At 39.9% G+C, this 72,089-nt stretch overlaps 2 protein-coding genes across 6 annotated transcripts in view; one reads left to right on the top strand and one right to left on the bottom strand.

The window, feature by feature from the left end:
• Nucleotides 1-9,449, top strand: part of anp32a (acidic (leucine-rich) nuclear phosphoprotein 32 family, member A) — a 9,952-nt gene extending 503 nt beyond the window's left edge. Inside the window, exons 2-7 of one of the 2 annotated variants that reach the window (XM_061739632.1) lie at nt 5,509-5,658; nt 5,742-5,864; nt 5,963-6,161; nt 6,256-6,365; nt 6,467-6,518; nt 8,175-9,449. In XM_061739632.1, coding sequence (XP_061595616.1) covers nt 5,509-5,658; nt 5,742-5,864; nt 5,963-6,161; nt 6,256-6,365; nt 6,467-6,518; nt 8,175-8,242 — 702 coding nt within the window. In that variant the 3' untranslated portion in view covers nt 8,243-9,449. Of the gene's footprint in view, nt 1-5,508; nt 5,659-5,741; nt 5,865-5,962; nt 6,162-6,249; nt 6,366-6,466; nt 6,519-8,174 lie in introns of both variants that reach the window. The other variant, XM_061739625.1, reaches the window with a different exon arrangement.
• Nucleotides 9,450-13,416: 3,967 nt separating this feature from the next.
• On the bottom strand, nt 13,417-63,842 carry coro2ba (coronin, actin binding protein, 2Ba). Of its 4 annotated transcripts, none has more exons than XM_061739591.1 (12): nt 63,448-63,842; nt 36,619-36,819; nt 21,430-21,546; nt 20,603-20,752; nt 20,280-20,444; nt 19,275-19,388; nt 19,077-19,181; nt 16,989-17,085; nt 16,540-16,652; nt 15,620-15,710; nt 14,824-14,963; nt 13,417-14,003 (listed from the first exon to the last, which is right to left on the bottom strand). In XM_061739591.1, the coding sequence occupies exons 1-12, from the start codon at nt 63,460-63,462 to the stop codon at nt 13,869-13,871; spliced, it is 1,443 nt and encodes a 480-aa protein (XP_061595575.1). In that variant the 5' UTR covers nt 63,463-63,842; the 3' UTR covers nt 13,417-13,868. The 4 variants fall into 4 exon arrangements, with proteins under 4 accessions (XP_061595575.1, XP_061595567.1, XP_061595585.1 ...); XM_061739583.1 differs by having other exon boundaries at nt 19,275-19,391; nt 63,448-63,839; XM_061739601.1 differs by lacking the exon at nt 63,448-63,842 and adding an exon at nt 39,721-39,851 and having other exon boundaries at nt 19,275-19,391.
• Nucleotides 63,843-72,089: the final 8,247 nt, after the last annotated feature.

Here is a 72,089-nt window from a genome sequence, read left to right as displayed (position 1 = left end):
TTTTTTTTTTTCGTTTAAGCATCTAAGATAAATCGTTTCATAGTTTTTCTGACGTGCTTACCCGTGGGATAAGACTTGTAATTGCATTATGCATCTATAAAACATTTTAATCCGTGCTTTCTTGGCGGGTTACAGGATGCGGGCACTCAAAGGCGTGAATGCATAACGATCACTGCTGCCGTGCAAAAACAAAACAAGCAAGAATAGCGACCATCCTGCTGCTGGAGAGGGTTATGGCTGCAGAGCCGTGCAGCCTCCACCCGCGGCTGATGGCTGATCCCACGCCGGTCCCACAACTAGGACACGCCGCCATTTTAGACACACAAAGACGGGTCGAAAAACACGCCGAAAACCCCCCTCACTCGACACCAAACGACGACCGTCCTCGCCCTCGCCGTCCTCTTATTTCAGGTTTACACTCGGACACCCGTCCCGCTGCAGCGGAGCCCCGACTGCGGTTGCCTAGCAGCGGAGTTACCGGCGGTAACGGCGGGAACGGCCCCTCCTACCAAACTGACCCCGTCTCTCTCCAGCTCCGACCTGCTCTCACTAAATCTGCAGCACACACGACACGGTTTTTTTTTTTTTTTTTTTTTTGCCGTTTTTTTTTTTTTTTTAAACCTGCAGAGTAAGCATCTTCAGCAGCCGGGCTCTTTGTCTTCGTCGACTGTAAAAACAATCCCTAATCTAATGTATTTACGTAATGGAAGGAGAGGGGAGTTATCGCGATATTTCTCCAGCGGCGAGATTGTTTTTTGAGGGTTGATGATGGACAGAGGTGTCTACGGCATCGAGTGGTTTTGCCCGCTGCTGCGATACGTCAACGTCGCCGCCATATTGGATGTGGCAAGACTGCGCTGTAAACTAATACAAGTAGATGGACTTATTATCTTAAAGCGCCTTTCTACAAAGAAATGTACGTTTTACGTCTCATTTATTTATTTTTATTTTATATATTTATTTATTTATTTATTTGCACAGTGATAACACAGTAATTTTATCATACAAGGACAAATAATTTGTGCAGGAGAGGAAAAGAAGCCTGAAGGGCTTATAAAAAAATCCTCCCCCTCAATACAAAATCACCAAAACAAAATCAATAGAAAAAAAAAAAAATCATTTACACACGCACTAATATACTTGGGAAACAGTTAGGCACCAAATATAATATATTTAATTTTCTCAGATGGCAAAAATAAGAACTTTATTGATCCCACATAGGAGTAATCCATGCTATATCAGCGAACATGTTATATAGAGAACAAGGTAGTGCCGAAAAACAATATATATATCCCCCCTCACAAAAATAAGAAAAATAGAGAAACATATTTTCTCATCGACAAAACAAATTTAAGAATTTTCATATGACAAAATAACATATTTGAATCATTTTTCAGAAATGGTTCAAATATGTTATTTTGTTACTTGAAAAATTTTAAATATGTGTATGTAAAATATGCTTTGTTGATGAGAAAATATGTTTCTCTATTTTTCTTATTTTTGTGAGGGGGGGATATATATTGTTTTTCGGCACTACCTTGTTCTCTATAGCTGATATAACATGAATTACTCATATGTGGGATCAATAAAGTTCTTATTTTTGCCATCTGAGAAAATTTAAATATATTACATTTGGTGCATAACTGTTTCCCAAGTATATTAGGGCCAATCCCAATACACTCCCTACTTTCTACCACTAGCCCTCACCCACTACCACTTCACCCTAAAAATGAGTAGGGCCCTTGTAATCTTCCCTAGGGATTGGGACACCACTCGTTACTTCACTGCGTGGTCACGTTCGGGTACGTAAGCGACTGCGTAGTTACGTTTGCACATATGTCACACCATATCAGGAAGCTGAGAGCAAGCTAGAAGCTGTTTTAATTTCCGCTGTAGCGCTGTTAATATGCCACTTTATTAAGTTTTAATATTTTTTCAGGCGTTAAAGTAACTGTTAAGATCCCCAACCTGGGCTCAGTTTATCCAAATAACGCCTGTTAAGAAATTTGCTCCGAAGATTTCGGGATGAGAACAGCCTGCCGGCTCGGGAGCTGATTTATGGTTCTGCGTTAAATCGACGCAGAGCCTACGGCGTAGAGTACGGCATACGGCGCGCGTCGCCGCGTAACCTACGCCGTAGGCTCTGGGTTGGTGTAACACGGAACCATAAATCAGCCTCTATTCTGGCGAGGTTTGAAAAAGACTTTGCAACAACGGTCAAGCGAGTGATTATGTACATTCACTGAGTGAATATTATGAAAGTAAAATATATATTTCTCGCCAGAAATGTAATCAAAATGCATTTTTATGCAGGAACTAACTTGAAATATTGATTTTATTCACTAAAAAATAAGAAATGTCCGCCATGTTTTTTTTTTCTTTGATTCAGTCTGCAACAGGCCCCCAGTCTCGCGCTCAGCAGGCACGCCGATTTTTTCCAGTGGCCAGCCGCGGTACTGCAACAAAAAATCCCATGGGGCCCAGAAAGCTTTTTTCCCATAGACCGCAATAGTAAAAGAGAAGCCTCTAAAACTGTTCACAGGACACCTCCAGCTGTAATCACCACCAATTACTATTCTTTGTATTCTATATTTTTAAGTCATGGACTTTATATCCGTCAAAAATGTTTTATAACGGCCAGAAAAGTCAAAGAAAAGTCTCTTTCTGGGCGTGACGTCACGGCTGTGCCGTGCACTCGCAAAGCGCGGTCGTGTGTGTCTCGGGAACGAGGATGGCTGAAACTAAGCCGTTCGGCGGAATAATCACTCAGAAACACATTGCATTGCCAATTTGCACCAAACAGAAATGTTTAATAGCAAGAATAATAATGGTTTGTCATTCTTGTACTTAAACATTTCCGTTGTAGCCAACGGTGTATGGTTTGTGAAAATAAGATATCAGGCAGGAATAACACAAGTCTAAGACCCTGTCCACACGTAGCCGGGTATTTTTAAAAACGAATATTTCCCCCCCTCCGTTTATAAAAACATTTGCATCCACACATAACCGAAGATCTGCGTTTTCGACCACATTCATAAGCATTCTAATGATCCTGTAGATCATCTGCGGCTCCGCGGAGGCGCAGGTGTGGGTGTTTCCACTGAGATCCTCCTGCACACACACACCTAACGCACTTCAAATATGTATTCTTCTGTTGCTCTTTCATTTGGAGGCAGCGCCCTGCACGGGACTAAATGAGGGTCAATATTAACAAAATGAGCTTGTGGCGTGAGATCCCCACCTCACAATAAAACTGACCTCCATCAGGTTTGAGCAAACGTGCAGGGAGAGAGATGTGTCGTAGTTGTTGCGACGGTGCCGTGGAGTTTTAGATGTCATGTGTTTAACATCATCTTAACCCTTAATCCTCAGTTTATTTTATGACAGTGCTCCCGGGGAAGCTGCACCTCCGCAGCTCCGCGGGCACTGCGAAGCCGGGCAGTGCCCGCAGGGCAGTGGGCAGTCCGCGGCTCCGCGGCTCCTACGCCGTAGGGTGCGCGGAGCCGCGGAGCCTACGGCGTAGCCTCTGTGTAACGCAGTAAATTAACCACATTTAAACATAATATTTGACATATTTAAACATAATACTTGACAAAACTTGTAATACAAAAAATATTTGTCTTAATGTAAGTAATAAACTTGGGAAGTTTCATGGTGATACCTGCTATTTACATTTTTACCCTATTTTAGCCTATTAACCTGGGGTGTCTCATCTTAAATAAAAATGACTCGTTTTATCTTTAATTAAAAAAAACACACAAATGAACCATGTATAGTCTATAACCATGACTTTGAGAACAGCATCGGTTGATTTGCCCTATAAATCCCTAATTTCATTGTGTACATCTATCATTACCGGTCTGAAGGACTCATGAGCGCGCAGCGCTTGTCCAGAGCGCGCAGCGCTCGTTCACATTGCCCCGGGGCATGATGGGAGGCCCCAGAGCATCATGGGAGGTGACTCAACTGCGCATGCTCTATGGGCCCGTGTACCAGGAAGTAAACCAGGAAGTCAGAAATTTTTTCGGCGGATGCGCTGGGTGAGCAAACTCCATTGAAATGAATGGGCGGCCATTTTCGATCCGGTATCCAGTTATATAATACATCCATGGTCTGCAAATGATGACGTAAAGCATTCTGGGACATATTTCTAGCCCTCGGTCAGCTATTGTGCATCTGAAAACCCTCGCTCTGTAGGGCTAGATTCATACCCCCTTGCCCTCGTTTTCCCCACTCCCCCTAGATGAAAAGAGGAATTGGGACACCACTTAGTGTGTGTGTGACTGAATAAATGAGACGTAAAACGTAAATTTCTTTGTAGAAAGGCGCTTTATGAAAATAAGTCCATTTACTTGTATTAGTTTACAGCGCAGTCTTGCCACATCCAATATGGCGGCGTCGTTGACGTACGGCTCAGCGCTCGACGGGGCGTCTACGTATATATGTCTATGGACAGAGGTGTCTACAGTTGCAGGGCTCGGTGTTGATTGGCCGAGCTGAAATGTATCACTGACATTACACCTGTGACCTCCGTCCTCACACTATTCATCTCAGTGTCATGGTCAAACATATTATACTGTTTTCCATAAACCGTGACAGCCAACCACTGTTCAGGTGTTTTCCAAGACCCACGATGGTAGATCATTTGACAAAATTTAGTACTTGTTTCTGTTTTATGAAAAAAAGTTACTTGTGAAGTATGTTGTATACCTTAAACCTAGAAATGGTGACAAAATAGGAATTACAGTAACGTGCAACAAGGATACTAATAACATTAAACTGAATTGACTTTATCAATAAAAGTTTGATGTTAGGTTAATTCATCTTGGTTTAGCTTTCTCTGATGAATAAACACATAAAAATTGTTCTCCCATAAATGGAGTTTTTGCCTGCCTGTGTTTGTTATATTTACATAATAATTGCTCGGGGTCATGTTCTGGGTTTCTGGAAAGCGCCTAGAAACAACTTCTGTTGTAATAGATGCTATATAAATAAAATTGAATTAATTTGGCAGTGTGTGAAGAACAAGATGCTGCTTTTCTAATGAACGGTGTGTGGAACCACCCTAAATAACAAAGGTGAATTATGTACGTAACATTCACTACAACTAAATGAATTTATAGGAGCAGCACAGTCTGATGAAATAACACAGATTTAGTGTGCCAATATTACAGTTATATTTTTATAATATATTTATACTTCAGACTGAAGAAGCTCTACTCTAAATTTGTGTTCAAGTTATTTCAGAGTAAAACATTTATACAAAACTGGCTATGTTATAGGTTTGTCACTAATTTTGCTGCACTACCTTGAGTTTCTCTCTTTTTAATTTGTCTTATACTGAATTGTGACATAACTATCAACTGATATTTACCAAATTCATCCCCCTCTAATATAACAAATGTAATGTCAAATTGCACCACATAAGAAGACACAGACTCACACTATATTGTGTTATTAAAAGGGCATGGGAACCACAATGAGTCACAGAAATGTATTATTCTGCAGGTCAAAGAACTTGTGCTGGACAACTGTCGCTCAAATGAAGGCAAGATTGAAGGCTTGACAGATGAATTTGAGGAGCTGGAATTCCTGAGCACAATCAATGTAGGTCTCACGACAGTTGCCCACTTGCCGAAGCTAAAGAAACTCAAAAAGGTGGGTGTTTTTCTTCACATAGGCATGTTTTAACTTGAGACTGTGAGGTTTTGCATTTTTTAAATTGTATAATTGATCAACAGCTTGAACTCAGCGATAACAGGATCTCGGGAGGGCTGGAGGTTCTAGCGGAGAAATGTCCCAACCTCACACATCTCAACCTCAGCGGCAACAAAATAAAAGACCTCAGCACAATAGGACCACTGGTAAGTGACACCGTTAAATATTTAAGGGAAACAAAGACACAATAAAAAAAAAGGCAGATGGCTCAGTTAATCATAGAACATGATTTTTATTTTGACAGAAAGAACTGGCGGCCCTGAAAAGCTTAGATCTGTTTAACTGTGAAGTGACAAACCTGAACGAATACAGAGACAACGTGTTCAAGTTATTACCACAGCTCACGTACCTGGATGGATACGACAAAGACGACAAAGAGGCACCTGATTCTGACGGCGAGGTTTATGCAGAAGGCTTGGATGATGAAGAGGAGGATGAAGATGGTAGGTTTGAGGTTACTCGTGTACCTTTTCTTTTACGGAATCTACTCTTTCAAGCATTAATAATTAACCATCAGCTGCTTTCACCAAGATGTAGATGAGGAGGACTATGATGAAGATGTACCACCTGGAGATGAGGAGGAAGAAGGAGAAGAGGAAGATGAAGATGAGAATGAGGAAGAGGACGACGACGACCTCAGTGGAGAGGTGGACAAGAACAAATTAGATTTAAATGATATCATTGTTAGATTGAAATGTTAATTTTTGAGCAACCCCCCCTGATTTTTTTTTTTTGTCTTTTCATGAAGGAGGAAGAGGAGGAAGACTTGAATGACAAAGAGGTTGACGATGACGATGAAGGTGAGCAAAATAGTGGATACATTTAAGTTAGGTCATTTTTCTCAATCCCAATCTAAATTTATCAAGTGATAAACACCACACTTAACTAACTAGTTTGTTAGGTAAAAATCCAGCTTCCAGTCCTGCTATACATATATTACTTTTTTTATTTGTAAACTAAATTGCAAAACATTCAAAGGTTTACTTGTTGTCAATTCTCTATTGTGCTGGACATACAGAAAAAGCGAAATGCCCTTTTCATCTAATTTTCTATGCCATGCAATCTTAAAAAAAAAAAGTTAGAATTAAAATAAGCAGTATAACCTAGAAGATGCTCTTAGAGCAATAACTCAAAAGTCTATATAGTCAGGGCCGACTGAAATACAGTGGTAGTAGCAAAGAAATAAAATATACAAATAAGTTTGTCAAGATTTTAATCCACAATTAAAATGTGGTGATAATAGATAACCATAGGCAACCATAACTGTAAGATAAACTGGACATCACCCCTAGGTTTTCTGAGAGTGCTTTAGGAGCCTCTTTTTCCTGGTACTGCGTGGCACCGTGCTGCAGATAGACAGAACAAACAGGCCTGGGAAGCAGCGCATCTGATTAATGCTAGCAGTGTGCAAGCATTCATTTTTTTATTTAATTCACCCTCGCCCCCCCAATGGCTCTGCACATTTGAGTGCAAGGAAGCTCGTGCAAATGTCAAATCAAACAATGACAAGATAAAGGCATTTCTTCCAAACATGTAACTGTAATTTGGCAAACCCAAACAGCTATGACATGTGAATGCTGTAAATACGTTCAGTAATGGGAATTACTTGGTAAGTATTACTGGCTATTATCAGCTGCTATGTACTGTAGAGTTATGTACTGTTCTGTGTCGTTTAGTTAGTTTTAGTTCGTTAAAATGGGCCAGTTTGGAGTTCAAAAATCTGCTGATGCGTCAGCTAGCCCTCTGTTGGCACAAAAGGAAATGCAAACTACAAACAAAACAAGAATCAAACTGTGTAAAGTTAGATGTTTCAGACACAAATTGACTTATTATTAAGGTCACAGTTCAATTCTCAACTGATTCTTGATTGTCGAGATAAGGATTAATAATTTGGTATCCAAGTTAACTGTGTATAAAGACTGGACAAACGTAAAAAGCAGAAGAAAAACTGACATACACAAACAAACAATAGTCTCAAGATGTAACATTAATGTCAGACTGTTGTTTGATGACTGAAATGGGAAAAACAAGACGACACAGGAGCAGCTTTATTTGGAATTTAGCTGTATTACAACACAGTATTTGAGGGCACGGAGAGTTGGAAAGAAGCAAACTTGTTAGCAAACACCTGCTGACAGTTGACTGGATCATTAAAAAACAAAAGTTCTAATTTTCATTATCATATTACTAAATATATGTTAAAAAAAACGTTACAATGCAAATCATTTAGTGCCATTCAATATAAAAAAATAATGTGATTGGTACAAATCCAAAGCAGGTTTTAAGCGTGTAGTTTCGGAAAATCTTGGTGGTCTGTTGAATGTATTTTTGTCATAATGCGACAAACAATGTGTCGTTTTAGCCAGAATAAAGGATATCATGACAAGAAACGTTTAATTTGCTCTATCCTAGAGTTTGTATCATTTAGTGTGAATTTTTGTCTTTTTTTTTTGTAGAAGAAGAGCGAGGCCAGAAGAGGAAAAGGGAACTGGATGAAGAAGGGGAGGAGGATGAAGACGATTGAGAATCCTCCTAAGCTAAGTTGTGAACTGTTTTAAACTTGTATCTCCCAGTCAATTACCTACAAGCCTATGTATCTTTCTCCCAGTTTCATATTGCAGGAAGAGTGGTTTTTGTTATTGGCCAGTCAGATTGATGGAAATACTTGGAGGGGGGGTGGGTAAAACTAAATCTTTAAACTTTTTTGCTCCTGTGTTCCAGTCCACACGTCCACTTTGAGCAGCTTTGTGGACACCAGTTTTGTAATATCAAATTATAATGAAAAGAAACCTTTTGGAGAAATGTTTGTTTTCTCACCGTATGTGTAAAACCAGTTTCCAATGATTTTTTTTTTTCTTCTTAATTTTTTTTGGACCTCCATATTCAAAAGTAAAATACAAAGTTAAACAAAAAAGAGTGCATGTCTAATACATTTTAAAGTCAACTACTGGAATTCATGTATGGCTGTCCTTTCCTCGTCTTAAATGTAATGTTTTGAATTGTACTTTTGTTGTTTGTTTTTTTTCTTTTTCTTTAATGTAAGTCATGTGTTTGTAGTATTACCAGTATGCCAATACTCTCTGCTGTCCAGGCGTGAAATTTCTGTCTCAGCGTGCACAGTGTGACCCTCACAGGGAATATTTTTAAATAATGTCTGCCCTTGTCAAAACCGCTCCTCCTCCTCAAACCCTCAGCTTTGATAGTTCGGATATTGCGTGTTTTTGTAAATAATGACCAAATCTATTTTTTTGTATTCTCTTTGATGATGGCAGACATTGAGCAGATAACCGAGGTAAAACTATGAATTGTAATAAGATATTAAACATATATGCTGCTTTATCAGAGATACGCAGTAGGAAATTTCCTGGCTTTGAAATTTGTATGCAGAATTTTTCCATAAAGAGAAAACGTTCAGCATCAGAAGTCATTCTTGTTTTCTTTTCTTTTTTTATTTGTTCTTTTCTAGTACACAAAGGTGGCAATGTTTGAATTAGTAGTGCAGATAATTACTTGCTTTAAATTGAGGTTAATAACCACAACTTATGTGTATTGAAAATGTATTGTTTGAAAGTGTAAACTCTGTAAAGCAGTTTAAATTATATGGACTTTTTTTGTAGTACACACAATGGTCAAATTGGCCTACCTCAGTGATTTTTCACTCTGTTAAATCCACTGTCATCCGCCAAATTATGTTTCTTTTTCCCTCCCATTCACTTCAATAAATCCCTTTTATATAAATTTTGAATTTTGTGGTCCTTGTGTATCAGCATGGTGATTTCGGAGGATCACGTACTACACCAATCTGTACCAGGTTTCATTTTTGTTCTCAACGTAGAAAATAAATGCAGGTTGTTTTTCTCCACAAGACTGAGCTGTGACTTATTGCATTTTGTTAACACAAAAAATACATCATGAACAGTTCAGTTTATTGTCATGCTGCAGCTTCCTGTTCCCTAGTGGAAATCATCAGGCTCCTTTCAAACTATCTGATTTACCTTTAGGCCCTTCCACCTAAACACATCTATTTAACCAAGATGGGTAGTTTCACTTCTTTAACCTGAACACCCTGAGGTCAGAGACATCCATCATGGCTGCTGCTTACATCAACAAAGTAAACACTGGGCTTATTTAGCTCTTTATAACATGGACTGCTCCATTTACCTCAGAAGTTGGAACAATGTCACATCCACCCTGATTACGCTGCAGTTATAAAGTTGAAAAAAAGGACTTTAGCACATACAGTACAAACCAAAAGTTTGGATACGCCTTCTCATTCAACTGTACATATAGACGTATGAATGTACAGTTGAAACCAGAAGTTTACATACACTGTGCAAAAACCACACAACATTTTTTGACTCACTGTCTGAAGTTAAATCAGACTAAACCTCTCCTTTTTCAGCTCAGTCAGAATTACCAAAATTATTTCATTTTGCTAAATGCCACGATAATGAGAGAGAATTTATTAAAGAATGTTTCATTACTTTCTTTGAGGTCAAAAGTTAACATACATTTCCCTTAGTATTTAGTAACGTTTCCATTGAACTGCTGACTAGGGTCAAACATTTTTAGTCACCTTCCACAAGCGCTCTGCTGGAGTTCTGGCCCTTTCCTCCTGACAGAACTGCTGTAACTGAGTCAGGTTTGTTGGTCGCTTCGCTCGCACACGCCTTTTCAGATCTGCCCACAGATGTTTGATGGGATTCAGATCTGGGCTTTGTGATGGCCACTCCAAGACATTAACTTTGCTCTCCTCAAGCCACTTTTTAACTATTTTGGCAGTATGCTTCCGGTCATTGTCCTTATGGAAGACCCATTTGCAACCAAGTTTTAACTTCCTGGCTGATGTCTTGAGATGATGCCTTAATATCTATGTAAAGTTCTTGCTTCATGATGCTGTCTATTTTATGAAGAGCTCCAGTTCCTGCTGCAGCAAAACAGCCCCACAACATGATGCTGCCACCTCTGTGCTTCCCACTCGGTGTGGTGTTATCAGGTTTACAAGCATCCCCCTTTTTCATCCAAATGTAATATTGGTCATTATGGCCAAACAGCTCCATTTTTGTTCCATCAGACCACAGGACATGTCTCCAGAAGTTAAGGTCTTTCTCTTGGTGTCTTTTTGCAAACTGTAATCTGGCTTTTTACTGTATGTTTCTTAAGGTATAATTGCTTCTTTCCCGCTGAGTGGCCTTTCAGCCCATGTCAGTACAGGACTCGTTTCACTGTGGATAATGACTTTCTTATCAGCTTCATCTCTGAGACACAGAGCCCATTTCCTTTCTGAGCGGCGTGATGGCTGGACAATCCCATGATATTTATACGTGCGTATAATTGAACAGATGAATGCAATACCTTCAAACATGTGGAAATTGCCCCCATGGATGAACCGGACACCACGATGCTCTCCCTGATTTTTTGGCTGATTTCTCTTTATTTTTTCCATGATTTCAAACAAGGATGCAGAGTGTTTGAGGTGTGACCTTAAAAGACATCCCCAGGTGTGCCTTCAATTAACTCACATGTTGTCAGCTTCCAAACCCATGACATACTTCCCCAAGTTTTTTGAAAGACATAGTACCTTTTGTGTATGCAAACTTCTGACCTCAAAGAAAGTATTTTAACATTCTCTAAAAATTCAAAAATGTTAGTAATTCTGACTGACCTGAAACAGGAGAAGTTTAGTCTGATTTAACTTCAGACAGTGAGACAAAACATTTTATGTCTTTTTGTACAGTGTTATATATTATTTCATTTTTAAGTCAGATATACATGTAGCACCATCTTTTCTTTTAAATCAGTGGAAATGCATCCACCGAAAACAAAACAGCGATTTATGGACACACAAAAAAATGCATATGTATGCACAAATACATACACATATCAATGTGTGTATAAATATATATATATATATATATATATATATATATATATATATATATATATATATATATATATATATATATATATATATATATACACACACACACACACACACAGGTTTTTGTGTGTGTCCATAAACAGCTGCTTGTTTAGTCTTCAGTGGATGCATTTACACTGATTGTAAAAAACAAAACAAATAGTGCAAGAAGCAGCCACGGTGAATTTTAAACCCAAGGTAGGTGCGATTTCTCATGACTTTCTGAATACCAAGTCCAAACTCATTCCAGGTAAAACCTCTGATGAGGAACTCAGAAATTCTGACTTCTAAGTACAAATAGAAAACCCTCAATACTTCTGCCGTTCACATGAAGTCAGACATACCGGTACACGTAATAATGTTTGCTTTTTTTTCTGTAGACATAATGCTAAACTGTTTATATGTGTTAAATACCGAGAGAAGTGTTGTGGATTAACATGCTAACACTGCTGGTCCAACATTTGGAAAGGTTCATGGCACGAGTCTCCATGTTTCTTCACGTTATGGGCTGAGAATGCGGTCAACGTGAGTGTGACAGCATTCCCAATTCCTAGCTCTGACTTCCGACATAAATGGACACACCATTATTTCAATGTACATTTCAGGGTTTTATAGGCTTTTTGGCTAATTGTATACTATACTCTACATCCCTTCTCTGATGCGACGAGGGAAGACCTGCTTTTTGCTTACGAGGTGCACCTACTATGGAATTGTACATTTTCCTTGTCTTGCACTGCAAACAAAATGATCAACGATGAGGTAAAGATGAATGTAATTTGGCCTGAATGTCAACATCTTGCGGTCATAACTGTGTTATTCAAGTGGACAAAATGTTTGATTTTAAACCAAAGGAATTTAAACTACAATTTAACCAAAGTCTCTCATTACACAAGTGGAGTAGAGGCAGGTGACCTAAAGTCTTTAAAGCAAAAATTACACATCTAAATGTAGACACATCTCAGTTATAGTTGTATACTTAGTTTAAATGTAAAAGGATGGTTACTACTACAGTTTGTACTGTTAGAAATAGGCAAAAAAATAACTTCATGTCAGAAGTTATGCTGTGGGAATCAAGTAATAATACCATTAAAAGTGCTGTTGCACTATTTCAACCAGAAACATTCAGTATAATCCATCAAGCATCACAATCATTATTTGCGCAGCCACATAATACAAAAACAAAGAAATAAACAAATATACAAGTTGTTAGCTAAAAAAGGTAAGATGTGGCAAATAAATAGAGGCAAATGTACATCACCCCCCTCCCATCCTCTAAAATAGCCCTAAAATTAGCCAGCACACTTCTCTCCGGACTATATCTGAGTATTTGTATAAGTCCACCACCTGCGATTCCATGTCTCATTTGCTGCTTTTCCCACTTTCCCCCTACTGTACTTTCAATACAGAGTGAAAAAACAGAAACAAACAAACAAAAAAGCTTGAAGAGCTTTAACTAGCCATTCTCCTCGGGAAAAAGATTTCTTTACGGGAGCTATGTGTCATGTGCGTTATCAAGTCAAGGTTCGCACATGAGAAAAGCATTTATACGATAAACAGCCTGTAAAAAAACGCAGGGTCCACATCTGCAAAAGTCCTCTTGTCTCTCAGGTGCATAACTACTTCACGCCCACTAGTTCGGGGTGATGCTGCAGCTCGCTGCAAACTGGGTCTGCAGCGCAGTGTAAGGCCTTTGGGAAGAACAAAAGGGGAACCAGTGATAGTCTTTTCATCATCCATGACACAAAATTAAAATCTGTGGGCGGTTTCTGTTGGGAAAATTCTGGAGATGTTTTGCATGCCAATCAAGACATTTGCAAATGGACAGCAGGCAGGCGTACTGAGAGAAATGCCTCGGTGCTGTGGTTGAAAAAGATGGTGTCAGTGATCGTAACAATTGAGAATGTGCTCGATCAGAAATATTCAGTTTAAAAAACCAAATACCAAAATTTGACTAGATCTAAAATTTCTCTATCGTTGACCTAATAATAAATTGGACATCCCTGAAATCCCTTGTCTTAGTAATATATCTACCACTACAACAACATTCTAGTAATTGGATTAGATAAGACATTATTCAACAGGTATATAGTGTACACGAGGTGGGGCAGCAGGAATGAAGTCATGATACAATGGGACATATCAAAAAAGTGAGGTGGGAGGGCTCAGAAGCTTGTCGGAGGTCAGATTTGGAGGCAAAGGAAGCTGCTTTGCCAGTCCAGAGGCTAAGAGGTCAGACGTTGTTAGGGCTAACGTTCTTCAGGTTGTTAAGCTCCAGCTCTAACTGGCGTATTCGCACATCCTTGGTGGCCAGCTCCTCTTTGAGCCGCCGCAGCTCATCCTGCTGCCGGAAAAACATCCGCAAGAGCTACGGAAAGAAGGTGAAAGCACAATGAAGAAGTGTTTCAGTCTAGATGACATGTACATAGTTACAGAGAAAAAAACAAAGCAAACCAGCTAAAGTTGCAATACTTCGATTATAACACAACAAAACAATATTGATTGCTTAGATTCATTTTTTTAGACTACTTAAACTGCTTAAAAGTCTTAAAAAACTGAGTTACCAAACTTTTCAAACAAACTATGAACTATACGTGAAACTATATGAATAAATACTGAGATAACTTTTAAAAAACCAGAGTTTTACGGGCCGTCTTTCTCTTACTTTTTGCTTTTATTTTATTAATTTGATTAATATTTTTGAGGGTAGGCAAATAATAAGCTTTGCTTCAGCCTACCCCTTTTTCGGTCTAGATGTTATTTGTTTATTTGTATACTGGAAACTTTTTTATTATGTTTTCTTTGAACAATTGAACGTTTTCTTGTTGTCAGTTTTATTCTTGGTTTTTTATTTATTTTTTTTGTGTCATGACTGAAAATAAACTAAAATAAACTAAACTAAACTAAAAAACCAGAGTACAACACAGTACTGACTGAAACTTAAGACGAAGAAACTGGATGATTATATTCTGATCTGGGTCTGTGATGTCACAGGAACCCATAAATCTGAGTGACTCGCTAAATGACACATTTTTAGATTTATGGCCCCAAATGGTAATTTTTTGTTCCTGCTACATATTTGAGGTGGTAAAAGTCCCAGGTATGTGCTTTCAAACATTTGTTTTTTAAATGATGGTACTTTTAATGATGTGGCTCATGGATGTGTCGGTGCAGAGTGACTCTCATACCTCGTTTTCTGTCCTGGGCGGTACGTTCTCCAGCAGGTCAATCCCGTTGACGACCACACTCTTCTTTTCCTTCACTGGAGCCTTGAACACTAGTTGGTTTGGCCGTTGGTAACCATCCTTTAAGGACATCAAGACCGGGTCTGTTTGGACAATTGAGCAAAGTCATTTTCGACTGGGCATGAGGAAACTAACAGGAGAAAAAAAGAACGTTTAAATCCAGCACAGATCAACGCAGGCTGTCTATTATTATCTGTGGCACTTCACAGGGTTCTTGCAACAGCTTTCAAATGCGTGAACATGCATATCGGTAAGTTCTTTTGTCTTTTACAAACTGCTCCGAATACTGATTTAATGCTTCGGTAGATTTCTAAAGTCAAATAAGCAGTGAATGTTCTCGCTAGGCCTTAATTACGAGGTGTACTGATGTTGAAAGACCATAACGAATGGTGGTGATGAAAGTAACAGACAGACCTCCAAAACACTGTCCCTTCCTGGGTTAATGTCCACTTGGCTGATGTAATTCTACCATGTTGCTTCATAAAATACAAATCAGAGCTAAGTTCAAGTTGGGAAACTCAAAGCAAATATCTGTGGGGCTGTTTACCATGTTGCCAGCAACAAGTCCAGTCTAACGCACAAAAAACTAAAACTGAAGTTGGTTTTATTTTTAATGCCACACTCGAGTTTACCATTGTGCATTTCTTTAATGAGCAATCCTCATGTAAAAATGACAAGAATAGGTTCATATAGATGCTGCACTACAAAGCAGGTGATTGGGTGTTTGGTGGGTTTTTACCTCTATCGATCCCACTCAGCCACTCGCTGGCAGACAGGGCAGGCTCAGTTCCGGCTGTCATCGGGTATAGGTCCTCCTGGTACGTGTCGGACTGTAAACACATATGCACATGGTTCCACTACGTTTACTTTTGAAACCAATTCTTACTTTGGCATATTATGGCTCATAATACAGTATGAAAGTATGGATAGAGAGGCATGTAAGTAGTCAACATAGAGAAGCCCACCATCTTAAAACTGAAGTGCCCACATCTGAAAGGATAGCGCAATAATACCAGTCTCTTAGTCATCACTTTGCTGCATTTCAAAACTTACCCTTGCTTTTTTTTCCTCTGGGTTCTTATGAACAAATTTTTCATTACATACGAGAACTCTTTGTTTCAAGATGTTGTCAGGAGACGTTCATAAAAGCCAGACACTTAAAGGCAGGGTAAGTGATTTCTGGATGATGTCACATCTGTTAATATTTGAAAGAAAATATGAACAAAAAACACCAAAAGCTACCTCCTCGCGCCCCTTCCCATAGAAGTTTGTTACAAAGATTGATTTTCTTGAGTGTACTTCAAAAATGACCACCTTTTAGATGGTGAGGGGATTTTCACTGATTTTACAAAAAGTGTCCTGGGTTAGAATTGCTTACCCTGCCTTTAACTTCTGCACAACTTGTATGAAAACACAATACAACTCTACAATACAAAGGTCTACAAGCACTCTGTTTTAACTGCAGATTTAATTAGTTGTTTAGACACAAGCAGGTTTTTTTGTTTTTGGAAATGAAACTTATAATTCAATGCCACTGATAATACATTTTTTGAGTATTACATTTTTTTCTCTCTATAGAATAAAGTGAATTATTGAATATCCTCCAACAGTGTTGAATTCAACACTTTTACCAGAGGCTGCAGAGGAAGCACTACTTACTCTTCTCGGCACAATCATGGAGATGGGCTCGATAAAACCCTTCAGGGTGACTAGTTTGTAAAAGCGGAACACCTCACAGGCTCCCACATCCAGCCCGTGCTTTGGCATCACACCTGCAGGTGAGAACAGAAGCATATGGGGGCGAAATTATTTTGACAACATAAAAATCAATTTCCTGAATCCACAGTAAATGTGAATGTCACTAAATGAATACAACTTATCATATTCTGGCAAGATGCATTTCTACAATGTTAGCAGAGCTTATTATAATGGGGGATTCTTTTTTTTTTTAATGCTCTTGTTCTTATTTGTTTTAATGAAGTCGATCCTTCCAGATATACAACTCAATTTTAAAGCAAGCACTGAGGCTAAGCCCATTTTCACAGAGATACAAGAGCACTAAATGAAGTGGATTTGTCTTTCAGCCCTGGCAGGAAAGATTAACTCACCGAGTCCTTTCTGTGGTGCTGGGGAGCGGAACTCCATTAGGTACTGCATGTATGGCTTCTCTGCGGTAATTTCAAAGTAACGGATGTTGCCATCCCCCTGTAAAAGCACCAGAATGAAGCTATTATATCTCTGACTCTTGGAGCCGGCTTTCAGACTGAACTGTGCTTCTTAGATTTAACCTCTTTACAAAATATAACAACAACTTCAAAATCATTGGATATATATATATATATATATATATATATATATATATATATATATATATATATATATATATATATATATATATATATATATATATATATATATATATATATATATATATATATATATATATTTTTTTTTTATATATATATATTTTTATATATATACTTTATACATATTTTATACGTATCTTTTTGTATTTTTTATATATTTCTTATTTCTGACTTTTCAGTCTTTTTACCCCTCCCCTATATATGTATGTATATATATATATATATATATATATATATATATATATATATATATATATATATATATATATATGTATATTTATATATATATATATATATATATATATATATATATATATAAAATATAAAATATACATTGATCTACTTAATACTGTGATATCTTATTTTTTTTAAATGTTCTATTTATTCAATTATTTACCCCAGGCTTTGTATTACCAGTAATGTTTTTTAATTGTCTTTCTTCAGTGTTTTCCTCAAAAGACTTGTTCCATTTGTGTGCCAATGTAATAATGTGTTGTAGTGTTTTTTATTTAATTTTTATTGTGCCTTTTAGTTATGTAAAGCACTTTGCGGTACACAGTATGTATGTATGTATTGTATGAAAAGTGCTATACAAATAAAGTTTGTTTGATTGATATTCTGATATGTATCATTATTTTGTCATTTTCAAGTAATTTCAGTGACAGTGATTGTATGATTGCTTTCTGTAATTGAAGGGTACCAACAAATCTATATCCTTCCATTGTTCCTTTGTATTAGTTTTAGTGTGCCGCAAAACCAAGTTGCGTTGGCAGAGAAGATTAGGCATGTTTTTATGGGCGCAACTCACATGCTCATTGTCTAGAGTGAGCCCTAGTGCTTTCTCCAAACTGAAGGCCAAGTTCCATATGATGGGGGATGTCAGAGACAGGCCGCGAAGTGGGCGTCCCAGAAGGACGACGCCCCAAGAAGATTGTTTCCTCACCCCGTCAGCAGTGAGCTGCCTTCTACAGATTTGCTGTCAACGTTTGCAGGTCGGTATGGCCGACGGCTCTCTGCCCAGACAATGTGGAACAGACTGCACACAGCCAGTCTCCGGTCTCACAGAGCTGCCAAGAGGGCTGCCATGACTCCCCTTCACCGTCAGGCCTGTTTGTGCTGGTGTTGGCAACACGTGGACTGGAACCTGAACATGTGGATGAACATTATGTTCAGCGATGAGTCCAGATTCTGCCTACGGCAGTTGGATTGTTGGGTCAAAGTGTGGAGAAGACACAGAGAACGCAATGCTGATTGCTGCATATTCTTTGTCGCAATGCAATGTGCTCTCCTGCACCCTCACTTATTTTTCAAACCTCTCGGTTCCTCTTTTCTGGATAGTGATTCATTTTTTCTTTTTTGTTATTTAAAGGACTTTGTTGTTACTTCTGTCTCCCTGGATTCTTGTGTGTGAGTTCTCATCAGTTCATTCACTGATGAAAGATAGTTTTATTCTGGTCCTAAAACTAATTTTCATTACTTGTGTCTGAGAAGACATTTATGTGTGCGTAACTTCAAAGAGACAACGAGTTAACTGTATTGTTCACTCACTCAAGCCTGACTAGGTTTTTTTTTTTTTTTGCATTTCATAACAAAATTAACATTAAAGCAATAGTTAATTTTTCTTCATAACAGAAAACTGGCAAAAATGTTTGCATCTTTTCTCTGTCACTCTCCTTGTGGAAACATGCATCTTTATACAATTCAAAGTTGTTTTTTTAATCAAGAATAAAATGTTTTATTTTAACACTGAGGAAAACATGTAAAAAAAAAAAAACCCAACCCAGCTGCAAATAGCTGGTAATGGACATTAAATCCAGCAGCAGTTCTGACCTTGCCCGCCAGGTACAGCATGTGTGTGTCAGCATCATAGAAAGGAAACAACAGTCCCGATAGGCCGTCTATGTCTTCTTCCACAATTGGCATGGACAAATCCTCCTAGGAAAAGCAACACATACAGGGAATTAAACACAGACTTGCTCCGCCCACCGTTACGTTATACATGTAGGCCATATGGACGTGTTGTCTGACCTGATCCCAGAGAGCGATCTGCCGGGTGTTCCAGCGAGAAACCCCTGTTGTGAGCAGTCGCTTCATGTTGCCCAGGAAAACAACTCGGTTTACACGGTGGTTCTTGCAACTGCCCTGCTGGATAAGCAGCACACAATGTTAGAATAAGGCTTTAGGTCTAGATATTGCTCCTACATGGACACAGTTCCTATCCAACATTTTAATGAGATGCTTAAATGAGAGGACCTGAACATAAAATCCAATAGAATGTATACAGTGTGAATATAATAATGTATTTGTAAAGACATAGTGCAGAAACTAATGCTTTCCATCTTCTCAAACGTTTTAATGCAAAATGTCTATTTTCATACTTTTTCCTATAACGCAGTTACGACAGGCAACCAATGTTGTTTTAACTTAAAGACTAGTCGTGGCCTGCACTGAATGTGGAAGTAAAACCAGGTCAAATATTTAGAGGTTAAGACCAGGAGTTTCTTCTTGTTCAAATGAGGAAGCTACTATTCAGCATTACTAAAATCAACACAATCAAAATATTGTCTTCAAAAACGGAATTGTCTCAATATATCTCGTTCTACCTTTGAGTGTCAAAGTCAAATTGTAATTGGACATCCTAACAGTTGCATGATTACCATGTGATTGCTTCAGTCAAAGATAGCCATCATTAATTGGCTCTTACAAGCCGGCGTTCCTCTGAGATGGCTTCTCATAAAATGGTGGCGCTTGGCTGCAGGAAATTGTTCTCATTCAGCCACAAGCACATGAGTGTTTCTGAGCTCCTCCTTGCTCCGTTTTGCCCAGTGAAGATGGTTGTTGAAACAGTAAACAGTTGTATCCAGATCGCTTCAACTTTATCAATATAGCTTGCGTTATGAATGAGAAATAGCCCAAAATACAAACAGTGTATGATTTCTGAGATTTAATCCCGTAAATGAGTAGCAGACATACAGAGTATTGGGGACATAGTTGCTCCTGTTATTTGTGCGGTCCCATAACAATATTCCTTACCTGGAGGACTCTCCCAGAGCGCGGCTCAATGACCCTCAGCTTCTTGTCTTTGCAGCTGGTGGCCAGCAGGCTGCCATCTGTGTTAAACGACATGCCGAGGATGACGTCAGTGTGGCAGTCGATCATCTTTACTGGCTCTCCGATCTCCAGGTTCCAGATCAGGATCTGTCACATCAGGGAAAATCGTTTTAAGTGGAGCTTTTACACTGTGGCAGTTATTTAATTAGAGGTTTGATTATGTTTGTGATTAAGGCAAGACAATTTAAGGCCCCATAAAGATGGATTTCATGCAGTTATTGGTGACTCTAGGCAGGCTGTCGTACCTTATAGTCGTAGCCTGCACTGAAGAGGATGCCGCTGCTGGTGGGATGCCACTCGATGAGTCCCACCCGCCTGCTGTGACCATAAAGCTCCAGCACGGCCTCTGTCATGCTGCGCCTCAGACCGCCTTCTGGGATCTCCCATACTCGGACCTGCCACATTCACATTCACAGTCATTTTATAGTTCTATACTGTGGCTATCATCATTTTTCTGGGGTCCCAGAATGCTTTTCCAAAAGCTTTTCACATTGACTTCAAGCCAAAATCAGTTTGATACAAGTGGAAATCTGTCTGACCAAAAATAGCACAAGCTATCAATGTTGCCCATTACATTAGGATTAGACCAGATTACATCGATGGCTAGAGGCTCTGAATTTGGACCAGATGAGATTATCCTCCAACAAGTGAAAGTAGTATATAGACCAGAGAGCTGAAATGGGTTTGCAGAGCTTAGTGGAGTAATGCAACGTGTTCATACAGAATATAAAGGCCAGCGGAGGACCTTGTATAAGTAATGCAATGACAGTAAGGAAAAGCAGTGAATTTTTTCAGTACACTGTAGAATTATTATTGCTCAAATCATTTAATTTCGGTCATTTGCTATCTGACAAACGCTGCCTCAGAACAAAAAAAGGGACAGGCGGTCTTGCTATTAAAAATCAAATCACATGAGGGCATCAGTGACCCTCTGACCATAATTAACTGGTGACGTATTCTCCTTCAAGACAAATGGCCGTCAATCTTGCGATCTTAAGTCTGTGTTACAGATACAAGGTGCTTCTTTACAGTCATAAAGTCATAAATCACAGCTTGTTTGTGGGTCACTAACCGAGGTGTCTTCAGAGCAAGATGCTATGATGTTGTCAAAGAAGGGATTCCACTTGATGTCCAGCACGTTGCCTTGGTGACCACAAACCTTCGGCTGATGACTGTCAAGACGGCCAGCCTGAAAAAAAAAAAAAAAAAAAGAGTCACGCAGGTTCAGAACACAACATCGTGATGACAGAAATTAAAATATATCAACGTGTACTGTTCTGATTCACACTGGTAATATGGAATAATATCAGTAGGGATACAACAGAGAGAAAAAGAAAGAAATGAAACAAAACGATGCAGAAAACAACAGAAACTAATAGAAATGAATAGAAATAGAGCTTCAAAAGGACGGTATTCATGACGGACAATGGAACGACAATACTGACTGTTCTTTCCTGTCATTGATGTGAACATGATTATTAGGTTATTATGAAATAATAAAAACAGCATTAAGATGACTAAACCCAGAGCAGTCATAGTTATTGTGCAGGGACGTCTGAGGCATATCGCTGTTACTGCAATATCCTGGTGAATCCACAGAGGGGCACTGGCTCATAGCAGCTGGTGGCGGCTGCACTTTGCTGTCAACATGATGTCATAACGGTTTGATGTCACTTCAGTCCACTGACCTCTTTTTAAAAAAATGTTTTATTTCCTCTGAGATTTGTTTATCTGCGTTGGGTTATACCTCTAAATCCAGCACATGTGCATGAATGCACGATGCTCACTGAACCCTGAAGGCTGAAGCTGCGCAATCTCACTCAGCTTTTGATCTCACGCTGCTTATAAAAGAAGATGAATATTAACCACTAAAGAGAACACATGAGGCATGAATATGTTTCAAATAAGATATGACTAAATGTAAAAAAAAAAAAAACCCACAGAGGGTAAATATGTGACTTCTACATAGAGGTCTTTATACCCAAAATAAAATACAGCATCAAATCGCTTCAAAATAACTCTTGGCCAAATAGTGTCAGGGTATTGCTGTCAAGTTCAAGTGAGAAAAAGAAAGACAAAATATCAAGAATATCTCTGTCCAAGCATGGCATCACATTTCCACTTCTGAAGTGCAACATGACAAGAAAAAGGAAGAAGCAAAGTGACTTTTCAATACATTTGTCCAAAAAACTCGTTAACACTATGTCATTTTAGAAATAATGCCGGCCCATAACGTACCACAGCGAGATTAAATGAACCTTGTGAAGTCAATAAAATTTGGATCACATCTCACATGGGCGCTCAGATTCGCTCATACGATGCACACAAACATGTTTCAGCCAAAGTACTAACCCCGCCCTTTTGTTTTAGACATAAATGTCAAAAATGTCAAGACAGGCTACGACAAGTTCTGTTGACGCATGAATGCATATTTTTAAACATTACACTGACTGGCAGGTTTAACCACGGCCTAAAAAAAACACCCCAAAGACCAAAACAAATAACAGCATGGGATCTAAGGGACTCCTTATTAAGGTGAAACTAATTACCTACAGATGAATAATGAATGCTGGGAACCACAGAGTTCAGAAGGTTCAAGAAGTTCTCTGAGGGAATCAAATTTATCCAGGGGCATGTAATTAATAAAACAAAGTTATGGAACTGTATAAACTAATCAGTGTTAACTATCCACCAGCAGCTATTTATCTGACAGGAAAATGACACGGGGACAATGTTCAGCCTCATGGTCTTTGTGCAGCTCATTTCCTGAAGCACACACGAGCACTGATCCTCTAAGCGACACGCAGATTTACTGGACAGTTAACAACATTTTCAATACAGCAGAGGCCCGACAATGTGATTGCTTCCAACTATTATTGATCCAGAATAGCCCCAAAATCTTTATTAATGTGAATCCCCGCAGCTGCTCTCCAGTTACGGTTTCCCACAGTCTCTAGCAGCAGCTATTTAGTGTCTGAATGCTCTACAAATATTATGTGGCTCCTCTGGCTATAATATAGCATAACGTCTGAGATACAACACAGGAGGAAGTGTAATATTGTCTTTTTTGTACCGCTGTAATGATCAGTTTCTTCATCAAAGACATGACTGGTGATCCTGTTACACATCCATGTTGCTGCATTCTCACTAAAATGACTATAATTCTTAGCAGGAGAGGCTGTAGATGTTCATGAGGAATATTCTCCCACATGACCTCTCCTAAAAAGGACCATGCCGAGTCCTACTTCTGAGGTTGAACAGGTACTATCTGAATTGTCTGCTGCTGTGGTTTATCTCAAGTTAATGTTTCAGAGATTGTTGCAGGTATTTTTGCAGAATCGACATGTTTACTCCTCCTGCATTGCTCAGACTGTCAAGTGAATTATTTACTGCAGGTGGAGCTATATGGTTTATTATAGAGGGGCCTTTTTCTCTTTTTTTAATAACCCCAATAGCAGTACAGATGGGATGCTGTGTAGCATTTAGATAACAGGAGCTAATGATTAGTAAATCATTTGGCAAACCTATATTTTCATCACAAAAGAGTGTGCATACAACATCTAGGAACAAATTGTCAACACATCAGTGACATGACTGGGTATCAGATGAGCATCTGAAAGAGGCAAAGTATCTCAGGAGTAAAAGGTGGCAGAGGTTTACCAATCTGTCTACCAATGTGTCTACATGTAGTGAAACAATCTCAGAATAAGGATTCTCCGTACACACTTGTGAAGGCTTTGACTGTCTCATCATCTCTGGTATATAACATCATAAAAAGAGCATCTGGAGAAATCTCTGTGTACTGGGTAGAAGGCCAAAAATCAAATCTGATGACGGTGATCTTTGGGCTCTCGAACAGTACTGCACCAAAAACATGCATAATTCTGCGATGAAAATCGATGGGCTCAGGAACGCTCCTGGAAATCACCGTCCCATTTACAAAGGAAGATTGAATGTCAGTCGTGCCCAGAAGAAGCCAAATGTAAACATGATCCAGAACTGCCACTATCTTCTCTGGGCCAAAGCTAATTTAAAATGGACTGAGTCAAGGTGGAAACCATCTTGTGCTCAAGATGGATTAAAATATGAAATGATCTTTGGACACCATGGAGACTGTGTCCTCTATACCAGTGGTCCCCAACCTTTTTTCCTTGTTCCCGCCTACTTGTGTCTAAGACCAGCCGGGCCCCCCGACCCGTACGTACTAGCACCAAAAGAGTAAAGATATTCGTTACAAACCTTTAATGTAAAAAATGAACATTAATTATGTTTTTTTGATACATTTCTCTTTGGTTTACCCTGTACTTTGTTTTTCTCACCTTCCTTTTGTGTCACCAATGTATAAAATACGCACAAAAAATAATTGCAAGGACATAAAAATATTTTTGAAAAATGTCTCTTTTAATATGAGAGCAACATTTTTTTTACATTTTTCCTTTAACAACCTGTCGGAGTAGTAGTATGATTAAATGTTGGATAATGATATAATAATACGTTTTTAAGTTTTTATCCTGATAAATAACTAAGTATTTTAAAATGACAAAAATATATTTCTAAGTGGGTTTATACAGACTTGGATTACTGTATTCCATTAGGTGTGTTATCACGATTTTTTATTTATCTAACATGTGTAAATATAATTTTTACAACTGCATATCCTCAAATCAGACAAAGTTCCGCGCCCCCCCAAAGATCTCTGGTGGACCCAGGTTGGGAGACACTGCTCTGTACTAAAGAGGAGCAACACCATCCAGCTTGTTCTCAGCGCTCAGTGAAAAAGCTTTCATCTCAGATGGTATGGAGGGACAGTAGCACCAGTGAAATGAACAGCTTAAACATCTGGAAAGGAATCAGTGCTAAAGGGCATACACAGGTTTTAAAGCAAAATATGCCGCCATCTGGACACTGCCTTCTTCAGGGAAGGCTTTGCATCTTTCAGCAAGACAATGCTAAATCACATACTGTATCTGTTTTGGTGAATGCACAGCTGGGTTGTACAATAGTCTTCTTCTTTCAGCTTTTCCTTTCAAGGGATCTCCAGAGTGAATCCTCTGTTTTCATCTTCCTCTGCCACAACAACCAACCACACATCCTCTTCCACCACATCCAGTAATCTTCTCTTTGATCTTGCTCATTTCCTCCAGCCTAGCAATCCATCTCCAGCGTCCTATCAGCTTTTTCACTATCTAGCCTCTCAATATAACTTCTGCTAATTTATATTCAAGTACATTGTACGGCCCTAAGGGCTGTACGATGTACTTTAACAAATATTATGCTTGTTCAGGGATATGATTCCTCTCTATTTCAAACTTGGAAGTTCCTCTTTATATAAAGTCTGCTTAGATATTAGTTTTATCTAAATACTGCATAAACCTTATAGACATTGTTATGTATCTCTGTATTGGGAATAGCTGTCCTCCTCCTGTGTGGTGGGGGAGGCGCTGTTTCCCTGGTGCCTTGGTGCTTTCCTCATTTTTGCCTTTCAGGTCAGGTCCAATCCAGGTGCACAGGATTGGGTCTGATTGCCTGGGAGGGTATTTAAGGAGAGGGTTCCAGGGCCGCCACTCTCTCTCCCTCCCTGCCTGTGACAACAACGGCCAACCATTTTTCCCTTAGTTGTTTCTTGTTACTTTGCACATTATTATCTTTAGTTACCTTGTACCTTAGGGCCTTATTTTTAATAAATATATGAATGGTTTACCTGTGTGGTCTCCCTACTTGTTGTGATCTACCGTGAGCCAGGTGGTCATAACAAATGGGGGCTCGTCCGGGAAAATTGGTAAGGTTGTCAGTACCTTACTAATGCCTGGATAGTTCGGTAGTACTTGCGTAGGAGACTCACAGTGTTTGGTTTGTTTGTTTGTTTGATTGCTCAATAAGTGGTTTGGTTTGCCTTAATAAACTTTGATTTGCTTGGCTTGCAGCAGGGGAGGACTGTGGCCACTTTCCTCCTTTGAGTGGTGACCTGGTTATCGGTTATGATCCTCAGCTGGATGGTGAGTAGACGGGGTTACTGTTGTCGCCCAGCTTTTGTCTGAAGCGTGTGGTTTAGATACCATGAGCTACGTGAACCCCCGTGGTAGGAGGAGAAGCGCTTAACGCTTGTTTGTTTTTTTTGTTTGTTGTTTTAGTTTGTTGTTTTTGGTGTGCTGTAAGCCGGGGCGCTATTCAGCAGTGCCATTAGGGTACTGTTGGTAGTTAAGCTGCTATGAGCGCACTGAAGACTAGGTTGTGGTTAGTCAGGGATTTTTTTTTTGAGTTAGACGCGGGGCAGCTCTTTCGCTTCATTCTCTCGCTAAGTAAAGCTACTCGCCGTCCTATGTTGGGGTATTATAGTTGATAACAGGGTCTTTTGTCTATACTTATGATAGTGATGGCCTGGTAAATGGTTTGAATTTGGTTTGAATTTGGTTTGACATTGTGGCCTTGGTTGCCTATTGATTACTGGTTATCAGTTACTGGTTGGGCGTTTGTAGTCATAAGAGTTGTGGTGAAATGGATCATGTGAGGGAATTTTTGGGAGCCCCATCAATTAAGTTGTTACAGCAGTTAAAGGTTGAGGAGTTGTGGCGAATTATTGAGCATTATAAACTGAGTGTTGATGTTGTGCCAGGTCGGTCGAAGAAGCCGGAAGTGGTGGCGGCCATACAGAGAGAGTTGGTGACCCAGGGCATATTGGAAGGCCATGAAAAGTCTCCGCCCATGGTGCCTCTTGGAGGTGCGGTGGGGGGAATCAGTATGAGTACAGGCTTATCATTCGCAGAGCAAAAGGAGCTGTTAGCGATGCAGATACGGCTACAGGAGCTTCAGGTGAGAGAGCGCCAGGCACATCTGGAGCTGGAGAGAGTGCGCCAGCCGGGACCCGCTGCGGGTGACGGGTCTGACGGTAGGCGTAGGGACAATTTAGGAGACATGGTTCGACTCTTACCAAAGTTTAATGAAAGAGATCCTGATGTATTCTTTTCATTATTTGAAAGTCTGGCCGATGAGAGAAATTGGTCCGATGCCGATCGCACAGCACTGATTCAGAGTGTACTGCCACTTAAAGCTCAAGAGGCCTATTTAGCACTTGACCCTGCAGATAGGAAGTCGTATGATAAAGTAAAGGCTGCTATATTTTTGTCTTATGAACTGTGTGCTGAAGCATACCGGTTGCGGTTCAGGAACTGGAGGAAAGTTGAGAAGCAGACTTATGTGGAGGTAACAAGGGAGCTGGTAAGTCACTTTAAACGTTGGCGTGAGGCAGCAGGAGTTAAGACTCTGGATGACCTGTGTGAGGTTTTGCTGCTAGAACAGTTTAAGAATATCACTCCTGAATGTATTGTAAATCATCTGAATGAGCGTAAACCTAAAACAGCCCTTGAGGCCGCTAAGTGGGCAGATGAGTTTGTGTTGACTTATAAAGGTCAAGCTAGTGATTTCCGTGGCCATGGTGGAGGAGGCTATGGCTACAGAACTGAGCAGAGCGGTGGCCTCCAGCCTCCTTACCGTGCTAGGTTCCCCAGTGGGAGTTCTGGATTCTCAGCTCATCGTACAAAGCATGAACATGCTAGTCCAACTAAGGTGGGTTCAGATTCTGCATGCAACTATTGTTTGGGAAAGGGGCATTGGAAGAAAGATTGCCCTGTGCTTAAAGGTAAAAGATATAGTGGTAAGGGGTTATCTACTGTTCGACCTCAAGCCATGTAAGTATATGTCAGTGGGGGACAGGGGGCTGTGGGCCCGGATGAAGAGGCGTATAAGGTAAAACCGTCTATGATGGCGACTGCTCTACCAAATCCTTCTGTGAGCAGCAACCGTCCAAGCGTCTCACAGGGCCCTGACTTCCTACATCCAAATAAGGTACCTCCTGATTACAGTCACTTTATCACAACAGGTTTTGTTTCATTGGCGGGTAATTCACAGAAAGTACCTGTGAAGATACTGCGTGACACGGGGGGGTCAGTATCTTTCATTCTTGACTCAGTGTTAAATTTTTCTGAGGGGTCAAGCCTGGGGAGAAGTGTGTTAATCCGAGACATGGGGATGCATACTTGGCCAGTTCCCTTCCACAAGATCGAACTTGACTCTGAATTGGTAAAGGGGGAAGTGGCAGTCGCCCTTAGATCATCCCTGCCAGTGGAGGGTGTATCAGTCATCCTAGGAAATGATCTGGCTGGAGGGAGGGTGTGGGAGGGGGTTCCACCACCACCTCCCATAGTGACGTCTGGGCCGACAGTTTTATCTGGTCCGGACAGTAGTGAGAAAGAGTTTCCAGAAGTTTTCACTGCTTGTGCGGTGACTCGCTCCATGGGGGGAGCAGGGCCTGACGACGGAGTTAGAGAGCCATCTAAACAGAGTACTGTTCAACTAACTGATCTGCCTCTTTCCCTGTCTAAAAGTGAGCTGGTCGTCGCCCAGCAGGAAGACCCTGAACTGAAGTCCTTGTTCGGTGAGGTCAAGTCCACAGAAGAGATGGAGAGTTTGGCACATGGGTACTTTGTACTGGATGAAGTGCTGGTTCGTAAGTGGCTTCCTTATGATGACTGTTCTGTAGGTGATCCAGTGTTCCAGATAGTCATTCCTATAAAGTTCAGGGACATGGTTTTGGAGACAGCCCATGGTGATGTAGCAGGACATATGGGGGTTAGGAAGACCTGTGATAGGTTGCTACGGTATTTCTTCTGGCCGGGGTTGAGGAAGGAGGTTACACGGTTTATTAAGACTTGCCATACCTGCCAGATAACTGGTAAGCCTAACCAGATCATTAAACCTGCACCTCTTTATCCTATTCCCGCAGAGAGCGAGCCATTCCAGCATCTCATCATCGACTGCGTGGGGCCGCTCCCTCCATCTAAGTCAGGGTGCATCTACCTGTTGACGGTAATGTGTCAGACCACTCGTTACCCAGCGGTGTATCCGCTACGCTCCATCACCACACGGTGCATTGTGAAAGCTTTGACCCAATTCATATCTATCTTTGGTATTCCCAGGGTCATACAGAGCGACCAGGGGTCCAATTTCACATCACAGGTGAAGATGCTGTTGAGTACAGCTCCTGTCCTGGCAGCGCCTAAACTAGATCAGCCATTCAGGTTACAAGTAGATGCTAGTCAGGTTGGGGCTGGGGGTGTCCTTTTGCAGACTGATGGTGAAGGGGTGGATCGGCCAGTCAGCTATTTTTCAAGGAAGTTTAACCGCCACCAGCTAAACTACTCGACGATAGAGAAGGAAGCGTTAGCGCTGGTGTGGGCTCTGCAGCATTTTGATGTGTATGTGGGTAGTCCATCCAGTAGTCGTGTATTCAGACCACAATCCCCTAACCTTCCTTCACTCTTTGCAGAGTCCGAGCCAGCGGCTGATGAGGTGGACGCTTTTTCTACAGCCTTACAACCTGAGCATCCGGCACATACGTCGTGTGGACAACGTAATAGCAGATGCGTTGTCACGTGCGCCCGAGGGGTTGGAGTGAGCCGGTTCCTCCCCTTTCAGTTGCTCTTCACAATATCCCATCTAACCTTGTCTTTCCTCCTTAAAGATGCTCTCCCGGTACCAGGAGTTGCGGGTGGCTGGGCAGTGGTGGGTGGAGGTGTGTGGGGGTGAACCAGCAGGGTGGAGTCCGACCCCCAATTGACCATGAGTTCTATGTGTACATAGTCAAACTAGTTACCACCAGTACTGGTAAATGGTAATAGTGGGTCATGTTTTTTTGGTTGGTGTAGGCAGTACTGAAAGCCTTATTTACAGAGGCCATGGTGTGGGGCCTCTGTTTTAAGGGGGGGGGGGGTGTTATGTATCTCTGTATTGGGAATAGCTGTCCTCCTCCTGTGTGGTGGGGGAGGCGCTGTTTCCCTGGTGCCTTGGTGCTTTCCTCATTTTTGCCTTTCAGGTCAGGTCCAATCCAGGTGCACAGGATTGGGTCTGATTGCCTGGGAGGGTATTTAAGGAGAGGGTTCCAGGGCCGCCACTCTCTCTCCCTCCCTGCCTGTGACAACAACGGCCAACCATTTTTCCCTTAGTTGTTTCTTGTTACTTTGCACATTATTATCTTTAGTTACCTTGTACCTTAGGGCCTTATTTTTAATAAATATATGAATGGTTTACCTGTGTGGTCTCCCTACTTGTTGTGATCTACCGTGAGCCAGGTGGTCATAACAACATATGTACAGTACATCTAGAACATCTAGAATACAATAACATATAACTAAGCGTTCAGCTAGTAAACAAAAGGAAACAAAAGCAATATTCATAGACTGTGCCATAAAAATGAAGGGGACACTTAATCTACTTAGTACAACAACAATTAGTTAAACATCCAGCATATCAGTCTGGTTATAATTATTGTTCATACAACAAAACATGATCTACTTTCATTTGATTTATGAAATCTCAGGGAAAAACATACATTATGGATCTCAAAGTTATTTTTCTGAATGTCAGACTCTTTAGGTGTCAGAAGTCACATACAGTAGGAGTAATAGGTGTAATGGTGCACAGAGAGCAGCGATGTGAAAAGCCTCACACCCACTGCACTCCCTTCCTTTGTCTGAGGGGATGAGGAGGTGTTTGTGACCTTGTGTGTCTTTTTCTGAGCCGATCTGTGTGCCAGGTGGTGCCAGCGGTAGTTCTCCCACTCGGCAGGTGTTTTGTGTGCCAGCGAACATATGGTTGTCTCGCCAGCTGTCATCATAACACGTCAGATACGCTTGTACCTCAGAATTAGCAGAGCCCAGAACTGTTGTGGTGGTTTACCTCACTGAGGAGGAAGAGATCATCTTGGAATAGCAAATGTGCTGCTTGTAAATGTTGAAAACAGAGCTCAAGAAGAATCAAGAATATAGATTTTCTTTAGTAACTTCGTTCATTTTCTGCTTTAAATTACTGTTATCTTCATTTTATTTCACTGTAAAAATGTTACACATTTTTTATTTAGTGTTAATGTACCAGTTATTACAATATCAAAATTAACACCATTTACAGTAACCTGACCACCTCCACCACTTCGTCCACCTCCCCACCTGCTCCCCCCCCTCCACCACTCAGCCCCTGTCTCCCTTCTCTCTCTGTCCCCAGCGCTGCTGTCCAGACTCATGGTGGGCATGAAAACCTCTTCCTGTGCTCTGGACCCCATCCCATCCACATTTATAAAAAACTGTCTCCGCGCCATCTCCCCACTCATCATTGGCATCATCAACTCCTCCTTCAGCTCTGGCTCAGTCCCCGACACCCTCAAACTGGTAGCTGTCACCCCCACCCTCAAAAAACCTGGACTAAACCCTGACACCATGAACAACTTCTGGCCCATTTCCAACCTCCCTTTCCTGTCAAAAATTCTGGAACGTGCCGTCACCACTCAGCTCAACACCCACCTCACCTCCAATGATCTGTTTGAACCATTTCAATCTGGTTTCCGCTCACGTCACAGCACAGAAACAGCCCTCATCAAAGTCACCAACGACCTCCTTCTCTCCTCAGACTCCGGCCACCTCAGCATTCTCCTTCTCCTGGACCTCACAGCAGCCTTCAACACCATCACCCACACCATCCTCCTTTCCCGCCTGGAATCATCTCTCAACATCACCGGCTCCGCCCTCTCCTGGTTAAAATCATATCTCACTAACAGACATCAGTTCATCAGCATCAACTGCTCCTCCTCCACTGCCCCTCTGTCACAAGGCGTCCCCCAGGGTTCGGTGCTTGGTCCACTTCTCTTCATCCTCTACATGCTCCCCCTCGGTAACGTCATCCGCCGCCACCGCCTCCACTTCCACTGCTACGCTGACGACGTTCAACTATACATCTCCACCAAATCCCTCACCTCTGCAACCCACTCTACCCTGACGAACTGCCTCACTGAAATCAAATCATGGATGCACTCGAACTTCCTCAAACTCAACTGCAACAAATCAGACATGCTCATCATCGGCTCCAAATCCCTCACCAAAACCACTCACAACTTTACTCTCACTGTTGACACTCTGTCCCCCTCCACTCACATCCGCAACCTCTGAGTTATTCTGGACAACAACCTCTCTTTCCAACACCATGTCAACCACATCACAAGAACTGCTTTCTTCCATCGCAAAAATATTGCCCGTCTCCGTCTATCACTCTCCTTCCACGCCGCTGAAACTTTGATCCACGCCTGCATCACCTCAAGACTCGACTACTGCAATAGCATCCTCTACGGCTCATCTTCCAAAGTCCTCAATAAACTTCAATACATTCAAAACTAGTGGTGGGGAAAAAAAATCGATGTTCCAATATATTGTTGCACTCTCTGTTGCAATAAATAATCGATAAACTGACGGCAAATATTGATATTTTATTACAACACACATAGGGCCCGATTTACTAAAGGTTTGCGTGTGTTAAAACGTGTGCAAACTTGACATCACCCGCAAACCAAAGTGCCAGCTGATCTACTAACAGCGTGCAAAGACGACTGCGTCTCTGAAATGCGCAAAATTGCACACGCAATTCAGTTAGTACTTTTGCCCTGATAAATAATCAATATGGGGCGTACCCGCCAGAACGCGCTAAATACTGGGAGGGGAAGATGCAAATTGCTCCATTTACCACGCGCAATTAGATTTACCAAGCCTGAAAGTAATTGCGCGTATTGTGATTGCGCCTGTATTTAATACGTTCGAAAGGAAGGTGCTAATCTGCTGCTGCCGTTATTGTGGCAAGGAGGCGACATCCAAAATCAAAGAATACGCAGAGAGAGAGTCTTTATTCTGCTGCATGCTATTTTAAAAATGGTTGCACAAGTTTTATTAAAGGCCACTTTTTCTTTAGTTCTTCGCCTTATATCTTTGCCAACTTATTTTATTGTGCCCCCCTCCACTCGCCCACAAGCAGGCCAAGCCTTTGTGCCAAAACTTTGTATTTTATTGATTACTTATCTTATTGAACGTGAAATCATCCTTCGTAAATTACATTTAATTAAAACCCGTGCTTATTAATCACAAAACACAGGTTAAACATCATGACCAAATCTGCTCCGTCCCGCTGTGTCAGGATCAGCGCAGAGACTGCAGCTTCGCCTGAATTATGGTTCCGCGTTAAATCGACGGCGTAGCCGACGCGTAGGGTCGCGGGCGGGGTGCGTCGCCGCGTTTAGCCTACGCCGTCGGTTCTGCGTTGGTGTGACGCGGAACCATAAATCAGCCTGTAGTGTGCGCTCTGTGCGCTGTTCTGAACACTTCTCTTCTTTCGGCCATATGATGGTCCCGTCTGTCACACATTTACTGTCAGTGTTTGCTATATAATATATAATATTTGCAATATACTGTGGACATCTGAATAAAAACTTAACTCATAAATAGATGAATCAAAGCGCTCTCTGTGTCTGATTGTCTTTTTCTCCTCAGATCATGCCGAGCACCGCCGGCTCACGCAAACCCGACCAATTCAATATTAAAATCAAATTCGGTCCTGTGGCCCGTTTTTCTATTTCGTATTTTTGATCTGTGCCTAAAATTGAAATATGAAAAACCAGACGTTTTTCTGTTTTTTGTGTTACCAACTGCATTTATTCTATCACAGCTTTTTTCCGATATTGCGTTTCTTTTGGTAATGTTTAAATTTCTTTGCTGTAGTTCATGAATGTGTTTATTTGCCTCTTCCACTAATATCTCTAACTCCAACTCGTTCAATTTCATTTTGCGCTTGTGACTTGTGACTGTGCATTCCATCCAGACTCTCCATGGCGCAAACGTAAGACGCGCAACACCTCATTTAAATACTGCGGTTTGCACCTGTTATCAATTGCGCACGCATTCTTAGTTGATCACCCGCAAACCACGCAACAACTGCACGCGCAAACTTTTTCAGTGCACACGCAATTTAGTACTCTTTATTTAGGATCTTAGTAAATCGGGCCCATAATGTACTTACGCGGTTGTCACTGCACTATTGTTCATGCACTTTAATTTGTCCAGCTGTACAGTGTTTACATTTACAAGACTAGGAGGCAGTGAGGCTCTATACAAATGCACTTTCTTTGTACATTGTATGAAGTTCTGGCATTGAATAAACGCATAACTACAGACGCTTTCCTTTTTATGGGTATTTTTTCTTTTTCAGTCACATATATCGTGATATATTGATTCAATGTCTTCAATATATTCAAAATATATCGAATATTGTAGATATTGTGTGTTATTGTGTTATTGATATTATCGTTATCGTGGGCCACATATCGCCACAGTATTGAATCGTGAGTTACTTGTATCGTCCCACCCCTATTCAAAACTCTGCCGCTCGCCTGCTCACCCACACCCGCTCCCGTGACCACATCACCCCAGTCCTCCAGAAGCTCCACTGGCCCCCCATCCCTCAACGGATCCATTTCAAAGTCCTCCTCCTCACCCACAAAGCTCTCCACAACCAGGCCCCCTGCTACCTCACCGACCTGCTCCAACGTCACACTCCCTCCCGCAGCCTCCGCTCCTCTGACGCCAACCTCCTGTCCCCTCCACTCAGAACCAAGCACCGGACCTGGGGTGACAGAGCCTTCTCCATCGCTGCTCCTTCCTCTGGAACTCCCTCCCCAAACACATCCGTGACTGTACAGACCTCCCAACATTCAAATCCCATCTCAAAACTCACCTTTACAGAACAGCCTTTAATGTGTGATTAATGTGCCGTGTCATGTAGTGTCCTCATGTACTGTCCTGTGTCTTGTAATTGTCCTATGTGTACTGCTTTTATGATTTTTATACTATTGTAAAGTGTCTTTAGTGTCTTTAAGTGTACTGCTTTTAAGATTTTTACTAATGTAAAGTGTCTTTGAGTATCGCGAAAAGCGCTAATAAAATGTATTATTATTATTATTATTATTATTATTATTATTATTATTATTATATCTTTACATTTATCTGGAGCTCTTTCAGATTGACAGAGGCTGTTCAAATTTAACAACCCCAAGCAAAATATCTCATAAATTAAGAGAAGTGTGTTTCCAATACCTCGAGACCTCTGACTATTATCTGCACTGCAGCCTCCACTAATTTAATCCATCAGTCTGAGTTAAACTGTGAAAACAGACAATATTAAGTCTACTTTTTCAAACGAATTATTGGTAAATGCAATTTTCTTCTTTTAAAGATAAAGAACACAGCTATTTTGCCTGTCATTCATAATCACACACTGGCTTTGGCAGAGCAGCACAATTTAGGGCTCAATCTCTAGCTGAGGAGGATTTGACATGTGGTATCCTGGATCAACGCAGCAACAGTCTGTGCTCACCTTGCCTGAATTATAAAAGGCCTCAAGTATCAAGTATCTAAGCACTTATTGCATGTCTTTGGATATATGCATACAGTTGTGTGAAAAAAGTGCCCTCCACTGCAAGTTACAACAATAAGCATAATGAATTAAAACATTCACACAAGAGGCTAAGAATACATGCACACAACAACAGTGTTTTTTTTGTGAAAATGCAGCTTTACGAAAAATAACTGTTTTTGTGCTGATGTTGACATAATGATGCAAAAATAAACACACCAACAACCAGCACCCAACGGGAAATGCTTGTCCTGCTGACCAAATATGGTCCACAAACTGATTATCATAAAACCCTCCCCACAATAAAACCAGTATCATAACTACACGTGAGAGCTTATGACTTTACCCTCTGTGTGAAACATCCCAAGTATGGGATTCTGAGGCTTGATGTCCTTCAAATCAAAAGTATTCTTGTTTAATCAATTATCTCCAAATAAAGTGATGCCATGTCGAAGAAATACTTTCCCTTTTACCTTCTCACATGTTTATAGGAAATACCACAATGATTTTATGTGGATCTCACTGGTTACACAACCGTGTTAAAATGCTGGCGTCAGCTTGGAGATTCAAAGCTGGCACTCTTTGCAGAAGCAGTTAAAGTTTGTGCTTCATTTGTGTGGAAACAGCTCTCCAGTGTCAGAGCTTACAGTGCTGTTTAGTCGCTCGCAATATTGCCAAGTTTATGAAGCTACAGGGAAAAAGTTTCGAAAAAGGGATATATGATATGGTGCAAAAAAAGAAAAGGGTGGGGAACTCAGAAATACATGACCTATCAAAATGTACCTGGGCAAAATACTAAAATGCTTTTTTTAGACTTAACAATATGTGTACATGTGCACACAGTAATAATATATCTTCACTTATCTCACAACAAAGTGTGTCAAAAGAAAAATATAAACAACTCCAAATATTTGCAATAACTGAACAATCTCTTTCAATCCTAGTCTTGGCTGACAAAGCAACAAACATTAAAAAGTGAGCGTGTTACCTGGGATACAGGTATAACAATGAAAGAGCCCCCGCCGGCACTCTCCGTGACGACCGCCAGGAACTTGGAGTTGACCGCACAGAAGTGGTTGTCATGGACGTTCTTGGTGATGGGGATGCCGTCATAGCAGTGCTCCCGGTTGGCTACTTTGCCATAAACATTTCGAAACTTGGAGCTTCGGTAGGTCGGACGCCATGACATCTGAGCAGGAAAACAAAGCAAAACAGAACAAAAAAATCTAAGTTAAATACTTACACTTGACGTTAAGACAAAGAAAGTTTTTTTATGTAACAAATTCCAGCAACCAGGCATTTCAAAGTGCTTTAAATAATATAAAAGCTAAAAAGACATACAGTAAATGCAAATAAAATAGAAAAATACACATAAAAATAAACAAAAGATACTGGAAAATATTCTAGTGCCTTAGATAAAGTGTTAATATTGTTAAGTGTGAAAGAAAACAGACCCAAACCTAAAATTAGTTCAGTTTAAACATGAGGAAAACAGAGTAGGAAAATTAAAACCTCATAGTTAAGTAGACAGACTTTTGATCCTATTCCTACTGCACTGCTTGAGACACTGTGTCCCAACGCTGCTCCATGAGGACCCCTGTGTTTCGTGTTTTAAACGTCTCCTTGCATCAACAGACCTGATTCATATTAATGGAGGCCATCAGCTCGTCATCAAGGTCTGCACAAGTATGTTAATGACAAAGTCATTTGTAACAGGGTGCATTGCAGCAGAAAAACATCTAAAACATGGATCAGGGTTGGGAAACACAGAACTTAAGATGATAGCACTGCTTTTGGTGCCGATCTAACTCTATAGCAGCGTTTACATTTTTTTCCTTTAACATAGACTGTGGAAATTAACCATGAAAAGAAAAAAAGAAAACCACCTTAGATGGTGAAAATATCTTATTTCTGTAGATAGCGTGTAGCTATTGGCATGATATCCATTTTCCACACCTGCATCGTCCTGTTCAGGGTACCTTTGGGCCTAGAGACTATTTGACTAGCTAACATACACGTAGCCAGAGCACCCATGTCAGAGAAAACCCATGCAAGCACAAGCAAAACAAGCAAACCCCAAGCATAAGAAGCTCCAGCTGGGATTCGGACAGAAAACCTCCTTAGTATGAAACAACACTGCTAACCAGTAAAATCGAATGTAGCATTTGCATCCTCAGAACCCACTATCGAAGGGTGGGCTGTCCCATCTGTGCAGATATGATAACAGTCGCACATTCTGTAGTGGGAAATCATCCAAACCTGTGATGGGTGTGAGACTTCAGAAGGGGGAAGTGTGCTAAAACTGTGTTGACACTATTAACGTTGCTTGAGAGACTATAAAATGTGCAAGGAGGGAAAAGCCATCAAAAAAGAAAATTTCTCCAAATGTATGATTAGAAAATGGCTTACACACTGCAGACTGTAATATACCTCATTGTTTATGGCTGTACTGTGTTTTACATGGAGCCAAGAAGAAAAGTAGTCATTGTTTAAAGTCACCACAACAAACAAAAAAGGAGTTGGTTGAATTTGACTCAAGGGGGAGTTTCTTTTGTGGTTTATTTCGTCATATGGACCACTTGATTTTCCTTATTAGTGGGCTTGGCCAAATTATCAGGGACTGTGGGAGTTTTGTGCTAATGAATACAATCTCATTTTGAGCATTTTTTTTAAGACAGGATGCGGTTATGAGCATTATTTTCAGAAACTCTTTTGATGGTAACTATTATCAGTCTCAACTGTGGGGAGAAGATTCATGAGTGCCAACAGATCAGTGGCAGCAGCGCCGGATGACATCAGGCAATCCTCTATTCAGCATTGTTCCACAGAGCGGAGCTGCTGGTGGTGGGAGTGGTGTACGATGCAAATAGAAACATCCTCCGACCATGTTGCTGTTGTCTCAAAGCAGACTGGAGAAATGGCAACCAGCTGGCTGCACAAGCATGGGCGATCGCACTGCTCGCATCTTAAACCTGACAGCTCTAATGGCTCTGTTTTCAAATGTTCAGTTTGCTTCTTAAACCACTGGCTGATAAATTGGTTCTGCGAGATTAAGCAAAGTAGTGTTTTTTACTCCAACATGTGTAGCTCTATTTAGAGGAGAAAAATAATTCACAACAACTTTTGACAAAGTTTGTCGTACGTTTTGAAGCAATGCTTTAATTAGTGGTTCAACACATTTTCCCCACCGTTTTTATTGTGATTCACTTTCTCTGTACAGCCAAACCAATAAAACAAGATTGAGTCTACATTTCTTATTCCTGCGAAAGGCTTTCAAGTCCAATTTTTCCATGCTGGTTGCACACCTGTTTTCCTAGAAGAATATGAGGTTCCCGTTAAGGTGTTACAAAGTCAGAAGAACACAACAAAACAACTGGACAGATTCAATGAAAGGCCACACATTTATAAATAATTTAACAGGTCGCTTTACACTCAATTCTGAAACTTCAAGCACTTTTATCGATGCCATCATAACATCTTTTTATGTCAAACATTTTAATTAGAAATAATGAGTTATCTGTAGTGAGCAGCACACAAACTTCTCACCCTCAGCACATTCGCACACATATCGTCTGATCTGAGGCCATGTCTGCATGGGCTGCATAATGGTAGCTTGTTAAAGAATTAATGAAGAACAGAGGAGCAGTAAGTGGCCTGAGGGACAGTTGGAGGAGATGGACAGAGGAGACGTGCCTGCTTTGAGTCCTCTCTACAAGGATGCTCATTCATTGGTGATGGTTTTCTGGCACAGGGAGGATTTCTGTCTGAGTGTCTTTCCTACCTCACGAGGGTTTGTAACACAACAACACACACAGATCATGCAATGGCATGCACATGCACAAAAACATAGGGAAGACTTTGCATCCATCTCATCACAAGACTTCTGGGTGGTGAGGATGATTCCTTCTGCTGCTGAACAGAGCAGGCCTTTTTTAACTTTGCAGACAGTTTCTGCTTTTGAATATTTTCACCACAGGACTGTTTTCATGCCAAGTTGGATTCGTATGAAACCTCCTCCGAGTCCCACAGATGTCACATATTTGAAGCCCTCAAAGTCCTGCTAAGCTCCCTATTGAAGCCATCACCTTACCTTACCAGCGTCCTCTGTGTGACACTTCAGTCACAGAGTCCCTGTGGCCTTCTCAGACTGCAAACATCCACCCTTCTTTATAAATGAGCTGCAAGGCTCTCCTCTCTTCCTTCCTTCCCTTTCGAATGCAACCAGTCGGCCTGTGTCTGCTGTCTCCTTCTCTCTCATGTTTTTCTACCCCCCTCCCCTTTACACTCACTCTTCCCACCCTCTTCTCCTCCTACTAGTGCTGATAGCTGCAGGGCCAGCACTCCCCCTTCCCTCCTCGTCCCCCTCTCTTCCATCCTGCCACTCAGCCAGCCCTCTGCATCTCTCTGTGTCTCCACTGCAGTTCGGCCTTCAGCTCCAGCAGTGCAGCAGCACTGGAGTGGAGGCCATTTATCCTCTTTCCTCTCCCACCCGCTGCTTGTTTGGAATCACAAGAACTCGCTGGCTGATTCCCAGCACTGTTCTTTCAAGTTCATTTTTCTCCTTGGATCCTTGTCTTTTTTAAATCTTGTATCACTATATTTTTCACTCCAATTATTTATTTATGTAGTTATTATTATGATTTATTTTCAATGAGAATCATGCTCCACGAGCAACCATGATCAGTTTTGGTAAATCCAATAGCAGCAAAAGCAAGAAGATCACGATTTCAACAAAAACAACAAGTAATAAAGACTTTCTCTCCATGGACTGAAGTCAATGAAACATAAACTGTCTTCAGATGACACCTTCAACACTATAGGCTGTATAACACCCAGTTATCTTAAAACAAATAAAGAAAATGAAAGAAAATAAGGCTTTCAGGTTTTAAATTTTGATGGATATAAAACATTTCATATCAGGCTATAAAATGTTATTTCTTCTTCTGTAATCTATGGTTTTTATATGTCTTTTAATTCGTAAAGATATGTCCTTTCATAATGACTTGATAATGGCTTCTGTTGTTAAAGTGTATTTATAATTTAATTGTTTCTATTGTTCAATAGATACTATCTTGTTGTATCTAATTTATACTTAGTAAACTCTCTGAGTGTGTGTTAATAAAAAGCAGCTAGCAGTTGAAATAGTTGAAATTCATTCAGTTACTGGTGTTAAGACTTTTTCGATATATAAATACATGACTACTAATGATCAAATTACAACAACTACCACTACATCTGTTATAATAATAATAATAATAATAATAATAATAATAATAATAATAATAATAATAATAATAATAATAATAATAATTTAGGGAGGCAGTTGTGTAAAATATTTCTCTGACACCCCCTAAAGTCTCTGTGCTTCTCAAACAGCCTCTGGTCAGTTCAATACACAAAGGCAGGTGTTGTAGTGAAAATTGCATCCCCTGATGATTGTCAATATGTTTGAAGTGGGAATGAGGCCCTTCAGGACCGCTATGAAAGAGGTTTGATGCAGCCTCTGACTTCACGTGCACAGGTGCGCTGATTTCTGCCCCTCTGTGTCCGTGCATGTGTTGTCTGTTAGCTCCAACACACATTTACTGCAGTGTTCATGGCCGCAAGGAACAGCAGTCCCGAGAGAAGAGTGTTTGTTAAGAGCTTTTTTTTTAATCGCCTCCAGACACTGTTGCTTCTTTAAACAAACCAGTTTCGGTGTGTCTCTCTTAAGGCGTTCAAACCTCTTTCATACTTGCAAATAGCAGCAGGTCTTTGTTTCTTGGTTTCTCAACAATTACCAAAGCATCAAGCTATTTGAGCGTGAGAGAGTGCACGGTTGTTTTTCTCATTTGTGTCTGTGTGGATAGACTGGCGACTTGTCCAAGGCTTCACCCTGAGCCGGATGTAGCAAACCGAAGGACGAAAGAATGAATCTACCTATTTAACTGAAACAAAACACATATTTAACTGCACTGAAAAAGCCATTGCTAACTGAACAGTGATATCATTTGGCTTACATTTTTTATCTTCCCAGCAGCAGCCAAACAAGTCCTCCATTCTCAAACTATGCACAGCCAAAGGCAGCATACTGACCTATTATGAATCCCATAAAAGCCATTCAAAAATCCAATGGATTGCTTATATTAATCCAATCAAGATTTTCTTACTGTTCCTGCCAAAGCAGGAAGTGCGACCATCTGAGCTCACATTCAGATTCAGAAAGGAAATCCACAGGGCCACTCATGTCTCGTCACTCAGACACAGTGAAGGCCTGACAAGCCATCATGTCATGTTCTGTGCTTTGTTGTTTATTTTTTCTTTGGCACTGATGTTTTGAATTCATTTCAATGACCCTCTATCTTTGCAAGGAGAAAATTTCACAAAAGGAGCGATATCCCATTTCCCCCCAGTGTGAAGTGGGTTCTTAATATGTGAGTCACACAGGAAGTATCACAGCTTGACTGAAACTGTTGCAATATTTTCTAAACTGTGACGGTAATGTTTTAAGGAATGGTTTTAGTCCTAAAAGCTTTTTGTCTGCGGTGAAACTTTTCAGGCATCAATGAGCATTTTACAAGCTCTCAGGAGACATTAAGAATCAAACGCTGATGTTTATCAGTGAAGTTTACTTCATCTTAGAACATTAAGCTTTGTCTATATTTTCAATGTGATGAGTATTTTACAGCAAGCAAGAGGAGCAGGTAAAACACTATAGACACAGTCAAAAACCAGTAAAGTGTTGAGAAAAAAAGTGCAAAAGATACAAATAGGGGTTAAAGCCAAAACATGCTATGATGCTAAAGGTATAAACTTTCTGTTGATTTCTTCCTATCTATAAAATTTGAGAGTCTAATTTGTAAATGTGGTTGTAGCTTTGAGCATTTCTTTTTTATAATATTATTTAAATCAGTACACTGTTTGTAAAGCACCAAATGTGTGGTGTCATTCAAGGCCAAATGTGTTGAGAATCAAAACCCAGAATCTGTAACCAAGAAAAGAAAAACTCTAACCGAGAGTGTCATCATCTTTATGGGTTATACTTCTTTTTCCTCTCCAGCAGATTGAAAACCATCGACATTTAAGAAACATTCTTTCTCAGTTGGGCTTTTTCATTTTTGCCATTGCAATTCTGAAACAAGTGTCAAATCAGCGCTGCGTCAATGTACAGCGGGGAGGCGAGTAGTAGCTGAGATCTAGTAGCGCCTTGTGTCAACGTCCGAGTGCCAAAAACCTCATTGTCATGGTCACGGAGAACCAGCAAGTGAGGTAAGATGTTAATACCCATCCCTGGTTTATCATATGTGATAAAGTTGTTAGGTCTTTAATAGATTTGCTGATGACATCACAGCTAACCTCTGTGAAGGAAACACGCTTAGCCAATCAGCTACTAGATTTGAGCTATGTCCCGCCTTCCTGTTGAGGCTTGACTCGGCACTGATTTGACACTCAGAACCGAGACAGACAGTTTGAAAACAGCGACGGTTTTGGAAGTGATGGAGAGAAAGAAAAGTGTAACTCGAGAACATGATGGCACCCTCGGTTTGAGATTTTGATTTCTTCGTTACAGATTCTGGGTTTTGATTCACAGATTTTCACTTTTGACAAGACATTTGGGGTTAAATGGACAGATTTAGATCACAATTTAATTTCATTCAAAAGGCAATAAAAGACTATTTTAATGCAAGACAAAGTAAAGACATTCACTTTAGGAGCATTATATTTCAATCATATTCCAATGAAAGCCAGTTTGTTAAAATCCATTTATAACACAATTCAATGAAGTCAGTTCCTTTTAATTGAATTGATTGAACTGGTGCCAGTTCATAAAAAGTGCAGTGTAGTTAAAGGAGCATGAGGCTCCTTTTAAGAAATGAGACTCTCTAGCGCCACCCTTCACCACGACGGCCATTGGGGGTACTGCAGCCAACAGTGAAGCCGGCACGGGAGAACGGGGAGAACGCGCATGCAGCGTCATGTGACGTCACATCCGCAGCCCAGCGCGGGAAATTCGGGACCGAATTGCAGCACATTTTGCAGCACACAGCCTGTTCAAGGCAACGGAGAGATACACTAGAGGGCTCATTCGTTTTGGTTTGGAACTCTGACATTATTACTAGAAAACTTAAAACATTTAAGATTTTTTTTCATAAATCCTGCCTCAATCCTGCCTCAAGCTCCTTTAAGGATCCAACAAGATTCCTCTGAATCTTTCCTTCGATCCTGTGTCTTAGGTATAGATTGCAGTCGGTGGAAAGAAACAACTTCATCTTAACAAAAACTGACTTCCAGCAGAACCACTCTTGGTTTGGACCATCACCTCCTTTACATATAATAGCTTTCTGTAATGTATTTGCATTATCAATGTAATGTTACCTCAAATGATGATTTGACTGAAGGAATGTATTTTGCTAAAAGAGCATCTTTTAATGTAAAAATATTTTCATTCTACTGTTATGTTCAGAATGTATTAAGCATTATCCTTAGATACATTTCATAGTACTTATAGTGGAAAGTCCAATCATTTTGAAAGTTAAAGTCAAATGATTTTCTGGGTGTTTTGATTTTTTATGTTCATGTTCCAACAGGAAGAACTCTACTGGATTCCACTTTTCAGGTTCACCACAGAAACTTGTGGTCATTTGTTGACGAATATTTATCCAATGCACTCTGAGCAGCACTGAGGGGCAACTGCTGCAAATCATAACACAACTATAACCTGCCAATAAAGAAGGGCTTGGTCTCATTGCAAGGTGTACTTCCAAGTTTCCATGGGGGAGTAGACTCCAAACCTGTGGAGCACATCAGCTGCAAGTGTGGAATAATGCCTGATGCAGAAAAAGGCACTATTCACACTAAAAACCAAGAAGCTAGTGTTTTCACATGGCTTTGCTCCGACAGCTGTATAAAGGAAAGGGACAGCAAAAAATGCACAAAACAGCAGCTGTGAATAAATGGTGAATGGAATAAAATAGAACACAATAGATTTAACACAACTGAACCTGCAGCCAAAACCGAATCACTCCATCTGGAGATTTGTTGAATTTTCCAGATGTCCAGTGCTGGAATGCTGGAAAGGTAATCTTTTATTTGAGCCTGCTTTTATTTGAGTTCGTTGAAAAGAGGTCACAGAAGCAGTTGGAGCTCACTCTGCCTCCACAATCAGACGGACGTGTGGATATTACAGTAACAAGAAGACTATGAAATCCTGTGAATGCATCGTAGTTAACAGCTCAGAAACAACAAAGCGGTTTGCTCGGTCGCTCGTTCTCTTGGCCTGGTGAAAGCATTGCTGATTCTGCACGAGTTTCAGGGTTTGTTTTCATGATGATAGGGCTCTGTGATGGCAGGAGATGCAAAAAGCTCAGCTAAAAGCAGCTCTGAGGAGTTAAGCCAGCCCCATTAAGCTGCTGTACAGAGCATACTACCCAAGCAAAGGAAACGCAGGAACTCATCAGGAGAGCTCTTATCAGAGCAATGCACAAGTACACGGAGGAGTGGGCATCCTGGAGTATATCCATTTAAAATAAAAGGACTTGGCCATCTGCTCTGGCAGAGCCATCATCCAGGTAAAATAAATGACTATGTATATTACTTCCCAGATATTCTGATATGCTGAATCTTTGTCTATATCCCTCTCACTAATGCATATCATTTTTCCAATTCAAACACAAAAGAGGCACATTTTTCCCCCAATTGCACTTAAAAAGCCATTCATCCAAAAACCAGAAAAAAGGGCTAAATTAATAATATCCTCTGTACTCCCCTCTCCTTTTCCCTGAGGAGTTTCTGCCACATGCTTTTTAGAGCATAATGAAGCAAGCTGGGCCTCACACCCTGGGTGACAGAGGGGGGGGGGGTTGGAGACACAAGGTGAAGGAAATATCCAGAGGGAAGACAGGAATAAAAGAGGATTTGTAAGGAAAGTAAGTACGAAGGCAGTTACAGATAAAAAATCAGAGATGGTGAGGCAGTTAAGGCTAAAGAGAAGACAAGATAAGGAGAAAGATATAGATGAAAAGAGGGCAAGCTGGTTGACGAGAAATGATGAAATATTTAAAGAAAGGAAGAGGCAGACAGAGAGGAGGAGCAAAGACGACTCTTACCAGACAGAGATTAACTCCCCTCAGTCAGACCACCTGCTCAGCACACACACACACACACACACACACACACACACACACACACACACACACACACACACACACACACACACACACACACACACACACACACACACACACACACACACACACACACACACACACACACACACACACACACACACACACACACACACACATAGCGTTTTGCTTAAACGAACAATATTCTGACATGATTGCCTTTGGATGTATTTTTTTCCTGATGAAAAGGTAAAACCACAAAGAGGATTCCTTATTTTATGCGTTGAAAACACGTGCTTGAAGAATGGTGGTACATAACGATGATTAAAACATTGATTCTGGTAATTGATTCTTAGAAACTTTTACAATAGATAAATAAGAAAAAGAAAAATAAGAAAAAGTTGATTAATGTCACAGCACAAAAATCTTATCAGGTCTTAAATGAAATCCCTCTGGCGGTGGCTCAAAAGAAAAAAAAACCCATGGCAGTCAGCCCAAGACACTTAAAATGAAGGAGCACTTTGATCAGATTATTAAAATCCATCACTGAAATAGAAGCACAGATACAGCTCTGGAATGATTAATAAGTCACTGAGTTATGATTTGAGTTCTTTTGAGATATTGCATTTTGAGGATTACTGATGGAGCATGTCAACTTTCAGGAGGTTGAATCACTGGTCATTTACAGTAATGCAATGCCTGGAGAAGGCAGGAAATTGGCATCAAACCAAACCCTCCTCCTCTACAAAGTACAAACAATACCTTTATATAATGTCTGATGTTGTCGCCTAAGGCAAGAGATACTGTAATTGGATTAGTTTTTTTTAAATGTCTTTCTATGCCCTCTGTATAATGCACCGATGCAGTTTTACACAGTTGGATCGGAAGAGAGTCGTTGTTTCTGTACTGGATAAAAACAATTACATTATTCCCACAAAAAAGGGCTCTCAAGAGTAATAAAGCTTCTAAAAAGTCCACAAAATTTAATTATGAGACCCAAAAGGGTTCTTTAAGCAAGTTAAACAATGTCATTCATAACCCAACCAGCTGTGGGTGCAGAGAAGCTCAGGCCTCACACGATTCCTCCTTGGGAAGTCCCAAAACTTTATGAGAGGAAACCAGAAGGCATCCCTGTCGGTTTCACAAAACAACTAAATACTATTGTGGAAGTGTGCTGTGGGTTACCGAATGATTTCCTCAAAAGGTAAGTCCAACCACCATGATGAAAGTTAATTCTAGTCTCTATTTATTTATTTTGGGGGCATTCTTATATATGGGCCTTGTAGTTTTGGAATTGATTGTGTGGACTAATGAACCTAAAGAATGTGCTCTTGGTAGAGTTTCTCAAGGTAAAGGATTTTGAGTTTGAGATTCTAACAAACAACCTATTTAAAGCCTATATGGACAAGGGGAATAATATATAGAGAGTTTGACCCCGATGCAGAGTTGACTTGCAAGACCCTGGCAGCTGAGCTGCAAACTGAACCCCTGGAGATGTGCAGGGGCCATGCAGGACCACCACACACAAGTACCGTATATATACATATACATATAGAGCAATGGGTGCCAGGTAACAGGTGGTAGTGAGACGCTGTGGGCATATCAGCTTCCAGCAATGGAAAGTTCATGCATAATCTCCACACTAAACCCCCTCAATTTTCAGCCTTTGCCACAGAGGAGATTTTAGAAATATACCACTGCAAAAAAAAGTCTAATCTATTTGATAGAATAGTTCAGCTGCGGTTTCTGGGAATCCTTTCATTGCTTACTGGGACCTTTGACTATAAGAGAGCCACTGTCAATGTTATTAGTAACACATGTTTTATTGATAGGGCAAGGCAAAATGTGTGCTGTGAAAAAAGGCCAATCCTTACTGAGTTTTAAAGAAATTCAAACATTTGACAGCTGAAACAGCTGGTTACTGCTTCATCTGACGTTATCAAAATGCATACTGTATTAATCGCTGAAACTTTCACAAGGCTGGGAAAAAGTTTGTTCAAGCTGAAAGAACCACAAAGCTTTGAAGTCTGTCTGTTTTCAGAGTATAGGAGGGATGGAGATCTTAGAAAAGCCAACCAAGTCAGAAAAGTGCCAGACCTTGTGCTGAGCCAAGCACTTGACCGTGTTCCAGACACTAACTGTCTGCAATCCCTGCCTTGAAAGTGTGTGTGTGTGTGTGTGTGTGTGTGTGTGTGTGTGTGTGTGTGTGTGTGTGTGTGTGTGTGTGTGTGTGTGTGTGTTTGGTCATTTGAATAAGGTTGGTTCCACCCTCATCTGGCACCTGTTTCCCATCAGAGTTGCAGCATTTATTCACCAGTCCTCCTTCCACTCGTCACCAGATTGGTCTCTTGCCTCAGTGGTACCTGCTGTCATGATTGTAAAGTTTTGAGTGTTTTGTCTCAAAGTAACCACAATTTCCTGTTTGTGTGGAGCTGTTGCCACCATGACTGCCAGAAACCCACCTCTGTTCAGATCCCCTCACCACCCACAGTGACGAATGAACCACGTCTACACGTTCCCTGACCAACACCATCTCGACGGGGACAGTCAGATTTCAAGAAGAACAACAAAGACAAACAAACACTGTTCTCCAAAGTTTTACATGAATTCTCTTTCCTATAGCTTCTGTCTCAGCTTTGTCCCTGCGGTTCCAACACCTTCCCTAAATCTAACTCTAAAACTAAATGGAAAACAGCCATTTTCTAAAATAAATATTTGTTTTGCAGGTAAAGATGTTCTTTTCTTTTTATTTAATATGTAGCGTTATGCTGACGTGAACACTTATGCATCAGTGCACTAATATAATTGAGAGTTTGCAGCCTACTCTACATAAATCACTGATACATTCGGTGGTTATTTTCCAGCTGCAGTAAAACAAAGATTGCAGACTGACGTCACATCTGCAATATCAAGGAACCAAGCCAGCAAAGCTAATGAGGCAATGATTAATGAGCCTCAGTCAACATTGTGCTTCCATGAGAGAAGTAACAAAATCACCAAATCTGTGGCAACTTACATACCTCACAATCTATAACCTGGTTATAACCGTGTTAAAAGCTTTGCTGAAATGGCTACACTTGCTATATGTCCAAACTAAAAGCAAGGCAAAGGACTGTAAAAGATAGAAAAACACTGACATCTATGATTACTGTGACACATTTAGCTAAACCACAAATGGACCAGTAGTATTTGCAGATATTCACACAAATCTTCTGATATCAGGGTGTAAGAATCTACACAAAACTGGTACCTTTAACCAAACCATCCAACAAATGTGAAGACTAACAGCCTTTGAGAGGAAGAACAGGGAAAAACGGAAAGTCTGACTGTGAATATACAGTATATATATATCTCAGTATGAAGATCACTCCTTGATCCATTCATATTGAGTAAGCAAGTATGGAGCTTGCAGGAACTGACAACAACACAAACTAGCAAATTAAATGAACAAGGAAATCCTATTATCTATTTCTCTGTTCCAGGTGTTGCACATTTTCTTAGAAACTCTCATCAAACTGTATTATTCCGTTACACCTACAACCATTTCTCCAGTGCTTTTACAATAGCGACTTTTAAACTTTCCGTTTCATTCGTAAGCAACAGAAACAGTTTTTTTGATAAGAGAAAAGAAGTGTGCAGACAGCTTTCAGCTGTCTCTTTTGCATCTTAGCGCACGCGAGTCTGTCATGTTACATTCGACATGGCAGTATTCCCCTTTGTAGGTGAAGGTTAATGTGCCTTGAATTTGACCTACTTTAGAGAAGCCACTACATTGTTGAGCTCACCCTGGAGAAAAAACCCCACAGACCTACAGTTATAATGCTGCTGTCGAGCTATATCCATGTCCAATAGTGGTTGCAATTTTTCTACTGTTTAAGACCTTTATAATAAAACATATACCTCACTATACAATGTTAGCTGACATGTTGGAGCTAAATTAAATGTTCAATAATGCAAATCTTTCCAGTCTGTTGCATTAATCCATCAATTGCCTGTCAGTTGAACCTCTAGAACTGTAGGCTTATGTGTCCCAGATAAAAGCCAGATGTGACATTCAGACCTAATTTCACTATTCTCTGTGGAGGCAAATATTTAATTTAGGATGTTATTCCACAATAGAGGCTCTAAAGACACCATCTACTCCCTGCTGAATTTGCTCATATCTGAAGTTATATGATGGGTCATTTGTGTGCCAGTCTTATTTCTGTGTATCATAGTCTTTTGTCACTGTGCTTGGGTTGGACTACACAGCAAATTTAGAGAGGATATCAAGTTATCGCCACGCCACATGTTATGCACTTCTGCACCCCTTAAATCGAATAAGGGTAAAAAAAAAAGAAAGAAAGAAAAATACCTACAAGCAGCAAGTGAATACAGAAAACTTTAATACAAATGCACTTACAACCTAACATGAGCGTGGCAGCCAAACCAAACAAAGATGGAAAGTCTTTAAACCATCTGCAAAGTGAGCCAAATTTAAAATGAAATCCTAAAACTCAAAACCTCAAACCCCCTTAATCTAAAGTAAACTAATAAAACCTCAAGCAAAAACAACTGCTGATAATTCTCAACCAAACTAGTACGTAACAGAAATCAAAGGCTAACAAAAGCACAGGTTCAGTGTGGTGATGGTGCAGGATGGTCGGTATATGCCGGCTCTGGCTTTAATTATCTATTGAAAAACCACTGAACTGAAGTAAAGGCTTCTGCTGCGTAATTTGTTGCTCTCATCCGACACCACGTTCATGATTTCAACAAGCTGATATTCAGAACGGCTTTCCCTAACTCCCCGTTGTTCTGTTTGTCTGAGGTGGATATAAGCAACTACTTGATCTCTGATCAGTAATCGGGATATTCTCACCAGCTTACCGGAAGGGCATATTGCTGTATTTGTACAGAGTGTCCCTGATCCTACCCCTCCACAGAACGCCCTCATCAACCCCTCAGAGAGACAACTGCAGCTTGACAGACTCTCTTTTACATCCTCCGTGGCCCTTGATCCATGGACCCATGGACCCAGACAGCAGAGCAGTTTTAAACACATCTAGTCCCAAGAACCACCGGTCTGAATTAAAGGTTTCTGCAGCACAATTTGTTTTTCCAGGTTCACGATTGGTACAAATGTTAACTAAACTCAATCCTTTATTTAAATCACTTTAGTAAAACTCATACATACTGATGAAACTGGCTTTATCTGTCAAATCTGACACTTTTACACGCTATGTACTCCAACCTTTCTAAGAGGCTTACACACTTATGGTTTGATCTCTTCAGAGGCTCAGCGGTCCACCGATCACTATGACTGACAAACATTGCAACACTTTTTTGGCTGCTAAGATTATTGAAAACATAGCCAATATGAGGAATAAGAAAAAACAAATGATGCTAGAAAGAAAGCACAAAAAGAAAGAGAGAAGAAGGACTGAAGTATTGCGTGCTGCAGAGACTAATACCTATATTTACATTACAGGCGGTGCCCATAGGCGAAATACAGTGTTGGATGTGACCCTGGTGAAGTCAGATGCAGATGTGTGCGTGTGTTTGTGTCAGAGAGATGGTGTGGGTGGTGGTATGAATGTGATCTCACTCGTTGCCCCAGTCCTCCCTCACAGCTCTCTTATGTTCACTCTCCAGCACTGTCATAACCAGGGAGGAATATGTACTTTGGGATGCACAAAGGGCAAAACTCACAGTCTGTGTGTTAAAATGCAAAATGTTTGGTGTTTGACACACTCGTCTGAAACCCGTTTCAGGAATCCCCTGCTTTCCATTAATTTTGGTAGCAGCTAAACATGATGCCGTCATGTCTGAGTGACTCTTCTAGTGATTTTCCGTAACATTTTCGCAACAGCCGTCTGACAAGGCTGGAACAAATTAGTGTCACTGTCAACGCTGCACAAGCCTGAACTGCTGCAGTCACATTAACGGCGGGTTAATTGCAAAGTAGCAGTGAGTAAATGTGGCATGTGATCAGCTGTTCACAGGAAATGAGAAATTGCACTAGTAAATAAATTAACAGTACAATCCAAAACCCTCTTCATAGTTTCACAATTTTTCCTCTTATTCTCTTGTTCTGTGTCTGTGCGTATTTTGATATTTAAACTGTTTCGTTCCACTTCCATTTATCGGTAACTAGATGTCAGCTCGTGTGTTTTTCTCATGCTGGATCCGGATCTTCAAACATCAGCACAGCAGATGTGTGACCTATGATACCGACTTTACTTTTGGCTGATATATCAGGCAAATTATGTTTTTCCCTCTTTATATTCACTTAATTATATGATTTGAATAAACATTCATTAAATATATTTTAAAATGTAATGTTTTGAATAAAACAAGGGACCACAAAGGGGCTGCCTGCAGATGTTAATTGCTGATCATTAAAAAAACTGGTTAATAATTGGCCTGATGAATTGGTGAGTCATTTACTTGGTTGACATCCATCTGTTACTCCACAGATCTAAAAAGACTCACAGTTTTGTGCAGACATCTGTTTGACATTGTGACGACAGTGAAAACGCTGTATTCCGGTGAAGTAAAAGCTCATATTTCTCAAGTTGATTACAACAATGCTATTTTTGTTAATAAAGTCCACAAAGAAACTGCAATAAGAATGTATTGAACAACATCTGCTTTTAAATAAAAACACAAAGCTCTGAAAAAGTGACATTTTCATGTGTTTCCTTCCTCCATGGCTGTTCTGGGTAAACTCTGCATCCCCTGGCACATTATTAAGCATGACTATTATTTCCACAGTGTTCTTGCTAGCGCTGCTGTACAACTAATTACTTGTAAGAGAGCAGAAGTTAGTCAGCAGGCATTTGTCCACAGTTTTGATCTGGGATCATTTGCGATAATGACAACCACTAGATGAGGCTTTTTCCGCTTGCACCGTGATCTATAAACTCTAGCCTTCAATTTATAACCCATTGCATCTATCTAAAATTTTCTTGATGATGGAAAAACTTCCATCACATTTTAAGTCCCATATTAAGGATGCTTGGTGACAGGTGGTCCTTTTGTGTATTTGCCTAAAACATTGTGGGACGAGGTTTTCACACAACCAGCCATTGTAAAAAAACACTGCTATATTGTTTGAGTTAGCAACTGTAACTAAGGGGGTGGGACTTGCTGATAGGTCGGTTGGAATAAGGTGGATGGCATGATGTCCCTATTGGGTTTTACTTGATTTATGATCCAATCTGGTGCAAGTAGCAAAGATTGCACTGTGCCTATTTGTCACTTTCACGGGCACATGTGAATGAGAAGGTGAGGAAGATTAATGCAAGCGTGACCAATGTCTGAATGACTGACTATCATCGTTTTAACAAATTAATGAAGCCACTGCATGAGCATTCGAGCACCACATTGCTGCTATTGTCAGCATTCCCCCTGCAAATGTTATCTTAAATGCCGGTTCCTTCATCAAGCTTCCCCAGCCAGGCGGCTAACTCTTCCAGTGAGTGGTGTAATTGCCCTTGCAGTGACACTGTGTGGTTTCCGGGCTCTGATCAAAGCATCTTAACCAGTTCAGCTGCAGTGATGGATAAAAGGAAATGTGAGTGTGTTCTTTTCATTTAACTTCTCTTCAAAGATAGAGCATCATTTCAGTAATATCAATGCGTTTTATTGAGATATTTAACCTGCTTTGTGACTATGAAAAGAATAGGCTGGTTTTCTGTGGATGATTTTATTTGAAAGAATGTGTGGTTTTTATTGATGTTATTCTTAAAATAACAGGTTTCACCCTCAGAATTTAGAGATAGAAAAATGTAACTACTAAACATACTGTACTACAAACAATAACTTTCTTATTAACTTTCTAACAATAACCAATAAATCAATGTCTCTCAGGCCTACAGACCCCCAATAATTATACAAATATGAGGAGAAAAAAATGTGAAATAGAAAAACTTATATTGCTGAACAATCTAAATTAAATAACTTATACTGTAGTTACAGCTAGGGATGGGCGGTATGGACTAAAAAATGTATCACGTTAATTTCTGGCATTTATCCCGATAACGATAAAAATGACGATTAAAAAAAATACCAATTCAAATCCACCTTTGTAACTATAAATCTATCACCACATTCAGTCTTTGGAGCCCCCAAAACAAGTTTTCTTAGCTTATAAAATCACAAAGTAGAAAAAAAAACAAAAAAATACAACTTGATAAATAAAGAAACAGGACAAATAAATAAAAGTTCAATAAAATCCAATCAGTGATGACCTCTTCTAATATAAATAAAATGTGCAAATTAACCTGTGGTTGGAACATGCCACAAATTAGATATTATTGCAATTTTTTTTCCTAATAGTCAAACGTTATATCAAAATGTAACAACCATTTCCTTCTGTTTTTGCAGACTCTGCATATAATAAATGATGTTTGGTCCTCGTCACTCTTTTTAAATCCAAACCAGTTCCAGATAACGGAGCTGGAACCTCGTTTAACAACGAGCTCCTCGCTCTCAGATCCGCCTTCCGCCATGTTTGTCACACAAAAACGTATTCAACGGGAATTTATCGTTTTTACCGCAAGATGACAAATTCTTACCGTGGGGAATTTTGACGGTATATCGTGAATGGTAAAATATCGCCCATTCCTAGTTACAGCAAACCATTTAGTCTGCTTCAGTGCACTCAAAGCTGACCTCAAGACAATGGATCTTCTGGCATCACAGCAGCCATATTCTAACTGAGCACTTTGACAAGCTCTCTGAGGCTTATGGGACCGGCCAACTCCTCTGGTAATAGCATAGCTTCAAATTTTAGTGTTTTTTTCCCTGATTGCAATTGCATCACAGATAGGAATGCTGAAGTGATGCAACAGCCAGCTCTTTGTTGACAGATGAGTCAATATGACACTAACTGGGCTTCACTGCTGCTCCAGGTCTCTTTTTTTGTGCTCTTATGTTGTAACAATTGTCTCACAGTTACAGATAGTTTAACTCAAATATAATGTACAACAGTATAATAGTTACGTAAGCGATGAAGAGGTTCTTGGTTTTAAGAAGTCCTACAGAGCTGATGTAAAAACCAAAGTCCTTAATGAACAATAAGTTAAATACATTTTAAAAAAAATCAAGATACAGTCATTTTAAGCTCTACTTCAGAGCTTTAGCCAATAAGCAAATTGTTTATGCAAACGTAAATGCAGTGTTTCTCCATACAGTTGAGCAGGGGTGGAGGATCACTAGAAAAATACAAATCTATAATTTGTGTTAGCCAGCCAGTGAGCTGTGTTTTTTCTAAAACAGGACCTGTTGTTGGCTGTGTGGAGTCCCTTTTAATCACTGTGGGAAGATAATTAAAGAGAATGCTAAGAAAATAAAAATTATATACGTATATAAAAAGTCCTCCTACCATACAAAACCAGTGATGGCAGTCGTCCACCCTGCATGCTTCATGTGTTTAAGGTTTACCACCAGCCATAAAAACTATCGAGGAACACTGTTTAAGAATATAAACAGGATGAACATGGCAAGAGTGTGTTGTTCAAGTGGGAAAAATATGATGATATTGCTATTTACTTTAAATATATACTCATTATATTTTATAAAAGTGGCTTTACAAATGACCTTATGCAAGCTTTTCTGCATAGGCTGAACAACATGTACAGTTACAACCAGAGGTTTTGAGAGGGACATTTTCTTTCTCCACGTCTGATAACAAAACTGGCTAAAATTCAAAATATATATATCTAAATGTGTCAGAAAATGAAATAATGATGGAGAAATTATTTTATTAGTTTATATCACAAAGCTGACCATGGTGATAAACAGCTTGGGGAAATCCACATAACGATAGTTTGGCATTAGAGGCTTCTTATAGTCTAAATGACTTCATTTGAGTTAATTGGAGGGACACCTGTACACCTATTTGAAAGCACACCTTTCAACACAAAGGTTTCATTGCAAAGTATCATGGGGGCATTTAAAGAAATCAACAATAGACCAGCAAGAGAACTGTGGACTCTCTTTTAATCCGTAATACACTACACTACTGGTTTTACCAGCATATGGGAGCTCGTATCTATCATACTGCCCTTGAGAGACATCGCTTCTGTGTTACACAGATGAATGTGCTTTCTTGCAAAATGTTCAAACTGTTCTGAAACTGGTAGGAGAGCATCGTTGTCCAAAAATAACTAACTCACTGCTCCAAAACTATAACATTTTCAACTGCTCTTGGGGACATTAGAGTAATGTCCTGATCTGGTTATCATTATGTTTGGAGGAAAACCGGGGAAGCTTGCAGGATTCAACAGTGAGGTATGGCAGCATCAGGTTGTTGGGCTGGTTTAATGAGGGGATCGGTTCCACTCACAAAACCAACAGCATCACAAAAAAGGCGATTCTGTGTACAGCATCTGAAGATGTCAGCAAACAAGTTAAAGCTTAGACATACATGGAATGAGCCCAAGCAGACCTCCAAATTTATTACAGGGTAGCTTAAGAAAAATAAGTGAAGATACTTGAGTAACCATAAACAAAGCAAAGCTACGGCTCTGAAAAGGTGTGTGTGAACCAGAAGGCCCACAAAGTTGAGTCAGTTCCACCATTTCTGTCAGGCCGGATCCAGAATTCCAAGACATTGTGAGAAACTTGTAGAGGCCAAGTCAGTTTTACCAAATGCTTCTGACTCTGGAGAAGCTAAAAAAAAAGCAGGGATGGCAGATTGGACTCCTGATCTCCTGAAAACATATAAGGTTTCCTCATGAAGATCATATGTAAACTTCTAATTGCAGCTGCTGAAAGATGACAAATTTGCTGTTTTTATCTCTGAGCTTAATGGCAAATCAAACAAGTCTAATATTACTTATGCATTAAGACCGAGAAGCTGGCAGTGCACAAATACTTTTTACCATTAGGTAAGTGATTATACACAAGGATACAAACTAACTAACTAACTCAAATATAAAAACACATTTCTTTGTATGTATTATTTGCCCCCAAACCCCAAAACAGGAAGTACATCCTGTATCCTGAGTGGACCATATAAAACACACACACACATACTGTATGCAGGATGTGCATTTAATCTCAGCTGAAGGGGAAATAAAGAGGGAGCTGGAAATGGTCAGTCCCTCCTGTTTCTCAATTTTCTTGACTATTTTCACAAATGATTTCACTCCATTTCCTGCTTTCACTTCTGAAACTTCTCAAAGGGGAATCCAAAAATGAACATTTGAGTCAAAAACAGAAAAAAAGGCACAACAAAGCTTTCCCTTGTGCATCATCCACAGTTAATTCAGGTCATCTTTTGACATTTTACTCTACAGAAGCATGCGCTGTGTGAGTGCATTCGCAGTGTAAGAATGATTTATGCAGAGACACGGCGCAGGGATAGTTACTCAATTCTTTTGGAAATGCACTTTAGTTTTTCACACAGAAATTTTATTTATTTATTTAATTTTTTTTACAGAAAGTCCAGACTGTAACACAGATAAAACACACTGAGGAGGGTACGAAAGCTTTCTGAATGAGCTCATGAGATCTGAATTTTTTCCTGTGTGATTTTCAATGTCTTTTTCTCACAGTTATTCTCATTTTTTCCCCTCGCTCTTTTTATCTTTCCACACATTTTGCATGCCTACTTTTATTATGCTCCATTAAGAGCATAAAAAACACTTGATTCTGGACTTAATCTGCTAAACCCTCGTGTAATTTTTCTACTCAACGAACAGCAGGTTTTGGGTTGCCAGGTTAGCGATTTAGCTCTCAGTTTAATGTGCCAGTCTCTGTGTTCGAGAGCGTGCGGGTAAACACTTAACTTGACAAACGGCCAGTGAGCTAAATCACACTAAATTAAGATTTATTGTGGGCGAGGTGCCCTCAGTAAAGAATCCAGACCGTCTGAGTGTGGATGGGTGGAGGTTGTGAGTGTATAGCTTACTGTAATGTTTCTTTCCCATTTAAGTATAATTGCAATACAAATGAAAAAAAAACTGAATCCGAAATGAAAAAGCTAGTTTTTTCTTTTTTTAAATGTTGAATGGTTTCATGCCATGCGAGTCTTGACAGCTTTACAGTTAACAGCAGAAGCTGTACCATAAACACTGAAAATGGCTTTCAGGCGTCTTTCCAACCACACATGTGTGCCCAACATCAGAGCAGCGTGGGCCTCTTTCTTAACTGGGCTGTTTGCAGATATGTAATTGCAAACATACTCAACACAGCTGGAACGCTACTTTGAATTATACTGGATTCACGTCAGCAGGTTTAATGTAAAGCTAAAAAAAAAAAAATGGTAAGATGTATTTGTGTGTTTGTAATGGTTGAGATTTAGACTCAATTGCATACTTGTGTGTCCTATGAAAACAAACATTTTGAAGAACCAGTTAGTGTTAGACGGAGAGGTTATTTGCCAGCACTTAAAGGAAAAGTCTAGTCTGCCCTCGTTGTCTTGGTCACCTCAGCGTCCATCTGTCCTCCCCACCCACCCCCTGTCTTGCCAGCCCTGGCAAACCGCTCTCCCTGTGGTATCCTACCAAAAACAACTGGACCATTTAATAGGTTGTCTTGCAAGCTGAAGCTTTCAAATCAAGGGAGTATTCAGTAGAACCGCCCAAATGATCTATTCATCTCTATCTAAGCCAGCTACAAACTATCATGCTTTATAGCACATTTAAAATAATATAGTAATGCTTATGCTGAAGGGTTTTTTTGGCAGATAAAGACCCAAGTGGCCGTAGTCATCTGAAGGGGTCAGTTTGCTTCAAAGAGACATCCCACTGTGGTCATTATGCCTTTCCCTTAAGCTCTGTGGACTGAGAGCAAAACTAAAACTGACAGGGAGGTAACTCTGGGCAACGATCAATGCTGGAGTGAGACTGCATCACCCCCTGGGTGGGTGCTCCCTGTGTTGTTGGACACTGAAGTGGCATTTAAAGGAAGACAACAGAAGCTGTGTGGTTCTGCTGTAATGTATGTATCCTACTTATGGTATGTAAGGGATGATCTGTGAGCTCTCAGCTGTCAGCTGTGAGATTACACTGAGCAGCCTTGAGGATGTAGACACACACATCCGCAGTTGTAGGTCAAAGAACAGGAGATACGCAGATTTGTTCTTTTGTTAGTATCACAAGATTTCTAATACTGTGTGTCTATTTAGTTGGAATGGGAGTTATCCACCCACACACACATAATGTGTCTGCCAGCTCACATTTGTCCTCGCTTCCCCATGTCCACATCCTCACACAAATACACACAGCAAAAGAAAAGAGCATGTCTAGATGTAGTAAAGAAAAAAAATCCTATGATGCCCTGATGTTCTAGCTGCGTTGGCGGTTTCTGCTGCACCACTAAGAGCCGTATCCTGTACGCAGCACAAAGCATCCCAATCTTATTCATCGCTTAAGGTCATTAAAGCATAAATCAACATGCACGTTAAAAAAGCCTTAAAAAAATACGATTGAAACAAGCTGCCAAGTGGTTAAACATGACAAAAATCACACTGTGGATGTTCAAGAGAGTCCATTTTTTAGATGTGAAATCATTATATGTTATCGTTAAATCAAATATTATGGCCACCTTCCAGTTATTGGCTTCGTCATCTAGAGAATAAATTCTGCTCAACAGAAATACAGCCACTGAGGATCCCCACCCTCAGGTTTTCCCTTTACAATAAAATTGCAATTTTAACGATGAAGCATTATGGTATTCGGTAAAAAATATAATGGATTTACCTTGTGAGCCAAAGAAATTACAGACACGAGACTAAAATGTTGATCTTAAAAAGCTAAAGAGCTTAGAGTGCCGTCTCACAGACGACTCAGCCATGCTGGAAAGCAACAGGCCCGGGATGTAAACTTGCGATGACCTATTTTCTCAGTCAGCATTCTTTGGTAGCTTTTCTCTGTCAGACTGTCTACGTCAGTAAGAAACTTAAACATTCAACCACTAAAACATCTTGCGTAAGCTGATGTGGTAGACCTCTAAATGAGAAATGCAACTGATGGATGTCAGTACTGGTTACTCTTACTCATGAAAAATCCTTTTAGTTTACACTCAACTCTTCAGTAACGAGATCAACATACAGTATTTGTGCATCACTATGTTTCCTCTGAATATGCATGATTTGTTTTTTTAACCTAATTTTAATCTCCATAAGAGAATCTGTTCGGCATTTATGATTGGATGGGTGAACTTGACAACAGTGGGATGTACAGTACGTGTCAGGACCGGAGCCTTTTTAATAGAAAATGCCATTGTAACAAACTATTCAGTTATTGAGTTATTGATTTCAAGTCAGTGTTTTAATGTTGTGCGTGTGACGGCCAAGCTATACTTGGAACATCCACTCATGCACTAAATAGTCTGCTACACATTGAATCTTGTATGAATTTTGTTGTACAGTTCATTTTCTAAATGGAAAATCTAATCCAATATAGGGATGCAGGAAATGTTTAGAGTGGCTGTACGCTATCGATCATTTTCTCTTGCGTGCCTGTGGCATGGTTTTAAAATACCTCTCTTGAAATTGAGTCATGTTGATGCTTAAGGTACATCAGTCCCAGATACAAGAATTATGCTTTGCAAGGATAAAATGCAGTATATATATATATGCAATTAATAAATTGGGGTGTAGTATACACCACCATTCCAACAGCTCCCTCTTACGTTTGTCTAAATCGTTACTGTACAACCGTAGCGTTATGTAAACGATACGTGATTCCATTAGCGAGGAATCCAGGTAAACCTGCCAGACTAAATCCTCTAACAGAACCAATCGCCTCCTCAGCCATCAGCCAGCATGTCTCCATTACGCAAGCACCATCCACCAAACAAATAACACTACTGAGCATATGATGGCAGTAATGCGCCTTTTTGCTGTTCACAAACACCAACAACGTAAACGGGGAAGAAAAAGAAGAATGCAGCAAAAGAGGAAAGAGAAGGAGAAACAAGTGACCATGGAAGGGATGTCACTTGCATTTAACAATTTAATTTATTTGAGCGCCAGGTAGTTCCTGTAGGCTGAGCTGAGGAGCTCTGATACCACAGGAACGTTTTTCACGCAACAAAGCTTCCTGAAGGACTCTCCGCAGGGCTGTTACTGGTAATGGAAACGCGCGTCAACAACGTGGCCCCTAACAAACTACCCAGAAACCCTACTAATGGAAATGCACCTTTAGTTGCATTAATAATCTTTAAGATTTATCTTGATGTTATTTCAAAATTGTGCCAATTCTTTTTTCATTTTAGTGCTTCTATAATGCCAAAAACAGCAGCTTTTGTGTCCATGAGCAGGTGTAGTTTCTCAGTCATCCAGGTCATTTAGATTCTCACAGCCTACTGGACTTCCTTTTCATCAAGTACGTCTCTTTAGGAACCAAGAAAAGGCCAATTAGCTTTGATTCAAGCCTTTGAGAATGACTCTGGTCTCCATGGCATCAAATGCAGGTTCTGAATGGTCTCAGGCTTACTTTGTTAGCACCTACTGTATCTCACATAGCAGCGCTTACTGAATAACATCAAATGTCAGCACACAACCCCGAGGTGATATGTGGCAAGGCAGTTTTACCAAATTAAAATTCTTTCTGTTTTAAATAAAATCAATTTTGGAAAAAAAAGGAAAAAAATTTCTAAACTGTGAATTGTGAAATCTCAATATTAGAAAATAGGAATTCTACATGAATCAGCTTTCTCCAACACCCCAACCTTACTGATGAGTGGGTGAACGGGATCCCAACACAGTATGTGGGTAATCACATTGTTGTATAATGCAAATTTACACTGCAAATTGAAGAGTTCATGCCAGACAATAGAAACCTTGATGCGATGCTAATAGGCCGCTGCAGGATATTTCTCATTCAATGCTGCTGTCTATGAGCTGAGGGGAGAGGGCTGTTTAGCCCCGTCAGCACAGCAGCTCACGTCCTGCATCCCTCCCAAGGTGACTTCTGTGCTGCTGGCAGGCAGAGCCATTAAAACAGCTGCTCTCTCTCCCTGCTTCTCCTACTCACCCCTCATCTGTTAGATACCACTTTGTAATGTGCTTTCATACCTTTTTTTTTTTCTCCCCACAAAGATGTCAAAGACACCCCCCTTGTTCCCCAAAAACAAAAACATGACTGCATTCATTAAAATTCTCTACAATGCCTTCTGGTCTTATCAACAGTAAGATTTGGGCTGTGGCTCAGCGCCAGCACACGAGGACCTGACCTTTTCCTCTCTCAGATCTCGTAGTGGAGTTTGTCCACCCACGCTGCAGCACACGCCTCCCACACAACAAGCAGGCAGGAAAATGTACCTCACAAGCAGATGTCTATATTTTGCGTTAGAAAATGGAGTCTGGAATCTCAAGCCTCATCTTTTTTTACAATTTTTTAAGTAAAAAAAATGAATTAAAAAATAAGAACTTTTATATGGAAACCTACAGGTGTGTGACCATAAGTATAGTAATCAGGACATTGTCCTATGTCTACACTGGGTCAGCTATTTTAGTCCAGGTTAATTCTCTATATGGGAGTAGGTGTGCCACTTTCCTCTCTGTGTGCTTCTTCCTCTCTCTGTGTCTCTCTGTGCTAATTGGTTAAGAGGATTGAAGCGGCTGCTGCACGTTGAGCATGGACTTTGAGCCCCATCACAGCATCAAACATGTGTTGTTGTCGCTTGAGGAGACCCTGGAATGACTTATATCCATGCCCAGAGGGTGCACTGTAAAATCCATCACAATGATATCTGCTCTTGTACTAATATTAACCAAAACCCTGGTGTCAGAAGTAAACATGAGTGCTTTGCTTTGTTTGGGACCTCCTATTAAACCCTCGTGTGGCTTGAGTCTCCGTATTCTGCTTGACCAGTAATTTATATACCTTCATACTTTTTCAGTAAGCAGGTGCGTTTTATTTCTAGAGCAAAACCTGCCAAAACAACTAAATCAAAAAAGGTGCACAAATACCAACAAAAGGTAAATCACTAAAATCAGATTTTAGTACATATTGGTGCTATCTTTCTGCAGTCAAAACACTGAACCCAACTTTTGTAAGTGATTTTACTGCTTTGGCACGTCTAACCTCATCCACGGGAGGTCTTAGTCAGAAGTTTGTGACTTTTATGGGAAATGAACAAATCTTTTAGAGTTATGGTTTTTAAAGGATGTGGACTGTTTTTATTATTGTAGCACATGCAGCAAAATGACTATAACGTTTTATTCTATTCTGGTCATTTGTATCGTAAATTTTAGTAAAATCCTGCTTGTTAAAGTCACATAGGACTTAAGGAGCAGTGATTTCTTCAATTCAGCTCATATTCTTATTCCTAAAGAAGCAAATCAATCGCCTTGAGTAACCCAAGCAGCAAAAACATTACCATCAACATACACTTTACAACATTATAGCTGCAGTTTTCTCTTCTTGTCAAATATCATATTTAATTTAACTGTCAAATAAAGAATCATGTTTGGTAAAGTTTTATCAATTTCCAATAATAACATAAGAAAAAAATCTCTTCTGCATGTCCAGAAGGACCTGTCATGAGCTGATCATTCACTGCAATGCAAATATGAGTTGTGTGAACGCACAACCTCAGGCAGCAACCTCCTGATACCCTGAGTCTGCACAGGAACTTCAGCACTGCTCAAAAACTCATCTTCACTCATCCTCTGACAAAATATACACGTGCCGAACATTTAAAATAATCTAAACCGACCGAATACATCATTGACACCCTGAAAGTTGCCTTCCAGTCCAAAGTGGTCTTACCTTTGTGACAGTCATGCAGAATCAGTGGCTGAGGAACAGGCCAGCGTCCCCTTCGAGCAAAGAGCGATGCCGCAGCAGTGGCGGAGTGATGATGAGGAGAGGAGGGCAGCTCTGCTGAATATGCAGAGAAAAAGGAGGAGGGGACAGACAGGTTAGTGTGTCTGGCTCAGAAACTACGGAGGAGCCGGGGGCTGATTGCTGCTGCAGTGAAGTAATGGCTGGCAGCCGGCGTACGCTTGGTTACTACAACAGGGAAAAGCTCCCTGCTCGGATACACCCCTCGCTTCTCCCTCACCAGCCGCTCACACGCAAACACACACGCGGTGACGATGCAGTCAAAGTCTGGCTGCCCTACTCTGTCTCTCGCTATATGATTAGTGATGGGTTAATACAGCTTATTGATGGACGGTCAGGCGGGGCTGCAGGAAGAGGTGGAAGCAGCGCTGCCCGGGACAGGAGAGGACTGCAGAGACAGTGAGGGAGGGAGGGAGGGAGGGAGGGAGGGAGGGAGTTGGATGCTGTGTCGCAGTCTGCTACTCAGCCATGGAGATGGCTGCAAGTCATCTGGTGAGAATGGATGCATGGTTGTGTTTCAGATGTTTGCATCAAGCCCAATTTACACCAAATCAGCTCATTCATTTACATGAAAACTGTGTATAAACATATTTTTAAGCTGTACTTACCAGGACGTTCTTTGATTTGATCTCTGATCTTCAGCTTAATTATGAGAGCTATAGTGTTCAAAGTTAATTTCTAGTATTAAACAGTAACTTTAGGGGACAGGAAACAACAAGAGACATTGTATAATTTAACAAGCTCTAATTGAATTAAGAAAAATGGTGTAAAAATAATATATAAAGATACCAGATATTTTAATTGTAACATGCATTGTTGTGCAAGTACAAGATGCAGTGAAATACTTCCTGATCGGCTCTATTAGACTGTGCAAGCAGATTAAAAAATGAAATATAGAAATTAAAATGGTTTAAAACAAAGAACATCTTAACATATTAAAGATGAACTCTTTGAAAGTGAAGGTTTATACTGCACTGTTAGGACCTAATACTTTTTTTTACATTGAAACTGCTTTCCATCTTAAATTAAAGCTTGTTTTTCTTTTAGTCATAAATCCTCATGTGTAATAGTGCGAAAGCATGAACTCACACTTATGAAGTAGCACTTGTTTGCGTCTTCTGGCACATAGTTATTGTCTGAAATAGTGACACTTGAGACAGGCCAAGAATCCAACAGTTTCCACGGCTCATCTTCCCACAGTCAAGTGTGACTCTTCTGTTGCAGCTGAAACCCATAATACAGGCTTTGTTTAGTGCATCATCATATAAATCATGTCTACTGTAAGGGTCTGCAGCATTAATCCTAAAGGAGCGCGCCCAGACTGCATGATATGACACATAATCCACATTAATTCAAAACAGTAAATATGATTGTTCTCTCTTACTGTGGTTATTATCATATATCTCATATTGTAATTCGGTGTCATTCCCTTTGCTCCTCAACCTCATCATCTGAGTCATCAGAAGCCTCATTCTCTATGTTTCCTGTCTGGAACAATAGTATTTCCTGTGTCTCTGTTCACATTATGGGTGGGGGAAGAGGGTCTCTAAAGTGCATGAGAAGGTTTTAATATATACTGTCACTAAAGTTGAGTAGAAATTAGTTGTCCCTTGTGGTATCATCGGGACTTAAACTACGGGTACTTTCTTCTTTAATGGTTATTGAAATGTTAAGGCTTGATACTATAGCCCATTTAAATGAACAGTACATAAGTTTAGCCATTTATAAATGAGTACCCTGTATGGAGAGTAACTTCCATGTTGTGCCATGACGTTGAGTCACCTTATGCTTTATTTCTTTGAATCCTGGAAGTATTCACTCTTTCCGATTTGTACCAACACAAAAAATGTGAGAGGAAAAAATATCATACATAAAATAGAGGTTGAAAGTTTGAGGATCCACAGATGTAGAAGGGCCAACGTGTCTCAAAAAGTAGACCACAAGTCTCATGTTTCTGTTCAAAGACTTTCAGAGAGGTCGTTAAATTAAAAATATCTTTTCTAACAACATATGATGAGAAAATCAAGAATAAATTGAACCAAGTATGTTCTGAATTTGGAATTTAATATAATTGTCTTTTACAGCTCTAACATCTGTCTGAGCTGGAGGAGTTCACCATATGTTACAGTTTGCTGCCCTCTTGTGGTCAAATTATACAATTACCTACTATAGTAAACGCTGTATTTATCCCCAATTATGCTGTAAGCATCTATTAAAGATTGAAGAAAGGTTAAAAAAAGAAAATCTAAAATAACTGCTCTAGGGAACACAGTTGCAATTCTGATTTAGTAAAAATGCTGCATATTTTTTAATATTTAGAGAACATAAAACTCATGCTGATAATGGTTTTCATACTCCACGGACAATACTTTGCCTTTTAACCTGCTCCTGTCATTATTTAGAAGAAAAAAAAACCTTCAGAACATAAGATATTTTTTTTACTTTAATTTATAATTTTCGGGGTACTAGTAGCTTTATCCACCTTTAAAAATAACAGATGCTTCATGATAATTTTGGAAAAATAAGAACAGAAAATGGCAAAAGACATGTTTAAAAGACAATGATTCAGTATGCAGCAGACAATCAAAACCATATCTTTTGTGCAACAGTGATCTTAAACAGGTTTGATTAATACAACTCAACAAAAACTTTAAGTTAGCTTAGCATCTAATTCCGTTCTTATTACAATCGTTAGTTGTTTTGCAGATTTGCTTCTGTTTCAAAGTAACATGCTCCTAAAAAGCCACTGCAGTTAATAAGAACTAAATATAAATCTTTAAAAAGTGAATACTGAATATTCCCTCTTAATTTTGTTATTTACCTTCATTAAACAGATTTTTATGGAGGACCAAAACTGACCTTATATGTGCATATTTGTCAAAAAAGTTTTTTTTCCTTTTCCTTATACATGAATTCCTTGTTTTTACATTCCCCCGTCTCCTCTTTTTACTTTACCTTATGCATTTCTGCCTCATTATGCAAATGAGGAGGGCTGCCCTTCTTGTTCCAGCTCCTCTAATATTGGTCAATAAACAGGAAGAAGCAGGATCGGGCCAAAATCAAGACTATTGGGCAACATAAAGACTAAAACTAATAATGATAATGTCCAGATTTATAATTAATATAGGCTACAGTAGCTTCTTTGTTTGTTTCATAATGTCCCTTTGACCACCCCTACACCACATAACATTAATAGATCATTTTAGAAATGCACCCATTAGACAATATTCAGTCTTCAGTGAGGGCTGATTGCATAAACAAAAAGGTAGTGAGAGCAGTGGAGTTGCTAGGGTCTTTTTGGGCTCCAAGCAAGAAATTCCTGGGGGGCCCCACCCATGCACACCAAAAATTATTGTGCACATCATATTTACAACTTCCGGGACATTTGAATGGGATGAATACTGAAAAAAAATGTATTGAAATAGATTAGTGGTTCTGAAAGTGAGGTCCAGGGACCAACAGAAGTCCATGAAAGCCCAGGCCTATCAATAATCGTTGTTGTAAACCCTTTCTTCCTGCCCATGAAAGGCAGGGCGTTGGGCAGCTGTTGTGCTGCTGGAGGTGGAACAACAGCAGGGCACATAAGAATCTTTAAGGGCAGGCATATGATAATGTATGCACAGTATACTACTAATACTGCATGCTACTGTCATGAAGAATATTTAGAAGGCATAACATATCAATTTAAGTCGAATACTGAACTTACAGCTTTCATTATCAGTGTCGCGAAGGGACAACTTATCCTTCCCTGGATTTACTGGCTTTAAAAATGTTATTAATGGTCCTGAGGAGAGATGAGAGAGAAACATATTAAGTTAGTTCAAAATTATTTCACATTTTAAGTCAACATGTGTTAAGTTTAAATGTTCTCTTTTGAGTGCACATATCCAATGCACTGTCCAATTCAAATTCCCCCCTCTGGGGAGAATTATGTTTATCTCATCATCAAATCATCATTATGCATACCGTTTCATAAAATGTGTAATTTATTATCATTATTAATAACAATATTGTTGTTATTACGCTATTATTGTTGTTTTATCATGGCTTAATTGTTAAATTATTAGTCCCTGTGGAGTCCGGGACAACAGTCAGTCAGTATGTAAAAATGCACTTGCCACAGTCTTTTTTTTGTTTTTTCCTCATTTTCTTTTAGCTGCTTCTTCTTTTCTGCCCCAGAGGGGTAACTCCTCTTCATGTCTCTGCATTAAACGTGGGAGGGGGGTGGAACTTAACCGACATAAGAACCTCGGCCTTTTCACGACTTTTTGTAGTACACCGTCAGATGCAGGTAGATGGGCCAGGGGGCCCACAAAGGGTTTTGGGACTAAGTGACTAAGGACTAAGTGTAATTGCATTGCAAAATAAATGACCATACTGTTGTGGTTGCTGTGGAGTACATTTTGCCGGTCCTTGGGGGGCCCTGGAGGCTGGGGCTCCAGCAGCTGCATGGCTGGCCTGAATGAGAGCAGCATTACATACGCTTCAATGAATGTGAGGTATGTATGTTTATCCCCGTGTGTCACCGCCGGTTGCGCAATAGTCTTAATTTTGGCCCGATCCTGCAGCTGGACCAAGAAGGGAAGCCCTACTCATTTGCATAATGAGGCAGAAATGCATAAGGTAAAATAAAAAGAGGTGGCGAGTGAGTGTAAAAACGAGGAATGCATGTATAAGGACAAGAAAAATACATATCCATGATCCATGCATCCATCCATTTTCTATACCCACTTTATCCTTTGCAAGGTCACGGGTGACTGCTGGAGCCTATCCCAGCTCACCTGTCAAGTCTCCCATTTTGGCCGGGAAACTACCGTATTTTACCCCTCTTTCTCGTCCTCCCGTATTAGTATTTTCCCGTATATTTCCGTTTTATAATATAATATTTTTTTAAAAAGCATTCATGGGTGATTCTCACGAAATTGCATTTTGACATGCCTGTAAGGATTTTATAGACTAAACTACTAAAACAATCATACATTTGTATTATATATCAAACTAGGTTATGTACTAATTGTAGGACTACTGTTGTCTTTGCATTTAATGAATTACTCTATATTTTATGACAACATTTCAACCTTAAAGTTCATTACCGTAACGTGTCCGGGCTTTTATTTTTTATCTTAAACCCCAAATTATCACAATACATCCTCATAATTTAATATACATATAAATACAAAAAATGGTTGGTGTTATACCCTTTAACTAGCAGTGTTACCATTTTGGGCCAACTATTTGTGAATAACTACTTTCTGGGCCAAACATATGTGTCCGGAGCATGAACAGTTCATTTCCGTAACAGAGATATTTGTCTCCATTAAAATCCCTGTGTTCCAACAAATAAAGTTTTTTTGTCCCATGATGCCTCTTGTGGAAGAGAAGTTGCAAAATGGCTACCAGGTAAGATCATCTTTCAAGTTCTTCCAGTAGATATGTTAAAAACTGTAATTATATACACCCCTTGGCATACTACTACTGTTCATTACCATAACAGGGTATATTAAAAATAGTTTTGTAGATAATAACTTTATATTCTGTGGAAAAGTAACTTTTATAGAGCTTAACTGTTAGTGAAAATATTTCTGCCCAGTCATGCTAGCTGTGCTAATTATTGCTAGCAACATGGAACTGCCATTCATTACCGTAACGCTCTGCATTCATTACCGTAACATATGCAAGGCTGTTACGGTAATGAAAGGAAGTGTTACGGTAATTTATTATATATGTATAATCGGGGCTACAGATTTTGTGGTTCGTTTTCTCGGGTTTATATTGTACTGTAGCAGCATTTATTCTCATATCTACTAACTACCTAGCTAGCTTTAGCCATTTTAGCTAATTTAATAAGTCATAAAAAATTACGGGAATGGGTTACAGACTTACTTTGGTAACACTTTACAATAAGGGTCCCTTAATTAACATTAGTTAGTACATTATTAAGCATTAATTAACAGTTTACAGATCATTATTACGTATAATTTAGGATTAATTAATGTAGCCTATTAGTAAGTAGAACTGTTTACTACTCAAAGTTAGTTAATAAATTAAGTAATAATAAAAGTTGAATAATGTAATTAGTTATCATTATGTATGCATTACTTAGAATTAATTAACACATTAGTTTATATTAATGCTTAATAATGTATTAACTAATGTTAATTAAGGGACCCTTATTGTAAAGTGTTACAATATTAGAAATATACTTGTATCAAGACTGGCGGTATTCAATAATGTTGTATAACCTTTGTAATTAAGATCAGGAGATGTGGCAAAACAGAGAGCAGCTAGAGAAGCAACAAAGGCCAGGGTGCAGAAGCACAGAGAAAAGGTTAGGTCTGATCCAGACCTTCTTGAGGAATCCAGAAGGAAGGAAAGAGAGAGGTTAGAACTGTGTGTCGTCACAAAGATAGCATTACAAGAATGTGTGTGTGTGGGGCTAGGGAATACATTATGTTGATAAGTATCCTCACAAAGATAGCATTACAAGAATGTGTGTGTGGGCGGGAATAGGATTCAGGGGTTGAGGTTTAGGGGTTGATTTGAGATTTGGGAGATAGAAAACATAAAGTTGCAATTCAATTGTAAAAAATGTGTTATTGAAATAAAGAATTATTTGATATTCTGTATTACATGCAGGTATAAGAAGAGAAAAGAGAGGGGACTTTTAAAGTCGATTGGCGAACTCACTGCTAAACAGCAACAAAAACAAAGAGCCAAGTGGAACAAAAATTCTAAAAGGTACAAGAAGAACAACAAAAGCCTCCAGGCAATTCTTAATGACAGCCCCCCATCTGATGGATCTGAGGACCAACCCCTACAACCTCTCCGAGCAGAGTTCAGTGAAACTATTCAAGGTGACTGAAGAGGACATTGAAACATGTGGAGAGTTAGTGCCCCCATCACTTAAGACAGTGCAAGGCACCCTGAAAGTACATCAAGTAAGGTGTCACTCAGTAAACAATCAAATTACAATGATTCCCATTATGTTCACAGAATAAATGTGTAACGTAATATACTTTTCTGTTTTTTTTTAGCTTATCGCAACAGAACCAGGGAAGATCAGAGTGAGGGAGGTGTCATGCTTCTGTAAGCCTGCATGTGACTGCTACACTCCAAAAGAAGTCATTCTCAGAGAAGAGAAGGAAAATGAGGACTCTATTGGAGTTGGGCAATGGGTGCTTGTTAAGTATGACGGATGCCTGTATCCTGGTACGGTAACACAGGTAGGAATGTGTTGGTGTTAAGTGACGTCATGGTTTTAAGATTATTACATTGTAATAAGATGGTAATTTCTCTTCACACCATGTCGTGCCACAGCCTTCAGCAGGCCCACGAGTGACCACTGGTGGGGCTGGTGTTCCTGACCTGCTTCGGCCACTCCGCGGCGAGTGGCTGTTGCATGGCACGGTGCTTCTCTCGCCCAGCAGTAGAAATATGTTATTGTTGTTCTGTAGCGCCCCCCATGGTGGTTTTGTAAATAGAACAACAACATTTATCTTATACAAGACCGTTGACCCAGAAATGCAAGTGTCAGAGAGCGACAGGCATAGAGCACATATCATAAAAGACGCTTCCTTTTCTAGAAAAAAAAGCAGGGATTTTGATAAAAATTGGCCTGTTTAGCTTGAGATTTCTCAGGAACAGAGGCACGTAGAAATAAATGGTTTGTCCCTATTTGAAGCAGAAAGTTTCACCTTTCAAACGAGCCATAGTATGTGTCCATAGATATAACATAGAATATGATGTGGCTCTACAAAAATCGTCAACAATGGTCTAAATTGCTGGTACCAGGATTAAAACTTTGGAAAACATCGCGGCACTCAATGAGTTAAGCTGCACGACCAGGGTTAGTTGCTTCTTAACGTGGCTTATCCATTCGCCTGAAGCATGATTGTTCATTGTTTGAGCTATTGTAGGGCAGCTCACTTAACACTGAGTGTGATTATTTTTTTTGTCTTCTCTAGATCGTAGGTGATGAATTTGAGGTTGAAACAATGGAGTCTGCAGGTGGAAATTGTTTCTACACCCCCGCGACCAGGATCCCAGGGGACAAGGTCTGGTATTTTAAGCAGAACATCTTGGACCTCATCCCTGAACCCATGCCGACGACATCATCAGCCAGGCATTTCAGTGTTGCCCCAGAAATATGGGCAAAACACAAGTAAGGGAGGGTAGAAAGGGGGAGGAGGGTTGGAGGGTTGATGAAGGTTGTTCATTGATTATTGTATTGTATTAATTATTGTATTGAATTGATTATTTTTACATTTTATTGATAGTGGTTCTGTTATGCATAGGTTATACATAACATTCTGTTATGTTTTAATGAATTGAAAATGTTATTGTTGATTGTGGTTACATTAAACGTTCTCTGAATTGCTCTTGATTCATTGTTTTTTTCGTAAAGTCAAGCTTAATTTTTCATTACCCAAGACAATCTAATCATTCAGTAGTTCTAATGTAGCCTTACATAATAAACAGTGAAAAAGATTGGACCATATAGCCTAATTTGTGAATACTAAAAACATGGCTTCTATGTAAGAATGCTGTGTGAGGTCATTACCGTAACA

Source organism: Cololabis saira, chromosome 2 (genome assembly GCF_033807715.1).
Source record: "Cololabis saira isolate AMF1-May2022 chromosome 2, fColSai1.1, whole genome shotgun sequence".
Lineage (NCBI taxonomy): Eukaryota > Metazoa > Chordata > Actinopteri > Beloniformes > Belonidae > Cololabis > Cololabis saira.
Note: the sequence above shows the minus strand (reverse complement) of the source record. Positions and strands in the feature narration are given on the sequence as shown.

What these genes read in the sequence shown, in the direction of transcription:
- coro2ba (XM_061739583.1), bottom strand. An exon ending in TGCTGTACCTGGCGGGCAAG is followed by an intron (nt 17,086 to 19,076) that starts GTCAGAACTGCT and finishes GTGCTTTTACAG; the next exon opens with GGGGATGGCAACATCCGTTA. An exon ending in CCATGATTGTGCCGAGAAGA is followed by an intron (nt 15,711 to 16,539) that starts GTAAGTAGTGCT and finishes ATGTGTTTACAG; the next exon opens with TCCGACACGTACCAGGAGGA.